The sequence below is a fragment of the Electrophorus electricus genome, chromosome 3, assembly GCF_013358815.1.
Source record: "Electrophorus electricus isolate fEleEle1 chromosome 3, fEleEle1.pri, whole genome shotgun sequence".
NCBI classification, from domain to species: Eukaryota; Metazoa; Chordata; class Actinopteri; order Gymnotiformes; family Gymnotidae; genus Electrophorus; species Electrophorus electricus.
Window position 1 is genome coordinate 32,026,573 of NC_049537.1, and position 63,829 is coordinate 32,090,401.

The 63,829-nt window shown below is 40.9% G+C and overlaps 4 protein-coding genes across 8 annotated transcripts in view; 3 read left to right on the forward strand and 1 right to left on the reverse strand.

The window, feature by feature from the left end:
• Window positions 1-8,800: 8,800 nt before the first annotated feature.
• aig1 (androgen-induced 1 (H. sapiens)) lies at window positions 8,801-51,244 on the forward strand. Of its 3 annotated transcripts, XM_027019345.2 has the most exons (6): window positions 8,801-8,988; window positions 12,574-12,729; window positions 15,271-15,372; window positions 44,065-44,180; window positions 46,430-46,590; window positions 48,709-51,244. In XM_027019345.2, the coding sequence occupies exons 1-6, from the start codon at window positions 8,848-8,850 to the stop codon at window positions 48,741-48,743; spliced, it is 711 nt and encodes a 236-aa protein (XP_026875146.1). In that variant the 5' UTR covers window positions 8,801-8,847; the 3' UTR covers window positions 48,744-51,244. The 3 variants fall into 3 exon arrangements, 2 of the variants coding, with proteins under 2 accessions (XP_026875146.1, XP_035380256.1); XR_004775809.1 differs by lacking the exons at window positions 12,574-12,729; window positions 15,271-15,372; window positions 44,065-44,180; window positions 46,430-46,590; window positions 48,709-51,244 and adding exons at window positions 11,732-11,895; window positions 12,054-12,440; XM_035524363.1 differs by lacking the exons at window positions 12,574-12,729; window positions 15,271-15,372; window positions 44,065-44,180; window positions 46,430-46,590; window positions 48,709-51,244 and adding an exon at window positions 11,732-12,440.
• On the forward strand, window positions 44,195-45,681 carry LOC113583174 (delta and Notch-like epidermal growth factor-related receptor). 3 transcript variants are annotated; one of them, XM_035524362.1, is made up of 3 exons: window positions 44,195-44,747; window positions 44,977-45,042; window positions 45,142-45,681. In XM_035524362.1, the coding sequence occupies exons 1-3, from the start codon at window positions 44,254-44,256 to the stop codon at window positions 45,593-45,595; spliced, it is 1,014 nt and encodes a 337-aa protein (XP_035380255.1). In that variant the 5' UTR covers window positions 44,195-44,253; the 3' UTR covers window positions 45,596-45,681. The 3 variants fall into 3 exon arrangements, with proteins under 3 accessions (XP_035380255.1, XP_035380253.1, XP_035380254.1); XM_035524360.1 differs by having other exon boundaries at window positions 44,195-45,042; XM_035524361.1 differs by having other exon boundaries at window positions 44,977-45,681.
• Window positions 51,245-53,537: 2,293 nt separating the features above from the next.
• Window positions 53,538-60,575, reverse strand: adat2 (adenosine deaminase tRNA specific 2). Its single transcript, XM_035523947.1, has 7 exons — window positions 60,282-60,575; window positions 60,081-60,185; window positions 59,510-59,660; window positions 58,430-58,536; window positions 55,262-55,334; window positions 54,259-55,144; window positions 53,538-53,890 (listed from the first exon to the last, which is right to left on the reverse strand). Exons 1-6 carry the CDS (start codon window positions 60,378-60,380, stop codon window positions 55,035-55,037), a joined length of 645 nt encoding a protein of 214 aa, XP_035379840.1. The 5' UTR covers window positions 60,381-60,575; the 3' UTR covers window positions 53,538-53,890; window positions 54,259-55,034.
• A 360-nt stretch (window positions 60,576-60,935) lies between these two features.
• The window catches only part of pex3 (peroxisomal biogenesis factor 3), a 5,320-nt gene continuing 2,426 nt past the window's right edge, over window positions 60,936-63,829 (forward strand). Inside the window, exons 1-8 of the mRNA XM_027019321.2 lie at window positions 60,936-61,085; window positions 61,475-61,606; window positions 61,721-61,802; window positions 62,254-62,297; window positions 62,383-62,504; window positions 62,606-62,672; window positions 62,811-62,865; window positions 63,239-63,389. Coding sequence (XP_026875122.2) covers window positions 61,013-61,085; window positions 61,475-61,606; window positions 61,721-61,802; window positions 62,254-62,297; window positions 62,383-62,504; window positions 62,606-62,672; window positions 62,811-62,865; window positions 63,239-63,389 — 726 coding nt within the window. The 5' untranslated portion in view covers window positions 60,936-61,012. The remainder of the gene's footprint in view (window positions 61,086-61,474; window positions 61,607-61,720; window positions 61,803-62,253; window positions 62,298-62,382; window positions 62,505-62,605; window positions 62,673-62,810; window positions 62,866-63,238; window positions 63,390-63,829) is intronic.

Consider the following 63,829-nt stretch of genomic DNA (forward strand, 5'->3'; position numbering starts at 1 on the left):
TAAACATTTTTAACATACCAAATCCCCAAATTGAAGGATGTCCAGTCCCTCTGCTACGTATTAGTGTCTGAAGTCGTCCTGAAGTACTTGCAGTGCACTACCTGTATTTTCATATTCATATGTTATCTTTCATTACTGGGATTCTTCACATTAGGGAAAGACAGCAAAACTGTGGCCACATATACAATGCCATATAGTTTTCTAACCTTTCCCCAAAATAAATGAGTCCAATAATGAAACATACTATACATAATATGTGTCATGGTTGGCCGGGCATGCAGAAGGAGGGACACGCCCACTCTTGCTAGGGATCTCACTACATCCCTGCCTCGTTCCCACTCTCCTGCCTACTAGTCACCTTCACCTGTCCCTTGTTCTCTCTCTCTATTTAAACTCACAGGTCCCGAGAGAAAGCGCTGCACATTAGTGGAATGCCGGACTACTCACTTCCAGCCTGTACATCGCTACACAGAGTGTTAGGACGGAGTATCATCTATTATTAGTTGTGGTTTTGTCGCATATTGACTATGGAGAATAAAGAGCACTTTGGCACAATCTTGCCTCTCGCTTGCTCTGAGCCGCCACCGTCACAGAATGTGCAGCCACCTGGAAGCGGGGCAAGCAGCCCTGATTGGGCCCAACTGCTTTCTGTCCAGATGGCGGCACTGGAGCAGCAGAAGCAGGAGATCCGCTCGCTAGTCCAGAGTCTCAGGCAGTGTGTGAACTGCCTGGCCACGAGTCCTGTGCAGCGAGCAGCCCCTCCCGTTACTCTGCCTGTTCCGGAGGGGATACGATGTTTGATTGCTACACCCCAGGCGTACAGGGGAGACCCGGAGGGATGTGAAGGCTTTGTGCTGCAATGCAAACTTTTTGGGGGGTATCAACCCCATTTACCTGGGGAGCCGCTAACTCTTCCCCATTGATGATTGACTACCATAGCTTCATTCAAGAACTGAAAGCGGTATTTTTCCATCCACAGCAGGGGAGTCTCTGCGGACAAGCCCTGCTACGACTAAGGCAGGGATTCAGAACCGCCGCGGATTATGCTAAGGAGTTCCGGACACTCACGCTGAAATGAACCTGCCTTGTTAGACATTTTCCTAAGCGGACTAAGGGCTGATCTGCAGGTGGAATTAGTGTGCAAAAAGGAGGCTACCACACTAAATGAGGTCATTCACCTCGCCATTATGTATGACCACCTCCTGCAGGAGCGAAGACACTACCTCCACTGAGGGTTACCACAGCGAGAGGGAACTCCGGCGACTGGTTGGACTGAAGCTCTGAGGAGCCGATGCAACTGGGCGTGGCAGGGGTAAGGCGCAAGCCTGAAAACCAGAGGAGATGCAACAATTCGGTGAGTTGCTCCCAGACCCTTTCCATGTTTCAATTAAGGGTGAAAGTATTCCATCAGGGTCATTTGTTTGCTGCATCCATGCTAGTCAACTCTGGCACAGCAGGCAATGTTATGGGCTGGAGTTTCGCGAGGTTGGGAATGAAAGCCGTTGCCCTGCCTTCCCCTTTAAGCATACAAGTGCTTGACGGGGACCAGTGGGGTCGGGTTACATCACGCATGTCACTCCTCGCGTTCTCCTCAAGACTAACGGGGAGCATGTCGAACATGTTGCCTTCTACCTCATCTCCTCTCTCTCTCACCCCTCACGATAGGCCTGCCATGGTTGCGTGCCCACAATCCTCACCTGCTGTGGACAAAAAACCACATCCTTAAGTGGGCACCCTCCTGCGACTGAAGGTGTTTGGTTTATCCCACGTCAGCCGACATTCATAGAGAATCCTGAAGCAGATAAGCACTTCACCATTCCTGAGGAAGGTGTTCAGCACCACCAAAGCCACACAACTTCCCCCTCATCATGATTGGGACTGTGCCATCACCCTCAAGGAAGGATCAGTTCCTCCCAGGTGCAGAATAGATCCTCTCTCCCAGGAGGAGGAGAGGACTATGGAGCAGTATATAACAGAGGCCTTAAAGCAAGGATACGTCCATCCCTCAAAATCGCCCGCCTCTGCTAGTGTATTTTTTGTGAAAAGAAAAAGGGTGGCGTCTTAAGACCGTGTGGACTACGGAGGGCTCACCAGCTGCTTTTGCAGCACTACTGTCCTCTGCCCTTGTTCCCAGCCGCACTGTTAAGGGGAGCCAAATTAGACTTGTGCAGTGCATACAACCTCATAAGGTTTAAAGAGGGTGACAAATGGAAGACTGCCTTCAGCACATCAACAGGGCATTACGAATACTTAGTACTGCCGTACGGTCTGGCCACGGCTCCCTCTATCTTCCAAGTGTACATCAACAAGGTCTTAAGGGAGTTTTTGGGTAGATCTGTCCTCGCTTATATCGATGACATCTTCCTCCTGGGACCCACATGTGCGAGACGTGAGGGCTGTTCTCTGTACCTTAATGAGAAAATCCCTCTACTGCAAGGTGGAGAAGTCTGAATTCCACTACAGGGAGGTAGACTTCTTAGGTTACATCATCCAGGAAGGCAGCGTGCGTATGCAACCCGGCAAGGTAGAGGCTGTGATGACCTGGCCAAAACCACAAACTTGTAAGCAGTTCCTAGGTTCCTAGGATTTATTAAATCCTTCAGCATGTTGGCCAAACCCCTTACTGACCTACTCTAGGGACAAGCTCAAAGGGTGAAATGGAACCCCAAAGCAGAGAGCTCATTCAAGGGGCTCAGGACCGCCCTTTCTACCGCTCCGTTGTTACAGCAACCAGACCCAAAGAAACCCTTTGTGGTGGAAGTGGACGCATCAGATGTGGGAATGGATGCAGTACTTTCGCAATATACGGGAAAGGTGGGAAAACTAAAGCCCATAGCCTATTTTTCACGAAAACTGAGCCCAGCAGAGAGGAATTAGGGAGTCGGAGAACGAGAGCTCCTAGCAATGAAACTTGCACTCGAAGAATGGTGGCATTGGTTAGAGGGAGTGTAATACCCCTACACGGTGGTCACAGACCACAAAAACCTGGTGTACCTCCAGACGACCAAACGACTGAATGCCTGGAAAGCAAAGTGGTCGCTATTTTTCTGTATTTTACTTTATTTTTCTTCAATATGATATTCAAATGGTCCTTCTAACAAATTTTACATTTTTATTGTGTGCTATGAACATCCCACTAACCCAAGACATTTCAGAATAAGGTTTTGTAACTGAATTATGGTGTTCGCAAGGTCCAAAGAACCCGGGTCAAACATCACTTCACATCAAGGGCTCACCTGTGTGGCTTAACATAATGCAAAGCACATTGGTATCAAATTATAGCAGTATAATCGCAGTATTGTATTTTCTCCATATCCTGTAACCCTTCTTACTCTATGTAAATACCTCATTCCATCACTGGGCACTGACTGGACACAATCCTGACTTAGAAAACCCTTTTACCACTGAAAGAAAAACAAAAAAACTACTAATTTTGTATATTTTGAACAAAAAAGTGCCTTATTTAAAACTATAGCCAGATTTGTAGTACATTTTAAATTATAAGATTGAATTTATGCAGGTAATGACAACACTTTGTGTAATACTCTTTTAATTTAGTCCTCACATCCATGACTGTTTCTGCAACTCTGACACTGGCACTGCAGATGTTCCTGTTCAGAGATGGCTGACCATGTGCACTGGAGGCTGTGACTCACTGGAGTCATGGGAGGCTGTGACTCACTGGATTAATGGGGCCTTGTGACTCATTGGATTAATGGAAGGCTGTGACTCACTGGACTCATGGGAGATTGTGACTCACTGGACTCATGGGACCTTGTGACTCACTAGACTCAAAGGAGTTTGTTACTCACTGGACTGATGGGAGGCGGTGACTCACTGGACTGTTTCAGGACTGCAGTAGCAGGACTGTAGCAGGACTATCATAGCAGGACTGTAATAGCAGGACTGCAGTAGCAGGACTGTAGTAGCAGGATTGTAGTGCAGTAGTATGGTTTTTGTGAGGATAATTTAATGCTTGACAAGACAACAATGATGAAAGGAGCACTCAAACTCCCGCACAGTCATCATATCACCAGGATAATTTGCAACACCACAAGCACCAGGTACAGGAAACTGGCTACATCCCTGATATGAAGAGTTCAGCTGCTCAGCAGAAATGTTCCAGTGTTAATCAGTACAGTATGTGTTAAATCAGGGCAGCACACGCCAGTCCCACAGGAATAGGAAATGTCCAGGCAATGTTAGTGCAGTTCTCAGTCAGACACGGAGACAGCTATGACTCATCTTGCTTGAGTGTAGAAATTGTTTTCAAATCTGGTGATTAATGCTTTGTTACTGTGACACTTTACAGCAGCGAGCTGAGCAGTTTGAGAAAAGAGTGGTTAGTGGCTAGGGTTACTGTTGCACTGTAGTGGTAGGTATGTCCTGTCTATGATTATATCTTATCTTAGGTTATATTATAGCTCATCTTACATATATATTATGTCTTGGTCCCTCAGTAATTCCTTGTGCATTCCTTGACATGTTCTTTAAGACCTTCCTGTTAAGAGCAGTCCCTCTTCAGTGACAGCGAGGCCTCTGCTCAAGACAGGGAGAGTGAGAGTAACGTCACATTCATTCACTTCGTCTATGATGCAGGAGGATTCTGATGTTTTAAGTTCACAAGAGTTCATGCATAATAGTTTATGTTCAGCTGATGATTGAAATGTTGAGCTGAATCAGTTTATAACTGTAGATTCAGTCTGTACGTGAACATATGAGCGCAGGAAGGCAGGCCGTCAGACTATACGACATATGAACTGCCTGATGACTGTGATGTCATTAACCCCCACCATGTTGCACTCACACACACACACACCATGTTACACACTTACTCACCCACCATGTTACACACTTACTCACCCACCATGTTACACACTTACACACCCACCATGTTAGACTCTTACACACCCACCATTTTACACTCATACACACACCATGTTACACTTTTACACACCCACCATGTTACAATTTTACACACCCATTATGTTAAGAGGTAGGCACAGAGCCTTGCCCAGTTCAATGTCCCATCTGCTTTGTTGACGCATTTTGGTTCAGCACAGGCCAGTTACATAATCTAGCTAAAATCTGGAAGCAATTGCCACGGATGAATAAATATTGGCTCTCATTATTGTTCCAAATTAGAGTAAGGCGTTTTTCATGAGTCCACATCTAACTATGACCAAGCCAAGCACCAGATAAGCAGGCAGCAAAAAGTGGATATGTCTGACCTCTTCGTTGGACTGATTGTCTGGACTTTGATGTTTCCAAACAGGTTTGCGCTACAGTGGCCCTCTAGTAGCCAGGCATCAATGTCATAATGAGGATCTCCAGGGAAACCAGACGTAGCCAGACACAACCAGATGCAGCCAGACACTCAATACTAGTATGGAATACTTCCATTTCAAAATGATTCATTCTTGGAAATGTGTGAATGATATTATAAAACCTGATAAATTAATCTGATTTGAGAAAACCAAAAAATATGAAAATGAAAAAAATTACTTCAAATAAATGGTAAAATATTTAGATTCACAGAATCTGGATTCCTAATGGGGGGACGTGCAGGCATACTTTTGCGTCATCATATTAAGCTAATTATTATTCAATATAGAAAAGAATATTACATTTAAGGTTATGGTTTAGGTGACTTTAAATAAAACTGCCTTTAGTAGTGCATCATATACATGTTTGAAGTCATTAATTAAAAATCCAAATAATTCCAGAGTTCACATAATTTTTCTTCACACGTACATGAACTAATCACACACACATGAACTAATCACATGTTTATGAACTGATCACACGCACATGAACTAATCACACATACATGAATTAATCACATGTATGTGAACTAATCACAGGTATATGAACGAATCACACGTATATGAACTAATCACACATATATGAAATAATCACATGTACATGAACTAATCACACATATATGAGCTAATCATGTAAAGGCTTTAAGTCTGTTTTTTACAGCAGTGTGCAAGGAAATTGCTTCTGAATTTCTATGAGCAGAAACAAGTTTATATAAGAAAAAGGAGAAGTTTAAATCATAACATTCATTCCATAGATATGCAAAAAGGACATACGCATTAACATAATATCTGCTAGAATTAACATGGTGTCATGGACTGCTCCTCCCCACATAAGTCACGTGGTACTGCCCATCGCATGCAGAAGGATTCACAAATGTACTGTGTCTCTGTTTTTGTAACCACGCCCCCCGGGATTGCACACATGTGTAAAGGGTTCAGTGTTAATGTGTTGTGTGTCTATTTAAACCCCTGTCCATGTGTGCTCCCTTTGTTGGGCATTGTCACAACGTGTGTGTTACTGTTGATCTTTGTAACTACAATGATGGTTTGTGTAGTGTAGATGTATGGTCATATGTACCATAGGTGTTGTGTGTGAATGCAACCTGTGTCATATATGTTTTGTGTTAATAAATGTGTTTCAATGATGAGGAAATCTGTGCGTAATATCTATTAGTATTAATATGGATATGTCATTAATGCAATATTTATTAGTATTAACACTTATATGTCATTAATGTAATATCTATTAGTATTAACATGGATATGTCATTAATGCAATATGTATTAGTATTAACATGGATATGTCATTAATGTAATATCTATTAGTATTAACATGGATATGTCATTAATGCAATATTTATTAGTATTAAAACTTATATGTCATTAATGTAATATTTATTTGTATTACACTGATAGGTCATTAATGTAATATTTATTAGTATTAACACTGATATTTCATTAATGTAATATCTATTAGTATTAACATGTCTTGCCACTGGACAAATCCTTAATTCTGATGGTCTGAAGGCGTTCAGCAAATCTTCTCTTGGTTGCTTCAAAGTAAAGTTGATTACGTGTGTCTCTAGTAGACAACTCCTGGAGTAAAGCATGAGGAGAAATGGGTGATAACAATTTATTCTTTGGTGTGAGTTATTTTAGTGACTGTGTTAATACATTTTCATCTAGCACATCTAGAGCAGGTTACTGTACCACAGAGTATAGTGTTGATTGCTTCTTCAGTTCCTGAAAAAGACAAATAATGCAGCTGCTGAAATGAGATTTCATATCAAACCATATGGTGTGTGTGTGGTGTGTGTGTGTGTGTATGTGTGCACACGTGTGTGCACTAAGAGCTAAGTCCACTTGGGCCCCGGAATCTCTCACATTGCACCCCAGAGCCCACTGGTACGGGGTCCTGGTTTCAAGTATCATTTGAGCTCTCTGAGTTGTTGCTGTTAAGCACAGTATAAGGCAAAGGGTTGATGACCATGCAGACAGACCTGGCTAAAACCTGTAAGTATGTGCGCATGTGCATGTGTGCGCGTGTGCGTCGTGTGTGCATGTGTGTGCGTGTGCGTGCATGTGTGTGTGCATGTTCGTGTGTGTGCATGTGTGTTTATGTGTGTGTGTGTTTGTGTGCACGTGTGTGTGTGTGTGTCTATGTGTGTGTTTGTGTGTGCACATGTGTGTGTGTGTGTGTGTGTGTATGTATGTGTCTTTGTGTGTGTTTGTGTGCGCGCACATGTGTGTGCTTGTGTGTGTATGTATGTGTCTATGTGTGTGTTTGTGTGCGTGTGTGCGCGTGTGTGCATGTGAGTGCGTGTGTGTGTGTGTGTGTGTGTATGTATGTGTCTATGTGTGTGTGTGTGTGTGTGTATGTATGTGTCTATGTGTGTCTATGTGTGTGCATATGTGCATGTGTGTGTTGTGTGTGCATGTGTTCGTGTGTGTGTGTGTGTGTGTGTGTATGTATGTGTCTATGTGTGTGTGTGTGTGTGTGTGTGTGTGTGTATGTGCGTGTTGTTTGTGTGTGCGTGTGTGTAAACGTGTGTGAATATGTACGTGTCTGTGTGTGTGTGTGTGTGTGTGTGCGCACGTGTGTGTGTGAGTGCCTATGTGAGTGTGTGTGAGTGTGTATGAGTGTGCGTGTGTGCGCATGTGTGCGTGTGTGTGCGTGTTGTTTGTGTGTGTGTGTGCATGTGTGTGTCTGCGTGTGTGTATGTGTGTGTGTGTGTGTGCGCCTATGTGTGTGTGTGTGCGTATGTGTGTGTGTGTGTGTGCGTATGTGCGTGTGTGTGCGTGTGTGTGTGTGTGTGTGTGTGTGTGTGTGTGTGTAACTGTGGTGTTATAATCCCTCACAGGTTAGAGGCTCCAGTCCTCACCTCTCCGTCTTCTGAGTACGGCAACTTGTATTTGTACTTTGTGTGCTGGCAGGGAGGGATTTTCCAGGCCATAAACCTGTTTGGTGGGCTTTTCATGACATAATACTGTTGGCACAGTGTACACTGTCTTCACTTGATATTTCTCAAAAAGTGATGACTGAAAATTACAATCACAAATAGTTTCTGCAAAGGTGTTTAGTATATCTGTCCTTGTCATTCCTTCAACATTTTTTAAAAGCAGTAAAATAGTGATCATGTTAGTTAATTTATATAATTAAACTAAATTAAACTAAATAGATGAAGGTGTAAATTCAGGGGCAACTGGAAAAATATCAGAATGATCTTGGAATGTTTAATCCAGACATTTATTTCTCCAAACCTAAACTAACGTAATCAGCCCTTCTTTAGCTATTTGCATCATAAAAATAACACTGCAAATATCGCAGACTTACATAACCAGCATAAACACACTGCTGGGGGTGCCACGTTGTAGAGCCTGTTACTATAGCAACAACCTCCCGCCTCCCTCACCACACTGTCGCGCACATCTCTTACGCCACCTCCTCCAGCGTTTCGTCGCGCTGTGCGACCTCTTCCTCCACAGCATCCTCACTATCGCAGGATATTCCACAACACGGAAAATGGCGCTCATCCCTTCCCAAATCCTGAGAGTAGCGATCCTCTTGTCCTATTTCTCCATCATCTGCAATTATAAAGCCATAGACATGCCCGCGCACCAGACATACGGCGGTAGCTGGAAGTTCCTAACGTTCATAGATTTGGTAAGTGTTCCTCGCAGTCAGTGGCGGATTATTTATTTGAGAGCGACATATAGGCCTGTTGTCACAACCTGATATCATGGCCAGGCCCGAACGAATTTACTTTACTAATTTCCGACATTGTCGGCTTCCAGGCGTTTAAACGCACATGTTGTGACGCATATGAACTGTCCTTCCACTATAAGTCACAAAATAACATACTGGCTCATTCTGGGTTACGATCATCAACACTGAACTTAATATCTTTATTTCCAGTGGCGCAAAATAAAAGTATACGGAGGTTTACATGAACGTAAACAAACACGGCCCGTTACTGTTTGCGTGTGTGGTTTGTCTTCCCGGTACACGTCCCAGCTCTGCAGGTGGAGGTCGTATTAGGCGCCCGTGGTGTCGCCAGTGCGCGCACGCACGCTGGCGCGTCTGCTGTTTTGTCAGTCTACGCGCGACTGAGTCATGTTTTCCACATAAACAGCTCCTTTAACTCCCCGTTTAACAATGATTTTAATAGAAATAGCGCTGAATGTGAACCTGCAATAAAGTTGTTTTGTTATACTCTTATATTGGCACTTTAAAAAAGTAAAAAGTATGTGCACATAATGTACTGTGTGCTTTGTAGTTTGTGACTTCGTTTAAAGCACGCAGACAGAGTTGTGTAGATCAGTCGTGACACCCCGGAGGAGGTATAAGCCTGCATTCTAAGCTTTGTTGAATTATATATAATTACACAAAATAAAGTTTTCTAAACAGTGCTACAGCAATGGACTTTAGTGCTGTGCCCACAAGTCTGTCCTTTTGTTCTACCTGTGAGTTGATTTTTTAAAAGTCTTTTAACATTAGTTGGTGTAAGTTTGCTGATGGACTTATTCCATTAATTTAAAAAAACACCTTAAAGCAACTGAAGGCACTACAAACAAAAGTCTAGTAAAGTTGTTTTATGACACTTGTAAAGAATATAAAACTTTTGATAAGTGTGGAATATTTTGATAAGTGATTGTGACCCAGTAACCCATGGTATCTTTGATGTGTTCCCTCTGGTGTCGTTTCACTGTGTGGCAGATCATGCATGAATTACTATTATTAGGACAGACAATGAAGGCACATTAGCACAGAAGCAGATCACTTTTTTGGCACAACTTGTGATCTTTTCTAGGACAAACAGTCCTTTTCCCAAGGGGAAACCAGGTGAGCCTGGCTGCAGTCTTTAGACTCTCTAGAACTCCTCAATGCTGTCGTCATCTTTATTCACTCTTTTAAACCGCAGGGACTCTGTTGGCTTTCTGTGCAGTGATTTGTTTTTTTTATGGTGTGATGGCACACAGCTCACTGCTGAATGTTGGGTTCACATTGGGGGTCCCAGTGTGTGGGGCTGTGTGGAGGTGGGTGTGAGGCCTCCAGTGGCCATACACGGTTGTCATAGGGACCATGAGTCCCTGAGAGATGCAGGTGTTCACACACACCTGTGTACCAATTGAAGATGATAAAATCACAGTAATGACAGTAGTGTTGTAATAATGTAGTAGTGTCTGACTACACTATGCAACCTGAAGGCATACGCTGCATCTATTAAAGCATAATTGACAAGTATTATTTAAGATTTGTACTTGACTCATGTAAAATCTGTTTTGCAGTTGTTGTGTAGTCTATATTATTGGCGTACTTGATGCTGTTTAATAAGGAATAGTGGTTCAACAGATTTCACAGGGACTTATGTCTCAGTGCAAGTATGGTTGTTTATAAGTGTAAAATAAGAAATTTTTCTGCTATTAAATTATTTCATGCATGTTATATAGTCTGCTGCTCAACCCACAGATTCATTGAAAAAGAGGTTCTTAGCCCATAACTGAAAGCAAGAGTGAAAACAGTGTGTGTGTGAGTATGCGTGTGTGTGTGCATGTGTGCATGTGCGTGTGTGTGTGTGTGCGTGTGTGTGTGCGTGTGTGTGTGCGTGCATGCATGTATGTGCGTGTGTGCGTGTGTGTGTGTGCGTGCATGTGTGTGCGTGTGTGTGTGCGTGTGTGTATGCGTGTGTGTGTGTGCGTGCATGCATGTGTGTGTGCGTGTGTGTGTGTGCGTGCATGCATGTGTGTGTGCGTGCGTGTGTGTGTGCGTGTGTGTGTGTACGTGCGTGCGTGTGTGTGCGTGGGTGTGTGTATGTGTGTGTGTGCATGTGTGCGTATGTGGGTAGCTGTAATAATAGTAGTAAAGCTTTACTGTGGCAGTCCTCATCTCATACCTAAGAAAGCTGTTTTTCAGCTGGGAAGATAATTAGGAATAAAAAATTGGATTTCTTTGGTTGAGAAAAAAATAGTCTGAATAATGCACCCACCACTTAAATGAATCTCTTCCTACTGATATCACTGCTGATATCACTGCTGGCAAGCAGATAATGTCTCAGAGAGAACATATTGGGTTAAGAGTGGAAGTAGTGTATGATGACCATGTTAATCATTAATGCATCTTAGATACAAAACACCTTTTTGCTTTCTGATGTTGCTGTTTACAGTACAGATATTTACAGTTACTTCCCATGATGCAGAATGAAATATGTAAATTATACTAACTACATATTAATAGAAAATAGGAGAATTTGAGAGTTTTTTTCACCACATTTACATTTAATCATCAATCCTTCTTTCCCAGAACTGCATATATACAGAAGATATATAGTTGGTGTTTCTCAAATGTAGCTGACCAGTTTAACACCACACTTCATGGGCAAGTGGTGCTCTGGGATGCCTCTCTCCAGGTCATACAGGCTGTGTTCTCTGGTGTGTGTCTGTCCTGACGTATCTCTCCAGGTCATACAGGCTGTGTTCTCTGGTGTGTGTATGTCTGTCCTGACGTATCTCTCCAGGTCATACAGGCTGTGTTCTCTGGTGTGTGTATGTGTGTCCTGACGTATCTCCCCAGGTCATACAGGCTGTGTTCTCTGGTGTGTGTGTGTCCTGACGTATCTCTCCAGGTCATACAGGCTGTGTTCTCTGGTGTGTGTATGTGTGTCCTGACGTATCTCTCCAGGTCATACAGGCTGTGTTCTCTGGTGTGTGTGTCCTGACGTATCTCTCCAGGTCATACAGGCTGTGTTCTCTGGTGTGTGTGTGTCCTGACGTATCTCTCCAGGTCATACAGGCTGTGTTCTCTGGTGTGTGTGTGTCCTGACGTATCTCTCCAGGTCATACAGGCTGTGTTCTCTGGTGTGTGTGTGTCCTGACGTATCTCTCCAGGTCATACAGGCTGTGTTCTTTGGTGTGTGTGTCCTGACGGATCTCTCCAGGTCATACAGGCTGTGTTCTCTGGTGTGTGTCTGTCCTGACGTATCTCTCCAGGTCATACAGGCTGTGTTCTCTGGTGTGTGTGTCCTGACGTATCTCTCCAGGTCATACAGGCTGTGTTCTCTGGTGTGTGTGTGTCCTGACGTATCTCTCCAGGTCATACAGGCTGTGTTCTCTGGTGTGTGTGTGTCCTGATGTATCTCTCCAGGTCATACAGGCTGTGTTCTTTGGTGTGTGTATGTGTGTCCTGACGTATCTCTCCAGGTCATACAGGCTGTGTTCTCTGGTGTGTGTGTGTCCTGATGTATCTCTTCAGGTCATACAGGCTGTGTTCTTTGGTGTGTGTGTCCTGACGGATCTCTCCAGCCTCTTGACCAAAGGTGCTGCCAGTATGGAGCAGGAAAGGCAGTTACAGAAGCTGATTGGCCTGCGTGATTGGATGATGGCCGTGCTGGCCTTCCCTGTGGGAGTGGTAAGTTTCCTGAACTATGGTAATGTCCTACACCTCATCCACAGGCTGATAGCATTCAAATCGATTGAAAGAAATGTTAGATTTTTTGAACTGATAATGGAGTCCTAATGGTCCTTTATAGAACAGCTGACATTAGAAATAACTCATGTTAATAGTGTTAAAGTCACTGTAAGGCATCCTTCTGTTAACACGAGGGAAAGAAAAGCTCTTCTGTATAAAGTCCTGAATGCTCCGCAGTGTCAGGAGCTGCCCTGTCTTCCCCACTGACATTAAGATGCATGAAACCACACAGTTCAACAGGAAGACAGTGGCAACTATTCAAATCTTATTTCAGGCAAACGTCCAGCGAGTGCACGCTGCATGCACAGAGGGAGACGTGTTTGGCATGACCGCACCATTGTCATTTGATTCATGTCCTTCACAATCACTTTAAACTGTTATTTCAGCCACTCAGCAAAGGCAATAGTTGGTCCGAAGAGAAAAAAGAAAAAGTTGGAAGTTTTTGGTGAAATGTGAATGGACTCCACATGCCATGGGGGAGATGTTTCAGTCATCCAAAGTTTGAATCCTGTAACACTTCAAATGTAAAATGAGAGTTTAGGGAGTATTGAAAAGTCCTGCACCTGTCCTGAGAGCAGACCCTGCTGCTGTAGCTGGGCTTTGGTCTCACAAACCTTTTTACATAGGGAGAGTAGGGACACTGATGCACATTGTCTGTAATGTACAGAGCCATTTACCTTGCAAATGCCCGTCGTGTGTGTGCTCTGGATGCAATGACCAAGCTCTGCAGTGACTGGCCAGTGAGGGCACATGGTCCAGCCAAAGCAGGAAGCTTTTGTATGTGCAGCATCCGTAATGGCCATCAGATAGCTGTGCGGAAAATATTTACATGAAGCCTGCACATGTCTTACTGTGTAGGCGGCTGGCTGGAGATTGTTCAGGATCACATGGTGTAGGGGGAAGCTGGGGAACATCTGAGCTGTTGGAGAGGAGGGACTGAAGACATCGAGGGGCGACTTGTGAAGTGAACTACATCTTATTAATAAAAAAAATCTGTGTTCATGGAATTAATTAATTCATTCATTCAATCACCTTCTAAACATCGTGTCAAATACTGCTGTCCAATGCAGGGAAACCATCCGTATGCTAACAGGTTTATGGTATAATAGCAAGCTGTGCCAGCTCCCTCTAGTGTGGCAGCGTGTAGATGGATGACTCTGTCATGCACTCAAACTCAGTGGATTCTGGCTGCACGGTTCTTTTCTCAACTGTTGTACGGAGACGGTATCAGAGTGGGAGCCATGTGTGGGAAAGTTATACTGTCACAAATTTACAAATATTCAGATGGGCTCATTACCCTCAGTGTGGTTTTACTTAAAGGACCCTGATGACCCAAATGCCTACTTGAGGGTTCAGGTGTGGACTGGGCAAAACCATCTGTCTGACAGTGAGGGGTCATTTCACTCTGCATGCGTCAGAGAAAGTCGGGCCCCCAGGCCGCTCTAGAGGTGCTCAAGGTAACCACATCAATGCCCCCCCAGTGCCACATGACCATCACCTTAATGGAAACCAGGAGCCTACAGAGTCACCTGAGACCACCAGTCCCTACAGGATTAGACATGTCCATAAATAAGGCCCATTAAGGCAAAATATGTGATTTCAAGTGATTCATGAATGTTTAAGACCATACGGATCAAAGGGATTACGATGGAGGATGGCCAGAATTCCGTGTTCATGAGACTGCTTCTCACTGATATCCAGAAAGTTCAAACACACTCCCTGCTCCTTCCCAAGGCCGACGCTTCATCTCACCATCAGCTTACCACAGTCCTCCTCTCAGAAGACATCTACAGCTCCAAGAAGGTGCCAGAGAAGACTTGTGTGAAAAGCCTATAATTGGGAATTAAATATATACTGGTGTGAAAACACAAACCCTGGAACTGTTGGTTAGCCTCACTCGTGGCTGGGTTTTCAGGTGGAGCACTAATTCTTTTACTCATTCTTTCACTCACTCATTCTTTCTTTGGAGGAGATGGACAGGTGAGCATTAAGCAGGTGAGCGTTGCGCTTTTTTGTGCTGAAGGGCCGGATGCAGGACACATTGAGGAACACAGAAGGACACACTACAGAACATAGTGGGACACACTGCGAGACACACTGAAGAACACACCACAGGACATACTGCATGACACACTGTAGAACACAGTGGGACACATTGCATGACACATGCAGGACTCAGTGTGGGACACAGTGCGAGACACTGTGGACATTATGGGGAATCTCAGGGAAAAACCCCAGTAGCATGCTCTTCTCCATGGTCATTATAAGAAGAGATATGTCTAGCTCGTTCTAAACATGATCTCATCCTCATGCTCCAATAACATCATATAATTAATCTAGCATAATCAAAGACATAATGTCTCCATGCTCCCTCATCGTACTTCGGGCATAGACAGTTTGCTGCAGTCATAAACATAGAAATTCTGGAAACAAAGAGAAAAGAGACATAATTTAATTCCCATAAATGGCTTTGTTTTACAGTTTGTGGTGACCATGTTCTGGACCCTGTACCTATATGACAGAGACTTGGTGTACCCAAGACTCCTGGACAGTTTCATACCACAGTGGCTTAATCATGGAATGGTAAGTACCTGACTGATTCCTGCTGTATTAACATTCAGAAAACATTCAACATCAAATTATTAACATTCAGAAAACATTCAGCATCAAATTATTTACATTCAAAAATATTCAAAACCAAATTATTTACATTCACAAAACATTCAACAACAAATTATTAACATTCAGAAAACATTCAACATAAATTATTAACAAACATTCAACAAATTTTTAACAATTAGCATTCAACATCAAATTCTTAATATTCAGAAAAAATTCAACATCAAATTATTAATATTCAGCATTCAGTATTAAATTATTAACATTCAGCAAACATTCAACAAATTATTAACAATCAGAAAACATTCAACATTAAATTATTAACAATCAGCAAACATTCAACATCAAATTCTTAACATTCAGCAAACATTCAACATCAAATTATTTATATTCAGAAAACATTCAACATTAAATTATTTACATTCAAAAACATTCCAAATCAAATTATTAAAATTCAGAAAAGATTTAACATCAAATTCTTAATATTCAGAAAACATTCAACATTAAATTATTAACAATCAGCAAACATTCAACATCAAATTATTTACATTCAGAAAACATTCAACATCAAATTATTTACATTCAAAAACATTCAACAACAAATTATTAACATTCAGAAAACATTGAACATTAGATTATTTACATTCAAAAACATTCCAAATCAAATTATTAACATTCAGAAAACATTTAACATCAAATTCTTAATATTCAGAAAACATTCAACATTAAATTATTAACAATCAGCAAACATTCAACATCAAAGTATTAACATTCAGCAAACATTCAACATCAAATTCTTAACATTCAAAAAACATTCAACATTAAATTATTAACAATCAGCAAACATTTAACATCAAATTCTTAACATTCAGCAAACATTCAGCATTACATTATTTACATTCAGAAAACATTCAACATTAAATTATTTACATTCAGAAAACATTCAACATTAGATTATTTACATTCAAAAACATTCCAAATCAAATTATTAAAATTCAGAAAAAATTTAACATCAAATTCTAAATATTTAGAAAACATTCAACATCAAATTATTAATATTCAGCAATCATTCAATATTAAATTATTAACATTCAGCAAACATTCAACATCAAATTATTTACATTCAGAAAACATTCAACATCAAATTATTTACATTCAAAAACATTCAACAACAAATGATTAACATTCAGAAAACATTGAACATTAGATCATTTACATTCAAAAACATTCCAAATCAAATTATTAACATTCAGAAAACATTTAACATCAAATTCTTAATATTCAGAAAACATTCAACATTAAATTATTAACAATCAGCAAACATTCAACATCAAAGTATTAACATTCAGCAAACATTCAACATCAAATTCTTAACATTCAAAAAACATTCAACATTAAATTATTAACAATCAGCAAACATTTAACATCAAATTTTAACATTCAGCAAACATTCAACATTAAATTATTTACATTCAGAAAACATTCAACATTAAATTATTTACATTCAAAAAACATTCAGTATCAAATTATATACATTCAAAATCTAATTATTAACATTCAGCAAACAATCAACATCTAATTCTTAAAATTCAGCAAACATTCCACATCAAATTATTTGCATTCAGAAAACATTCAACATTCAATTATTTACATTCAAAATCAAATTCTTAACATTCAGAAAACATTTAACATCAAATTATTCACATTCAGCAAATATTCAATATTAAATTATTAACATTCAGCAAACATTCAACATCAAATTATTTACATTCATTATTTGCATTCAGAAAACATTCAACATTCAATTATTTACATTCAAAATCAAATTCTTAACATTCAGAAAACATTTAACATCAAATTATTCACATTCAGCAAATATTCAATATTAAATTATTAACATTCAGCAAACATTCAATATTAAATTATTAACATTCAGCAAACATTCAACATCAAATTATTTACATTCAGAAAACATTCAAAATCAAATTATTAACGTTCAAAAAACATTTAACATCAAATTCTTAACATTCAGAAAACATTCAATATTAAATTATTAACATTCAGCAAAAACATTAAATTACTGTTTAAAAAAGGCAAACAAAAGGTAAATTATATTGTCAAGGCCATAAAGTTCAAAGTCATAGAGGCCAAGGTCATAAACTTCAAGGTCATAAAGTTGTGAGTATAGAATATAAAGCACAATTTCTTCCCTTTAGTCTATATTGATGTCAGATAATTAATTTCAATCAGCTGGAGTAAATCAGTTCCATGCTTCCATCATCAGGGGTCACATGGTTTCATTTCTGAGTGTGGCTGTGCTGTCACACAGTGTAACAGTAGTCATTACTGTGTGTGACTGTGATGCCAGACAGCACCACTGTAGTCATTACTATGTGTGTCTGTGCTGTCAGACAGTGCCACTGTAGTTCCAGCTTCAAATAAAGGGAATGCAGTCCGGTTCCCCGAACAGATTTCAACATGATTGAAGAAGCCAAGATTTCTGATTTTCAAAGAAAGGAATATAAAGGTTAAATTGTTAAAGGTTAAAATTTTCCACATGAAGTAATATGAAGTGAAGTGACATCATTATGCACCCTGTAGGTGTACAGTGACATCATTAGGTACCCTGTAAGTGTACAATTAGAGTTTATGTTTCATGTCGTGTAATTTGAGTTACACATCATTGTGTTTCTGACCACAGGACCACTGTTGGCTGAATATACACTATATAAACAGTGTCAAGCCAAATGATGAGATTGAAATGATATGCAATTGACATTGCAGAAGTTTAACTCCAGCAGTTGCTTGAATGGTACCATAGAATGCATTTATTTAGTATTTTAATTTCTTTTCTGATGTCTACATAGAAAGTATGTGACTTTGGTCAGATGTGGTTTTACACACCTATTTACAACCCTGTGGTTTAGCCCTAGAATGAGACCAGCTGTTTTTCCTTCTTGGTGGGTTCATGAATAGTTTGATGACCTCTACTCTGATTGGCTGGTATATGGTGTGTTTTAATTAACATGTCAAAGTCACTACTATGAAACATGAGCTGTGGCGCATGCAGACATACAACTGTATATATGTCAATCTGGATCTGAGGATATTTCAGTTCTCAAACAAAACTGATTTTAACAGATGACTAGATATTTTGTGAAATGACAACTGTTTCTACTTCAGTGGTGAAGAAACTGACATTAGCTAGAAGGAAAGTGCAATAAAATGGAAAGATCTATGCAAATGAACTAGCTATCTAGCTAGGTTCTGAGTTGAAATATAAATTAGAAATTTACCTGACATAGGATCTGACAAAGATCTTAAATTGCATATGACAACATTGACTATTTCTTTGAATGGGACACATGCAGGAAAATAAAATGAATCTCCATGTAAATAAGATAGCTTGTCATTAGTTACATAACAGTCCGGTTCCTTGGGAAGGGTGTGAGTGCTGGCATTCCCGTCACAACCTGGAATGGTACATTTCTGTAGCTACTTAGTCTGCAATTTTCATTATTGTTCTGTTGTTATTGTTTTGTTGTTCACTATACCTGCAAAACTGTTGAAGGTTCAGTTGTACAGGTCCATGTTGCCTGGGCTAGAATGTAGGCTGGTGTATGCAAATTAGGGAGACATAAATATAAATGAATCCAATCTATTACATAACAGTCTAGGGTTTCTGGAATTAGTACGTTTTACCTTCCTGTTTTGCTTATGTGGTGTTTGCATTTGAAGGAAGTGACAGTAGGGTTTGAGGTTAATGGTATGTCAGTATCACGTACCGAACACTTTATTCAACCATGCCAAGGAAAATTCAGTTTTTCATTCTATGGCACTTTTAAGATTGCAGACTGACCTCAGTAGTGACTCACTGTGTCCTTAGTGTCCATAGTACTGACACACTGCAGACATATCAATTTCCACTGTGTTCTTAGTTCTGACACTGCAGGACGTATAGTAGTGATTTTGATAACCCAGAAAAAATCTGGGTGCAACTCTGTTAAGTAATTAAGGTCCCATTTCAAATCTGCCTTTCATTTAGAAAACCATATTTAAGTAGCTGTTGGGATTTCAACCTACTCATGGTACTGAATGTGCTCTAATTAAGGTAATTAATACCATTCATTTAAATAGACATTGGGAAGGTATCAGTTCTACTACTGCTCAATCTCAGTGCAACCTTTCATACTATTGGCCATAAAATTGAGAGACCCAGATTAGCTGCCTGTTTGGACTTGAAATGTAAAGAGGTAGCTCATAACTTTGGCATCCCAGTGGACGCTGATCTCAGTTTTAACGGTCACAGAACAGTCAAAGAAGTTATTAATCAACTACTAAACCAGACCATTCCTTTATCATTTGCAATATTGATAACTGTAATGGTCTTGTAACAGGACTCACAAAAAAGGACAAGCCAACAGAATGCAATTCTCAGAGCTCTCAAAGTTCTCACTAGGAGCATAAGAAGGGAACACATCACCCCCATTCTTAAGTCCTTACACTGGCTAACAGTAGACCTGTATTATAGAGTTGACTTTATTCCTGTATTATAGAGTTGACTTTATTCCTGTGTTAGAGTTGACTTTATTCCTGTATTATAGAGTTGACTTTATTCCTGTATTACAAAATTGACTTTTTTCCCTGCATTATAGAGTTGACTTTATTCCTGTATAACAGAATTGACTTTATTCTTGTATTATAGAGTTGACCATATGAGCCAGTGTCCAGGAGTGTACTTGTCCTACAGTTGCTATAGAAAGGTTTACAAATATAGCTAACATATTTTTATATTATGTCTGCAAGGTTTTATCCACAAAATTTACTATTGGCTTAGGGAAAACAGCCTACATGGATGACATGATCGATGTAACCTAGCTAGCCACAGTAACTTTGACCAGCTAGTTGTGACTCACTAGTGTATTTGGTTCTGTAGACAAGTATCACTTTTGTGCACCTTTGATACAGTAAAGTGAGAAGACTGAGAGAAAATGACTAATTTAAGATAATCTTCTTAAATACTTCACTTGTCTTATAAATGACCTCAGTGTATGAACATGCAGTATAAGTAATCTTGCCCTTCCTTGCCTACAGTTACTAAGAAATCACATCCCAGTTGTTTAATCAACAATAATATAAACATTTTATCACTAACATAAAATGTTATAATTAATGGAATTAAAAAGATATACCAAGTAGTTGAGACGCTTTAGAATTTTTTCCTTCCTTGTCATGAAAGATAAATTAGACCCAACACTTGTAAATTTCTCGTGTGTTGGAAAAGTCAGGCTCATTCCCAGAGGATCCAACCTCAGACTGATATCTGCTGTGTTTACAAGTGCGTTTTTGTTGGAAGCTTTTTTCAAATTTGTCTTGCTATGCTCAATGCAACACTCACTTGAGTGGATCAGACAAAATGCCTCTAAACAAGATGCAGTATATAAGTAAATGTGTAAATCACGACCACTCCTACAAAAACGGATTGGTGCCAGCCGCCATGTTTGGATGAGCGAAGGGTTCTGGTGGTCACCACTGCACTGGGCTGTTAAGGGGAAACCCAGCAGTGAGAATCTCAGCACAGCTGAGAACATAATCATAATCATAATAATATGTGAAGCTGAGCCAGCTCAGTGGTGTGGCGGCCGCGGGACGCTTACTCCATCGTAAATATTTTGCCGCATTCCATGGTACCGCATTTGTTTGTTGATCAGTGCTTCCACGGCAACCGTCGTCCTCTCCCACTGTCTGCTCTGAGGAGGAAATGGTGACCCTGTTACTGTTTGGCAAGAGACTGCGACTGCAGTGAGAGACACGCCATCACTGGGCTTCTGCCTGCCTGCAGGATTTTTACCTCAAGTTCAGCGAGGTAACCTGCACATCAGGGCAATGGCAAGCAGTTTACACCTCCCCCCTAAACAGGAAGAGCTGACTGAACCTCAGAGGACAGCAAGGTGCTGACTGAACTGAACAATGCTGTCCTAATGCTGTCATAACACTGAAGAGACGAGGAACTGTAATAGTTCATACCGTTAAATAATCTTATTCGAATAAGAATTGTGGGGTTTGGGGTGTTATGTGAAGAGAGAGGACATCACAGCAAAGCTCTTTGAAGCTTTCCAGAATGATCTATGCAGACAAATTTAAATATTTTGAATAACAATTAGACAGCTGTGGGTTTTGAAAGCTGTTATATAGAGTACAGACCTGACATGCAATAGCTGAAAAAAAGAAAGCTTGTTAAAGGTGTTAAGGGGAGTAGGAGTGTTATTGTGGATTGAGGAGTAGGGGTTTTATTGTGGATTGAGGAGTAGGGGTGTTATTGTGGATTGAGGAGTAGGGGTGTTTTTGTGGATTGAGGAGTAGGGGTGTTATTGTGGATTGAGGAGTAGGGGTGTTATTGTGGATTGAGGAGTAGGGGTGTTTTTGTGGATTGAGGAGTAGGGGTGTTATTGTGGATTGAGGAGTAGGAGTGTTATTGTGGATTGAGGAGTTGGAGTGTTATTGTGGATTGAGGAGTAGGGGTGTTATTGTGGATTGAGGAGTAGGGGTGTTTTTGTGGATTGAGGAGTAGGGGTGTTTTTGTGGATTGAGGAGTAGGGGTGTTATTGTGGATTGAGGAGTAGGAGTGTTATTGTGGATTGAGGAGTTGGAGTGTTATTGTGGATTGAGGAGTAGGGGTGTTATTGTGGATTGAGGAGTAGGGGTGTTTTTGTGGATTGAGGAATAGGGGTGTTATTGTGGATTGAGGAGTAGGAGTGTTATTGTGGATTGAGGAGTTGGAGTGTTATTGTGGATTGAGGAGTAGGGGTGTTATTGTGGATTGAGGAGTAGGAGTGTTATTGTGGATTGAGGAGTAGGAGTGTTATTGTGAATTGAGGAGTTGGAGTGTTATTGTGGATTGAGGAGTTGGAGTGTTATTGTGGATTGAGGAGAAGGGGTTTTATTGTGGATTGAGGAGTAGGAGTGTTATTGTGGATTGAGGAGAAGGGGTTTTATTGTGGATTGAGGAGTAGGAGTGTTTTTGTGGATTGAGGAGTAGGGGTGTTATTGTGGATTGAGGAGTAAGGGTGTTATTGTGGATTTGGGAGTAGGACCATTTCCACCAGTTGGCATGCTGCATATTTGGCCAATAATAATTTGGCACTGAGAATGAATCTCTTTATCAGTACTTGAAGAGGTCTATGCCAGGATTTCATGATAATGCCAGGAAGAAGTTTACCCAGGAAGCAGTGTACCTGTGTTACTCTGAAAAAAATCTTCATTGCTCCACTGAGCTACCAGAGCCAGGCTTGACCGAGCGATGCTGTGTGCTAGCACATGATCTCCCACTGTGCCCTTAACATGCTTGAATCAGTGCACTGGTGGAACACACCACCAGTAAATGTTTTACATGTCTCTGGAGAGTTTAAACCTCTAAAACATCCCAGCTCACCACAGTTGTGTCCCATATCAAAACCCAAAAAGGAGAGGACAGCGTACAGTTGTCGCTTTCACAGTTGAGGGGATGTTCTGTAATGTCTGCACCGCTGGGTGCTGCCTCATTTAGACCTGGTAGTGTTCCCATCTCCTCCTGGCAAGAGCATGGTCAGCTCTGCTCATATTTAATTCAGCAGGTAGGTTCATCTTTAAATGACTCCAGGCCATGGGATGGAGCTCATTGTGTTCAGGGGCTTTTATGACTGATTAGCCATGGTAAACAACCCCTATATCTCCCACAGGCCTTTGTTGGGCAGTGAGCTGGAAAGAGGGGAGACAAACGTGATCCAACACAGGAGCCATTCCACCTCCACAGACCTCCCGGCACTCTTTCCATCAACTATTCATGGGCCAGGTTTAGACCTACAGAGGGCTGCGCTCAATCATCATCTCATCCACTTCATTTGGCTTCTGTTGGTTGCTCATAGGAAGCTTTTCGAACTTTCAGGCACCAAAACATGAACACAGCTCACAAAGAGGTTTCATTTGTGCCACTTTACATTGTACAATTCAGAATGAGAGTTAATGGAAAAGTATTAATTTGCCCTTCAGCTATACAGATAGACTGATTTTGGCACAACCAGTTCATGTAACCAGACACCCTAGGATTTTGTAACAGGGTCCATTGCTTAAACAACCTAATAGTTTCCTTTGGCCTGTAGCAATCTTCATCCTTTTCCATGTGTTAGTATAGTTTCATAGCATTAACAGACTTCATAAGCCTGCTCTTAAAGTGTCTCTGAACTATGGGTAGTGGTCCCCTAGCGTTCCTTCTGCTGGATGTCGGCTGTTGTTTGGAATGGAAAATATCTGTGCCCACAGGCCAGATTGGAAGGGCTGCTCTGACTGTACACTACAACTAACAGCGTGTAGACATTTTTAGACCATTTATGTAGAAGAAGCCCTGTTCCAGTTAAAAGCAGATAGAAACTTGTGTGATGCAACTTATCCCACACCACCATGAAACTTAGGTGATAAACAGGTTCTGGTTTGGGAACATTCCTTTCTTTGGCTAATAACATGTTTGGTTCAGCGTTGTTAGAGGAACCTAACTGGAGCCAGAGGAATCCTGTGTGCATTTAACCAATGGTGCAACCCCAGGCTCTCTTTAGGATACTGATAAGATGAGAACCAGATGTGTTTGTGTGTTTCAGTTGTTATCTAAACTCATATGGACTTTATAATACACACACTTTAAATTAAGTCCTGTTCTGGCTTAACTTCACAAGCTGATGCTAACAGCCAATCCATTACAAACAAGCCCAGTCTGTTTTATAATCACCTAAAAGTAGCTGACTCTGACATGGAGGGTAATTTTTGCACCACGGTAGACATTTCCACTGGGCACTGGACATCTCCACTGGACACTGGACATTTCCACTGGGCACTGGACATTTCCACTAGACATTGTTGAGGTCATTTACATATTATTTCATACAACCTTGAGAAAACATAATGTCCAGGCAGGATGATTTGAGACATTTTTGGCTTGTTCTTATGAGACTCTGTTCTCTAGCTAGGGGCAGATAAATCTGGCTGTAGACAGACTGCCACCTGGTGGTCACTACTAACCACAATATTGGGCCTGGGCGTTGCTAGACACTGTATTTCCCCAGGCAGCTGTAGGATGCAGACCTGTTTTAATGATATGTTAGGACATGGCCCTCCTCTATCAGAGCCACTGAGGTTTCCATGTGCATTTCTGCATCTTGCAGATTGCCACAGGGAGCTAAAGAGGCTGAATAAATCACTCTTTTAGTGGAAGCGCTGTAATGGATTGTGCTCACACTATACAATGGAGAACTGCGGGAAGCCCTAAAGACAGTATTGCAGCATAATTCACAGCACTGTTGACAACATTTTCTATTTGTATATGCAGAGCTGCCATCCCTCATGTAAGAACACTGTCTAAGCATTTTGATATGAGGAATACATACAGATCTTTATGTAATACATAAAAAAGAGGAGAAAAGCAGCTTTAGTTGTGTTCTGCCAGGTGTATCAGCATTAGGCTATCAGTGTTAGTGTATCAGTGTTAGTGCATCAGCATTAGTGTATCAGTGTTAGTGTATCTATCAGCTTTCGTGTATCAGCATTAGTGTATCAGCATTAGTGTATCAGTGTTAGTGTATCAGTGTTAGTGTATCAGAGTTCGTGTATCAGTGTCAGTGTATCAGCATTACTGTATCAGCATTATTGTAATAGTGTATGAGTGGTAGTGTATCAGCGTTAGTGTAAAATCAGCGTTAGTATAATAGTGTTAGTGTGTCAGTGTTAGTGTACCAGTGTTAGTGTGTCAGTGTTAGTATATAATAAGCATTAGTGTATCGGTGTTAATGTATCAATGTTAGTGCATCCACATTATTTTATCAGCATTAGTATATCAGTGTTAGTGTATCAGTGTTAGTGTATCAGTGTTAGTGTATAATCATTGTTAGTGTATCAATGTTAATGTATAATTAGTGTTAGTGTATCAGCATTAATGTGTCATCAGTATTAGTATATCAGTGTTAGTGATATACTAACAGTGTTAGATCAGTGTATCAGCTTTAGTGTATAATCAATGTTAATGTATCATCAGCGATAGTGTATTTGTTAGTGTATCAGTGTTAGTGTATAATCATTGTTAGTGTATCAGTGTGAATGTATAATTAGTGTTAGTGTATCAGCATTCATGTGTCATCAGTATTAGTATATCAGTGTTAGTGATATACTAACAGTGTTAGATCAGTGTATCAGCTTTAGTGTATAATCAATGTTAATGTATCATCAGCGATAGTGTATTTGTTAGTGTATTTATTAGTGTATCAGTGGTAGTGTATCATCAGTGTTAGTGTATCAGTGTTAGTATAGCAGGGTTAGCGTATCAGCGTTATTGCATCCGCATTAGTTTATTAGCATTAGTGTGTATCAGTGTTAGTATAGCAGGGTTAGTGTCAGTGTTAGTGTATTAGTGTTAGTGCATCACCATTAGTGTAGCAGTGCTAGTGTATCAGTGTTACTGCATACCCGTTAGTGTACCAGTGTTAGTGTATCAGCGTCAGTGTATCAGTGATAGTGGATCAGTGTTAGTGTATTAGTGTTAGTGCATGGACATTAGTTTATCAGTGTTAGTGTATCAGCAATAGTATACCAGTGTTATTTTACCAGTGTTATTGTATCAGCGTTCATGTATCATCAGTGATAGTGTATCAGTGTTAGTGTATCATTGTTAATATATCAGTGTTGCATCCACATTAGTTTATTAGCATTAGTGTATCAGTGTTAGTGTATCATCAGTGTTAGGCATCCACATTAGTTTATTAGCGTTGGGTATCAGTTTTAGTGTATCAGCGTTACTGAATGTAAATAATTTATCAGTGTTAATGTATCAGTTTTAGTGTATAAGTGCTGGTGTACCAGTGTTAGCGTATCGGTGTTAGTGCATCAGCGTTAGTGTATCAGTGTTAGTGTATAAGTGCTGGTGTACCAGTGTTAGTGTATCAGTGTTAGTGTATAAGTGCTGGTGTACCAGTGTTAGTGTATCAGTGTTAGTATATCAGCATTAGTGTATCAGTGTTGGTGTATCAGTGTTAGTGTATCAGTGTTAGTGTATCAGTGTTAGTGTATCAGTGCTGGTGTACCAGTGTTAGTGTATCATTGTTAGTATATCAGCATTAGTGTTAGTGTACCAGTGTTAGTGTATAAGTGCTGGTGTACCAGTGTTAGTGTATCAGTGTTAGTGTATAAGTGCTGGTGTACCAGTGTTAGTGTATCAGTGTTAGTATATCAGCATTAGTGTATCAGTGTTGGTGTATCAGTGTTAGTGTATCAGTGTTAGTGTATCAGTGCTGGTGTACCAGTGTTAGTGTATCAGTGTTAGTATATCAGCATTAGTGTATCAGTGTTAGTGTACCAGTGTTAGTGTATAAGTGCTGGTGTACCAGTGTTAGTGTATCAGCGTTAGTGTATCAATGTTAGTGTATAAGTGCTGGTGTACCAGTGTTAGTGTATCAGCGTTAGTGTATCAATGTTAGTGTATAAGTGCTGGTGTACCAGTGTTAGTGTATCAGCATTAGTATATCAGTGTTAGTGTATAAGTGCTGGTGTACCAGTGTTAGTGTATCAGCGTTAGTGTATCATTAGTTTATCAATTTTAGTGTATCGGTGTTAGTGCATCAGCGTTAGTGTACCAGCGTTAGTGGGATCTTTTAGCATGGCAACAGCACCTCTCTTTCAAGCTCTCAGCTGACAGATGGCATCTCATTGTTGTTGCTGGCATGTCACCAGCCCAAAGGACATACTGTACTACGCACAGTATTGCAGTGCTTATGTTTAGTCAGACTACCAGAGTGAAACTTTGCAGGAGAAACACTATCAGTGGTCTTTTCTTTAGGTAATACGTTGCTTTTAATGGGATGCTTGAATGTAATTAGATTGAAAACAGAAATTATTTGTCACCTATAGTGTCTATGTTTTGGTAGGTTATGAATCATTTAGGAGAATCCTGCTTGACCCTGAGGGCAGGGATGAACCTGGTTTGTAGGGGTCCTTGTGGATGCCGTGGTTATGGGCTCTCAAAGGAAACACATTCTGCTTCAGCATGTGGTTAACACTTGACAGTTCGGAGTCAGAGCTTGGCTCATACACACGCACACATACACACTCACACACACATACAAACATGCACATACAAACGCACACACACAAACACATATACAATCACAAACTCTTGCACACACACATACACACACACATACAAATGTGCACACACACATGCAGGCCCACACAAACAAACACAGACACATGCACACATGCACACACACACATACATACACACACACACAAACAACACACATGCAAACATGCACATTCAAACACACACACACACACCCCCACACACACACACACTATCAGATCATCTCCTCCTGAGACTGCCAGTGGGAACCAGCACTCTGATGCCATGCTATAGAATCCTGTTATCAACAGAACTGAGCAGAAAACCTCAATCACTACACATGCTGGCTGCTTCAGGATCAGACTCAGAACAAGACTCAGTAAAATAGACCTTTTCATTACTGTTAGAACACTTTTATTAACTCCTATGGCAGCAGAATTCAAAGGCCTTAGTACATTTGTTTTAATGCCATTTGTTTTAGACTTACCGCACTATTTGTCTCCTAAACATTAGCTTCTGTTAAACAATCACCTCATCAGTTCCACAACTGTTATGTTGAAATGCTAACTCAAACTTCAGGGAACAGTTTAAGACCTGATATCTCACTGGCACGAGGATATTTTTGAAATACAGCTCTCTGGACATGACTATACATGTGATTTTATTGAAAACTTTGATGTCCTTTTACAGTGTTGTACAGTCCTTTTCAAACTCAATACCACATTCACTTCTTCAAAACTCTTAACACAGTGTGCTTTTGAAATCACGCACCTCAGCACATCAGTTAACCTTTAGTGTAAAATTGACTTCAACCACCAAAACACGTCATATTTCATCCTAAAGTGACTCATACTGCCATAACTCTAACACAACTATAACACAACTATAACACCACTAAAACACTACAGCACAACTATAACATAACAATAACACAACTAAAACATAAATTTAACACAACTATATCACAACTATAACATAGCCATAACATGATTATAACATAACTGTAACATAACACAACTATAACAACTGTGACATAACCATAACATAATTATAACATAACTGTAACATAACACAACTATAACAACTGTGACATAAGCATAAAATAATTATAACATAACTAACATAATATAACAACTGTAACATAACCATAACATAATTATAACATAACTGTAACATAACATAACTATAACAACTGTAACATAACCATAACATAATTATAACATAACTGTAACATAACATAACTATAACAACTGTAACATAACCATAAAATAATTATAACATAACTAACATAATATAACTGTAACATAACCATAACATAATTATAACAAAACTGTAACATAATATAACTATAACAACTGTAACATAACCATAACATTATTATAACATAAATGTAACATAACATAATAATAACAACTGTAACATAACCATAACATAATTATAACATTACTGTAACATAACATAACTGTAACATAACATAACTGTAACATAACATAACGATAACATAATATAACTAAAACAACTGTAACATAACCATAACATAATTATAACATAACTGTAACAGTTCAAACCAAACTTGTAACTGATAAATACATTTACTTTGTTTCCCTTTCTTCTATTTTTGCATCCACAAACATTTCGGAAACACAGAATAACAACATTTACTGTATAATGTAAGACAATATATGATAAAGAAACAAATAAGAAAAGCCACAGTATTCTTCAGGGGGTTTATTCTCACAATGCACTATATTGTAGTTCAGAAAAGAAAAATATATACAATCAATAACAAATACAGTACTGTAATACCAAATCAATATTTTCATTTTATACAGTAATTCACACATATTTGTCTGGCTATCAGTATCAGACATCTACTGTCATCCTGGTCCATCCAGCCTGTACACAGATTTTCATCAACATCCCAGTATTTGGTAACAGGGCACAAACAAACCCCCCTGGGTAGGTCTGTAGCTGAAATGACAGTCCGGTGTTTTAGCAGTACACATACTGCAGTGATAGTGGGAAAATCTCTTCATATTCTCATCCGTATTTTTCCTATACATGCACATTTCAGTGCAGGTTTACCACTTTTGCATTGATGGTAACAAGGCTGCAAACAAAAAAAACTGAACAAACTTTATGGTAAAATCAGAATAATCTGTTTTTCAAATGTATATTTTGACTTCTCTGTCAAAATGCAACATATTTCAGTCCACAGTGATCAGACGTTTGCTGGGTTTTGAACTGAAAGTTAACTTTTTGAACAGAGTATCTATTGTAAATGTCTGCAAAATTTGCTGTAGTTGTACAGACTTTTGTTGGTGGTGAACACTGACTGAGAGAAGTATTCATGAATTATGGAAGAATTGGTGGCTGAAGGCCTTTTGTAGCAAAGCAAAAGTGCAGACAGTTTAGTTTACACAGTCACACAGTCACATAGTCACACAGTCACACAGTCACATAGTGACACGGTCACATAGTCACACAGTCACATAGTCACACAGTCACATAGTGACACGGTCACACAGTCACACAGTCACATAGTCACACAGTCACACAGTCACATAGTCACACAGTCACATAGTCACACAGTCACACAGTCACATAGTCACATAGTGACACGGTCACATAGTCACACAGTCACACAGTCACATAGTCACACAGTCACATAGTCACACAGTCACACAGTCACATAGTCACATAGTGACACGGTCACATAGTCACACAGTCACACAGTCACATAGTCACACAGTCACACAGTCACATAGTCACACAGTCACACAGTCACATAGTCACATAGTGACACGGTCACATAGTCACACAGTCACACAGTCACATAGTCACACAGTCACACAGTCACATTGTGACACAGTCACATAGTCACACAGTCACACAGTCACATAGTGACACGGTCACACAGTAACACAGTCACATAGTGACACGGTCACATAGTCACACAGTCACACAGTCACATAGTGACACGGTCACATAGTCACACAGTCACACAGTCACATAGTGACACGGTCACATAGTCACACAGTCACACAGTCACATAGTGACACGGTCACACAGTCACACAGTCACATAGTGACACGGTCACATAGTCACACAGTCACACAGTCACACGGTCACACAGTCACATAGTCACACAGTCACACAGTCACATGGTCACATAGTGACACGGTCACATAGTCACACAGTCACACAGTCACACAGTCACATAGTCACATAGTGACACGGTCACAGTCACATAGTCACACAGTCACATAGTCACATAGTGACACGGTCACACAGTCACACAGTCACATAGTCACACAGTCACACAGTCACATAGTCACACAGTCACACAGTCACATAGTCACACAGTCACATAGTCACACAGTCACACAGTCACATAGTCACATAGTGACATGGTCACATAGTCACACAGTCACACAGTCACATAGTCACACAGTCACATAGTCACATAGTCACACAGTCACATAGTCACACAGTCACACAGTCACATAGTCACATAGTGACACGGTCACATAGTCACACAGTCACACAGTCACATAGTCACACAGTCACACAGTCACATAGTGACACGGTCACATAGTCACACAGTCACACAGTCACATTGTGACACGGTCACATAGTCACACAGTCACACAGTCACATAGTGACACGGTCACACAGTCACACAGTCACATAGTGACACGGTCACATAGTCACACAGTCACACAGTCACATAGTGACACGGTCACATAGTCACACAGTCACATAGTGACACGGTCACATAGTCACAGTCACACAGTCACATAGTGACACGGTCACACAGTCACACAGTCACATAGTGACACGGTCACATAGTCACACAGTCACACGGTCACACAGTCACATAGTCACACAGTCACACAGTCACATAGTCACATAGTGACACGGTCACATAGTCACATAGTCACACAGTCACATAGTCACACAGTCACACAGTCACATAGTCACATAGTGACACGGTCACACAGTCACATAGTCACACAGTCACATAGTCACACAGTCACACAGTCACATAGTGACACGGTCACATAGTCACACAGTCACACAGTCACATAGTGACACGGTCACATAGTCACACAGTCACATAGTGACACGGTCACATAGTCACACAGTCACACAGTCACATAGTCACACAGTCACATAGTGACACGGTCACACAGTCACACGGTCACATAGTGACACGGTCACATAGTCACACAGTCACATAGTCACACGGTCACACAGTCACATAGTCACACAGTCACAGTCACACAGTCACATAGTGACACGGTCACATAGTCACACAGTCACACAGTCACATAGTCACATAGTGACACGGTCACACAGTCACATAGTCACACAGTCACATAGTGACACGGTCACACAGTCACACAGTCACATAGTGACACGGTCACATAGTCACACAGTCACACAGTCACATAGTGACACGGTCACATAGTCACACAGTCACATAGTGACACGGTCACATAGTCACAGTCACACAGTCACATAGTGACACGGTCACACAGTCACACAGTCACATAGTGACACGGTCACATAGTCACACAGTCACACGGTCACACAGTCACATAGTCACACAGTCACACAGTCACACAGTCACATAGTCACATAGTGACACGGTCACATAGTCACATAGTCACACAGTCACATAGTCACACAGTCACACAGTCACATAGTCACATAGTGACACGGTCACACAGTCACATAGTCACACAGTCACATAGTCACACAGTCACACAGTCACATAGTGACACGGTCACATAGTCACACAGTCACACAGTCACATAGTGACACGGTCACATAGTCACACAGTCACATAGTGACACGGTCACATAGTCACACAGTCACACAGTCACATAGTCACACAGTCACATAGTGACACGGTCACACAGTCACACGGTCACATAGTGACACGGTCACATAGTCACACAGTCACATAGTCACACGGTCACACAGTCACATAGTCACACAGTCACAGTCACACAGTCACATAGTGACACGGTCACATAGTCACACAGTCACACAGTCACATAGTCACACAGTCACATAGTGACACGGTCACACAGTCACATAGTCACACAGTCACATAGTCACACAGTCACACAGTCACATAGTGACACGGTCACATAGTCACACAGTCACACAGTAACATAGTGACACGGTCACATAGTCACACAGTCACACAGTCACATAGTGACACGGTCACACAGTCACACAGTCACATAGTGACACGGTCACATAGTCACACAGTCACACAGTCACATAGTGACACGGTCACATAGTCACACAGTCACACAGTGACATAGTGACACGGTCACACAGTCACACAGTCACATAGTGACACGGTCACATAGTCACACAGTCACACAGTCACACGGTCACACAGTCACATAGTCACACAGTCACACAGTCACACAGTCACATAGTCACATAGTGACACGGTCACACAGTCACACAGTCACATAGTCACACAGTCACACAGTCACATAGTCACATAGTGACACGGTCACACAGTCACATAGTCACACAGTCACACAGTCACATAGTCACACAGTCACATAGTCACATAGTGGCACGGTCACACAGTCACATAGTCACACAGTCACATAGTCACATAGTGACACAGTCACACAGTCACATAGTCACACAGTCACATAGTCACACAGTCACACAGTCACATAGTGACACGGTCACATAGTCACACAGTCACACAGTCACATAGTGACACGGTCACACAGTCACACAGTCACATAGTGACACGGTCACACAGTCACACGGTCACATAGTGACACGGTCACATAGTCACACAGTCACACAGTCACACAGTCACACGGTCACACAGTCACATAGTCACACAGTCACATAGTCACACAGTCACATAGTGACACGGTCACATAGTCACACAGTCACACAGTCACATAGTCACACAGTCACACAGTCACATAGTGACACGGTCACACAGTCACATAGTCACACAGTCACATAGTCACACAGTCACACAGTCACATAGTGACACGGTCACATAGTCACACAGTCACACAGTCACATAGTGACACGGTCACATAGTCACACAGTCACATAGTGACACGGTCACAAAGTCACACAGTCACATAGTCACATAGTCACACAGTCACATAGTCACACAATCACAGTCACATAGTGACACAGTCACACAGTCACATAGTCACACAGTCACACAGTCACATAGTCACACAGTCACATAGTCACACAGTCACATATGGTGAATGTGTTGTGTTTTGAAAAAGTAGACGTTGTTGAGACAAGTGTGAAAACAATTGTATATAACTGTAAGAACATACTGCACACAGGTTTTCTTTAAGAATACACTGCACACAGGATTTCCTTAAGAATACACTGCACACAGGTTTTCTTCCTCAGCATGCCTTTTAAAAGATACACTTGTTTAGATCAACACATAAAACTGAAAGGAGAACATAAAACATGGTGTTACATTTTTTGCCATGAGATGTTTTTCCCTTCAAACTCACATGGCTGGTGCATGGAGGTGTCGGGCTTGTGCTGGTGTGGTGTTGGGATGATGTTAAGGTGGTGTTGGGGTGTTACTGGAATAGTGTTGGGGTGGTAGAATATTCTTGGGATGGTGTTGGGGTGGTAGAATAGTGCTGGCGTGGTGTTGTGGTGGTAGAACAGTGTTGGGGTGGTAGAATAGTGTTGGGGTGGTAGAATAGTGTTAGGGTGGTGCCGGGGAGAAAGTAAGCTGGTATCATTCTTTTCACAGCAGTAGACTTGCTATAAACCCCGACTTGCTTATTTGCAAGAAAACATACTGGCCACATACTTTTATATCTACAAATTTGTTCAACTCAGAGCTCTAACACGTGACTCTGGTGTACAGCTGAGCCTACAAAACACAAATGCAGCCAAATATGCTGGATGTTGAGTATTTTAGGGGTGTTCTTGGTCAGCTCTAATTACGCTTTAAGTGCCCTAGCGTGACTTGTAAAGGTAGCATGTGAACTGAAAAAGTTAAAAACAGTGACAACATGTTAGTCAACATGCTTATTGCATGTTTGAGCAGATCAGGTATTTGTGGGCTTATATGTGGAGAAGGGGTCAGGTGTAGGTAGTTAGATATCTAGTAGAGACAGTTGGGTGTTGTATTTAATGCATTCAGAATAAAGCAAATATACTTGTTCTACATACTTACAAAGGTATGACAAAATCACCACAATCTGCTTGCATGGGGGAGGTTATTGCTCTGTTGTTACAGAGATAGTTCAGTCCAAAACACTGACAGATCAGGAGTCATTAAAGGCACAGTTTTGATCAGAAAACAGTTTAATAATTGAAAAAGCTAGTCACAAGTATACATGCTAATTGGTGGTTATTAGTTTATAGTCATAACCAGCTTGGTACTCTTATGTGAACTGCTGCTTCAAGCAATATGTTCTGGTTTATTTTTGGAAAAGGTCTTACTACTCAGTTTGCATTTATGTGTACTAGGGGCAGGTGACAGGTGATTATAGCTGCTCAGCTAATCATAGGAGGCAACCTCCCCTCCCTGATCAGATCCACTTTCATCAGCACAGCTCTGCCTGCTCTGTCAGGGGCCTCACGGGCCTCAGGTGCCACGACCTGCTGGCAAGGCTTCCAGTATAATCTCCATCATGTCAACTGAGGGCCCATTCCAGGGACATCCACCAGGGGGCTCCTCATGGGCTAGTTCTATGGACATCAGTGTTAATGACCAACATACACACATTCTGAGACCATTTGTGATTCCTTGGTATAACATGATTTTCAAATTACCTAAAGGCTGCACTCCTGCACTGAGTGCAGTGAAAGCCAGGCCTTTCTTTGACCTTTCTAAGTGAAAACAGACTTCACTCAGTTCTCAGGTCCCTGAAGGACATTTAGTTGTGCAAATGTGTAGCACTGGGTGGAAATGGGATAGATCCAGCTCACAGAAGATACAATTTTACCTGACTCAGGCTAGTTCTATGCGGAGCAGAGGAAACAGATGTGTTCTTCACAAAGGGCAGAGAACAATTTGATTAGCAGATAGAAATAAACCTCAAGTCTCAAGCTACCAGACAATTTTGAATAAAGACTACGTGCTGCTATATCGTTCCCAGGAAAACAATACTTTTCTCAATTTTAAGTACTCTCCACTTACCTATTTCCTGTGTTTTAATATGAGTGCTGTGGAATTACTTAACAAGATCAATAATTGCAGGTGCACTTTTGTGTCATGCTAATATTTCTCTGCCTTTTGGTGTTTGGCAGTGTCCAATATCATCTGTGCACTCATGACTGAGCCTGGAAAAGTTCCGTGGGTTAGATCCTTGGTCCAAGCCCGTCATTAAAATGGGCTCATAGCTGCATCACTAGCTCATCCTTGACAACTGGAAAAATATTTACTCATCTCATCCCACTGAAAAATGGCTGTTTCTCAGTTTGCTTTTTTTTCTGTCCATTGTTCCCAAAGCTCAACTTGGAGATGCTATGAGATGATTTGTTCTCATACTTGGAGCTACGGAATCTTGTGAACATGTTCGACAGCAGAGTAACTCTTTAGTGGCAGTGCCTGTAGAAACATCTGCCTTCACACCACGGCTGCGGCACCATGCAGCTGGTGAAGTGTGATGCACAACGAGTTTGTGAAATCACAACACGTTTTATACATCCAGGCTATGTAATCATAGTTTGGTAGGAAGAGTGAAAACTACATTTTGGGTATCTGACTCATGCTCTGCAGTAAAACTGAGTTGTGTGTGCTGCTCATTTAGACCTCATTTATCACCTGCTCCATCCACTTTTAAAGAGCAAGGGTCTGCAGCATTTATTAAATCATATAATTGAGGTGAATGTTTCCCAGTTATTGTTGTAAAAGTGGAGCCAAGGCTACTGTACAGTCAGCTCCTCCCAGCAAGTCATGCTGTTTTGTCATAGGGGATTTTCCACAGCCTGTCCTGGTTTGGCCAAAACCAAGAGCTTCTCTGTCTGGTGGTCAGAGAAAGAGCTGCCACTTGAAATTAAGACCAGGGCCCAAAAATGCAATCTATATTAAAAGCAAAGCCTGGGTCGGGTGATATCTGAGTCTGCTTCAGCACATCAGACTGCACGATCAGACCAAACCACTAGCAGCGTCTAGCCGATGGGGGATGTGAACAGGCCCTTCCTGCAGTGGTGAGCACTTGTGGTGCGAGAGGAATGCTTGTGACCCAAGCAGCTGCCCAGCCCAAACCCATCCAGAGGTATTTAGTGGGGATTTCACTGCTGACAGGGAGCGATGGCTCCATGACCATGTGAGCTGCCTGCCGACTGGGAGCCTGTGGGTAGTGTGTCAGGGTCCGTCTGGGAGGCCAGGCAGGGAAACACAATGCCCGACCTTGGGAATACTCTCCCTGACACACTATCCCCTCCGGGGGCCTTACTCTTAACCCACATATCCGTGCTTTACATTCTGCTGTGCTCTGCGGGCCATAACTCGGACTCGCTAAAGCCTGCAGGAAGTTGAGAAGGCCACAGATATTGCTGGAGCTGCTTTCCAGGCTGAGACCAGCTCTCACAGATAAGTCACGAAATCTGTGATGTCATTGTACAAATATGACTTTCACTTGTTAACTCCAGTGGCAGTTAGCCACGGTGCAATGTCTAAACCTGTTCTTAAAGTCTCAATACTGTAGGACCACAGCTTGTGGTTTAATGATTATAGCTTAACACATTTTATGTTAATTCAACAAGTTTAATTCAGCAAGTTTAATTCAACAATGTTCTTGCAAGATCATATTTTAGCATGGTCATATTATTGCATGATCATATTCTAGCATGGTCATATTCTAGCATGGTCATATTATTGCATGGTCATGTTCTTGCATGGTCATATTATTGCATGGTCATGTTCTTGCATGGTCATATTATTGCATGGTCATATTCTAGCATGGTCGTATTATTGATCATAATATTATTGCATGGTCATATTATTGCATGGTCATGTTATGTATACTTGTTTATCACTACAATGACAATAAAACTCCTCTTCACTCTTGATGGGTAGAATCACTCTTACTAGAAGAGATTAGAGCACACAGACCCTGGTCATCAAGGCTTCAGTGGTGTAACCTAAAGCAAACTTGGGTAAATCCTGGTGATTCTGATAATATACTTTTTGGTGGCAGATGACATGGGTCACTTACAGTTGTGAAGTATATTAATCACATATCCTTTGTCAGTAAACAGCTGCTTTCATTGCAAGATGACTTTTTGGGTTAGTCACATACATGTCTTAGAGCACTGTGGTAATGGCAGAGAAAGCTACTGTCTTCGCTTTATTTTACCTACGATGATAATGGATGGATAATATGACCTTGCTTCAGGGACAGAGTTGCAAAAAAACCCCCAGAAAAACCAATGTGGCAGAAGATAAGGTCACAGTTTCCAGTTCAGCTGTGAGCCAGTTATGAAATCTGTACACATTCCACATGCAAGACCATTACAGAGAGTTTGTGGTTGGGAGGGGGGTCTTGCCCGTGAGCATATACCTTTAGAGCGCTCCAAAAATTGCAAGGCATGTCAAACAGCATAAAACTAACTCTTGCCAGTGATAAACTTTTATATGGTGCAGGACAAGAAAGATCAGAGTCATGGGGGAGGGGTGTTTGTGGAATTTGTCCCTTTCCACCGACTGCCCTGACTTGTTTCCCATCCAGAACCATAACGTACGTGCAAAAACATCCCACTCTTATCATTCCTAAGAAATTGACTGAAGGGTGCATGTTTAACAGCATACCCAGACTGCTGGAGTCTACATAGCCAAGATCTGTCTGAGGGAGTGTCTGAAGATTCCATTTTTATTTTTTCCTTAGGAAAAAAAGAGGAAACAGCAGAAATATGACAAAAAGGAGTGAGAGAGAGCTTTGAGTTTGTGTATGGTGTGTTTCAGACGTTGCGATTTCATGTGTGGTGTGTTTCAGACGTGGACATTTCATGTGCGGTGTTTCAGACATGGAGATTCATGTGTCGAGTGTTTCAGACATGGAGATTTCATGTGTGGTATATTTTAGAGATGGAGATTCATGTGTATGTTGTTTCAGACATGGAGATTTAATGCGTGGTGTGTTTTAGACATAGAGATTCATGTGTGGTGTGTTTCAGACATGGGGATTCATGTGTGTTGTGTTTCAGACATGGAGATTCATGTGTGGTGTGTTTCAGACATGGAGATTTCATGTGTGATGCGTCTCAGTCATGGAGATTTTATATGTCATGTCTTTCAGACATGGAGATTCATGTGTGGTGTGTTTCAGACATGGAAATTCATGTTTGGTGTGTTTCAGACATGAAGATTCATGTGTGGTGTGCTTCAGACATGGAGATTTATGTGCGGTGTGTTTCAGACATTGCGATTTCATGTGTGGTGTGTTTCAGACATTGCGATTTCATGTGTGAATTGTTTCAGACATGGACATTTCATGTGTGGTGTGTTTCAGACATGGAGATTTCATGTGTATGGTGTTTCAGACATGAAGATTCATGTGTGGTGTGCTTCAGATATGGAGATTTCATGTGTGGTGTGTTTCAGACATGGAGATTTCATGTGTGGTGTGTTTCAGACATGGAGATTCATATGTCGTGTGTTTTAGACATGGAGATTTCATGTGTAGGGGGCTTCAGACATGGAGATTCATGTGTAGGGGGTTTCAGACATGGAGATTTCATGCGTGGTGTGTTTTAGACATGGAGATTTTATGTGTGGTGTGTTTTAGACATGGAGATTTCATGTGTGATGCGTCTCAGGCATGGATATTTCATGTGTCATGTCTTTCAGACATGGAGATTCATGTGTGGTGTGTTTCAGACATGGAAATTCATGTTTGGTGTGTTTCAGACATGGAGATTTCATGTGTGGTGTGTTTCAGACATGGAGATTCATATGTGGTGTGTTTTAGACATGGAGATTTCATGTGTGATGCGTTTCAGGCGTGGATATTTCATGTGTCATGTCTTTCAGACATGGAGATTCATGTGTCGAGTGTTTCAGTCATGGAGAGTCATGTGTAGGGGATTTCAGACATGGAAATTTCCTGGGTGGTGTGTTTCAGACATGGAGATTTCATGTGTGGTATATTTTAGAGATGGAGATTCATGTGTATGTTGTTTCAGACATGAATATTCATGTGTGGTGTGTTTCAGACATGGAGATTCATGTGTGGTATGTTTCAGACATGGAGATTTCATGTGTGGTGTGTTTCAGGCATGGAGATTTCATGTGTGGTGTGTTTCAGACATAGAGATTCATGTGTGGTGTGTTTCAGACATGGAGATTCATGTGTAGGGGGCTTCAGACATGGAGATTCATTTGTAGGGGGTTTCAGACATGGAGATTTCATGCGTGGTGTGTTTTAGACATGGAGATTTCATGTGTGTGTTGTTTCAGACATGAATATTCATGTGTGGTGTGTTTCAGACATGGAGATTCATGTGCGGTGTGTTTCAGACATGGAGATTTCATGTGTGGTATATTTTAGAGATGGAGATTCATGTGTGGTGTGTTTCAGACACGGAGATTGCATGTGTATGGTGTTTCAGACATGGAGATTCATGTGTTGTTTGTTTCTTACATGGAGATTTCATGTGTGGTGTGCTTCAGACATGGAGATTTCATGTGTGTGGTGTGCTTCAGACATGGAGATTCATGTGTTGTTTGTTTCTTACATGGAGATTCATGTGTGGTGTGTTTTGGACATGGAGATTCATGTGTGGTGTGTTTTGGACATGGAGATTCATGTGTGATGTGTTTCAGACATGGAGATTTCATGTGTGTGGTGTGTTTCAGACATGGAGATTTCATGTGTGGTGTGCTTCAGACATGGAGATTTCATGTGTGTGGTGTGCTTCAGACATGGAGATTCATGTGTTGTTTGTTTCTTACATGGAGATTCATGTGTGGTGTGTTTAGACATGGAGATTTATGTGTGTGGTGTGTTTCAGACATGGAGATTTATGTGTGTGGTGTGTTTCAGACATGGAGATTTCATGTGTGTGGTGTGCTTCAGACATGGAGATTTCATGTGTGTGGTGTGTTTCAGACATGGAGATTTATGTGTGTGGTGTGTTTCAGACATGGAGATTTATGTGTGTGGTGTGTTTCAGACATGGAGATTTCATGTGTGTGGTGTGTTTCAGACATGGAGATTTATGTGTGTGGTGTGTTTCAGACATGGAGATTTATGTGTGTGGTGTGCTTCAGACATGGAGATTTCATGTGTGTGCTGTGTTTCAGACATGGAGATTTCATGTGTGTGGTGTGTTTCAGACATGGAGATTTCATGTGTGTGGTGTGTTTCAGACATGGAGATTTCATGTGTGTGGTGTGTTTCAGACATGGAGATTTATGTGTGTGGTGTGTTTCAGACATGGAGATTTATGTGTGTGGTGTGCTTCAGACATGGAGATTTATGTGTGTGGTGTGCTTCAGACATGGAGATTTCATGTGTGTGGTGTGCTTCAGACATGGAGATTTCATGTGTGTGGTGTGTTTCAGACATGGAGATTTATGTGTGTGGTGTGTTTCAGACATGGAGATTTATGTGTGTGGTGTGTTTCAGACATGGAGATTTCATGTGTGTGGTGTGTTTCAGACATGGAGATTTCATGTGTGTGGTGTGTTTCAGACATGGAGATTTCATGTGTGTGGTGTGCTTCAGACATGGAGATTTCATGTGTGTGGTGTGCTTCAGACATGGAGATTTCATGTGTGTGGTGTGTTTCAGACATGGAGATTTCATGTGTGTGGTGTGTTTCAGACATGGAGATTTATGTGTGTGGTGTGTTTCAGACATGGAGATTTATGTGTGTGGTGTGTTTCAGACATGGAGATTTATGTGTGTGGTGTGCTTCAGACATGGAGATTTCATGTGTGTGGTGTGCTTCAGACATGGAGATTTCATGTGTGTGGTGTGTTTCAGACATGGATATTTATGTGTGTAGTGTGTTTCAGACATGGAGATTTCATGTGTGTGGTGTGTTTCAGACATGGAGATTTCATGTGTGTGGTGTGTTTCAGACATGGAGATTCATGTGTGTGGTGTGCTTCAGACATGGAGATTCATGTGTGTGGTGTGTTTCAGACATGGAGATTCATATGTGTGGTGTGTTTCAGACATGGAGATTTATGTGTGTGGTGTGTTTCAGATGGATGGAGAACCATTTTCATGATGACAGGGAAGTTGACTCATCTGACTAAGGCAGGTCATGCAGTGGCCCTTGTTAATTATTTAGTAATATTTCTGATGTAAGATCAGCTTCTTCAGTATTATATGAACATATTTCTAAAGATTCTGTAAACAAGCACTGTTCCTAGATCAGCACACTTATTCTGAGATGTTCGTTTACATTAAGCAGTGTCTCATTGGAAGACATTTATAAATATCAAAAAAACTGTTAGGCGCTGCACCTGCAACATGTGGTGAGTCCTGTTTTAGCACAGATTAGACACCACTTACCTCCATCTCTTGTCCACTGACATCAGAGCTTCTCGCTGCCTCGTAGTTAACTCTTCATACACAAGTGCAAATCCCACACAATTTCCTCTATTCACAATCCTCCTTCGCATTTAAGTGTCCTTAAAAGAGCGAAGAAGAGCGAGAGGGATTTAACAGTGTGATATAAATGGTTTGCCCACGCAGTACTGGCAGACGTCTGGAGAGCGTGTAGGCTCAGCTCTGCTTCCTGTTACATTCATGTCAACTCTGCTCACTTATCTGTTAATTGTATGTCGATACAAACCCCTAGATCCCAGCAGACATTACTTTCTTGATTTACACAGGATTTTTTCTATCATGTTAATTACATTTTTAATTAAATCTAAACTAATCATCCAGTAAAAGCTAACTGCTGAGTTATTGGAGAAGGTTTGTATATTTATACCTTAATGCATATACATGTACAACTCCACATGGAGTCCCAGGCCATAAGTAACAGGACAATGACTCCGTATTCCTTCACATTATATTTGAAACAAAATGTGTAGGTTTGAAGCCTAAAGTGTAGGGTGCTTCTTAGGACCTGCTGACCTGAGGATCACACGCAAGAGGGGATATACTTTGGAGTGAATAAGAAACTCAGTGTTTAACAAGCAGTCATTTGAGTTATTTAAGAGTGCTGGATTGGAGATTGGTTACTCAGTTAACTTATTATCTATGCATTAAACATTGCCTGCAAATCTGTCACACCATTCGGGCAGAGATGGTGTAATTGGGCTTGATAGCACTGATACATATAGGATTAGTCCAACCAAATGATGAAATTATGACTTTCAAAATTATATAATAAATAAAGACTATGAATTCATAGGGGGAGAAGACATTACGTGATTCATTTGTATAAATCGTTGTGTGGCTGATGGTGAAAGTCCGTTTATGAAGATATATTGTAGAGGGATCCCTTGAAGAATATTTTAAAATTATGTGTGTAATGCAAAGTATTTCATCTTTAGTTTTTTTAAATTGATGTAAGAATATAAGTAGCATTATATGGTGTGATGTGTAGGGATTACCTTAGAATAGTAATTCACTTATTCACTTATTGTTTGTTAACTTATAAAAAGCAAATTATGACTATATCTATGCAATTTGATGCATCTTCCCAGTACAGTTGAAGTTCTGCTTTTCTCAAAAAGGTAAAATATGTAAGTTGGAGAATGAAACAGAAACATTTGTTTATACAATAAAGTATTTGTCAGTTGCTGTACTTTCATCTCATGGCAAATCTTTAAAAAATAGACTCACCTGGGAGTGGTGTATTACTCTACCCATTATGTATTTCTACTGTTGCGTGTACACTGCTGATCATCAAATCATTATCCATAAGTTGTTGTTGTTGATCTGTTAATGACGGTGGTGTTGGTTTATTAACGATGACATTGTTGTTGGTCTTTTGAGCAGTGAGACAAAAGACTCACTAAGGTGGCTGATAAATGAGCATTTAGTTTGTTCCATTAGTGATTATTAAAGGTGTACTTCAGACAGACCGGATGTCCAGTAGTAAAAAAAAAGCTTATGTTGCTATTTAACATTTTAATTTTTATTCATTAGTGCTAATCTTAGTTAATAGCCTATTAGCATTCCTATCTTTCATTTTTTTTTTGCATTGTTTAATTAGTAATAGAAATTTATATTCAGTATAAAATACTTAAACTGGCATAACGTGTCTTAGTTATTAGACTTCCCAGAAACTTCCCAGAAACTTCTCCAGTTATTGGACATCCCAGGATCTTTCACAGGAAGGATAAAGGAAACCAGTCGGTGCGCAGCTGTAGAAGGATATGTGTAATCTAAGAGACGTTAGTCAGCAGGGGCATCTGGGAGGGCAGCCAAGCTTCAGTAAGACCCTGACCCTCCACACAAAGCCCTCCACACAAAGTTGTACAACTACCTTGTAATAGGTCTGATGCATTATTCTACCTCCTGTGAAATTAATATGTCTCCTTTTCTGCTCTCCAGCATACAACAGTGCTCCCTTTCGTCATAATCGAGATGAGAACGACACATCATCAATACCCCAGCAGGCTCTGCGGACTGTTGGCTGTGTGCAGCTTTGCTCTTGGCTATGTTCTGTGGTAACTGCCTTTCAATCACAGTCACTGTGTGTTAATGTTTGCTTGACACCCTGATGGTACTGTGTGGTAATGTATGATAGACCCCCGTTATACAGGTGTATTCAGGTACACAGGCTTCTGTTATACATGTGTATTCAGGTACACAGGCCCCCGTTATACAGGTGTATTCAGGTACACAGGCCCCTGTTATACAGGTATATTCAGGTACACAGGCTCCTGTTATACATGTGTATTCAGGTACACAGGCCCCTGTTATACAGGTGTATTCAGGTACACAGGCTTCTGTTATACAGGTGTATTCAGGTACACAGGACCCTGTTATACAGGTATATTCAGGTACACAGGCTCCTGTTATACATGTGTATTCAGGTACATAGGCCCCTGTTATACAGGTGTATTCAGGTACACAAGCTTCTGTTATACAGGTGTATTCAGGTACACAGGCCCCTGTTATACAGGTATATTCAGGTACACAGGCTCCTGTTATACATGTGTATTCAGGTACACAGGCCCCTGTTATACAGGTGTATTCAGGTACACAGGCTTCTGTTATACAGGTGTATTCAGGTACACAGGCCCCTGTTATACAGGTGTATTCAGGTACACAGGACCCTGTTATACAGGTGTATTCAGCTACACAGGCCCCTGTTATACAGGTATATTCAGGTACACAGGCCCCTGTTATACAGGTGTAATCAGGTACACAGGCTTCTGTTATACAGGTATATTCAGGTACACAGGTTCTGTTATACAAGTGTATTCAGGTACACAGGTTCTGTTATACAGGTGTATTCAGGTACACAGGACCCTGTTATACAGGTGTATTCAGGTACACAGGCTTCTGTTATACAGGTGTATTCAGGTACACAGGACCCTGTTATACAGGTGTATTCAGGTACACAGGCTTCTGTTATACAGGTGTATTCAGGTACACAGGCTTCTGTTATACAGGTGTATTCAGGTACACAGACTCCTGTTATACAGGTGTATTCAGGTACACAGGTCCCCATTATACAGGTGTATTCAGCTACACAGGCCCCTGTTATACAGGTATATTCAGGTACACAGGCTCCTGTTATACATGTGTATTCAGCTACACAGACCCCTGTTATACAGGTATATTCAGGTACACAGGCTCCTGTTATACATGTGTATTCAGCTACACAGGCCCCTGTTATACATATGTATTCAGGTACACAGGCCCCTGTTATACATGTGTATTCAGGTACACAGTCCCCTGTTATACAGGTGTAATCAGGTACACAGGCTTCTGTTATACAGTTGTATTCAGGTACACAGGACCCTGTTATACAGGTGTATTCAGGTACACAGGACCCTGTTATAAAGGTGGATTTAGGATTAACTCCAGCCACCAGCAGGTGTATTTTACACTCATTTTTAATTCCTGCTCTTAATTTAAGTAGATTAGGCATACTTTATTAGATCAGGAACTTAGGCTGGGCTCCATTGGCACAATGAAGCTTGGTAAATTCATAGGAAATTTTACATTACAGTGTGTGTGTGTAGGAGTGAGAGAGAGGGAGAGAGAGAGAGAGAGAGAGAGAGAGAGAGAGAGAGAAAGAAAGAGAGAGAGAGAGAGAGAGAGAGAGAGAGAGAGAGAGAGAGAGAGAGAGAGAGATCCCAAAGCATGGTAAATGCATACATCTGTAGATCTGTAAACCATGTCTTCCAGTCAGACACTCCCACACATTTTACTGTAGACGTTTGGGGATAAAGTAAAGATTAAAATGAGGACGTGATGTAAGTTTTGGGCACTACAGTGAGCTTTTAGACATGAAGGATACTAGTGAATGTTGTCTGCTACCTGGAGTTTTATAATGCTAGATAATTAAGTCATACTTTTCCCTGCATCATTAAAATCTACTCCTAAGAAAAACAGATAGATTAAAAAAATAGATTGATAAAGCCATTCAGAATTAACCATACACTGCACTTTCCACAAAAAAAAACAATTTAAACTAGTTCATGGCTTTTGGCTTTGTGCAGACATCTTTTTAGGATATTAGTTGCATGACCACTGCTCTGAGTAAGAACATCTATAAGAGGAACAATACCAGCAGTGTGTGTAGCACTCAGAAGAGTCTGGTAGACACATTGACGCTCCACTGACTACTTCTGCAGTTAATCACATGGCATGTTGGACAGACAGAAGTACAGACACTTACAGACAGACTGTGGGTGCAAGCGTGAGCTGTGTCAGCCTCCTGTCCTGCCCATGTGTCTCCCAGGATGTGCTGGGTGCACAGCGTAACAGGCTTCTGGGTGTACCCGCTTCTGGAACACATCGGACCCTGGGCTAGGCTCGTCTTCTTCAGCGGCCTCACAGCACTCATTAGCCTCTACTACATCCTGGGAGAGGTCCTCAACAGCTACATCTGGGACTCAAGGAGTAAGTGTGTGTGTGTGTGTGTGTGTGTGTATCTTCTCCATCTACAAGAAGACACCCTGTACCGTAAGGTGACAATAAGGCATTGTAGCACTGTGTCCCAGTGGCTGCAGTAACTTGGTAATGACTGTGCGTTCTTTCATTCTGTTGTGCACTCTTGGAGTTTCTATATACGCCACTCCCCAGGCTGGTGGCGCCTCCCCCACACATGCACATATTTGTCCAATAGCATCATGAGTCTGGGAGCACACAGGAGCATCGTGGGCGTCATGCTGCCAAAGTCAGTGCAGAGCAGGTGGGGGGGTGAAGCAGGCTGCCAACAGCAGGCGGAAGGCTGTTCCCTGCCTCCCACCTGCCCAACACTGACCCACAAGTGCACTTGCAACACTGGGGCACATGTGTGCGCACGCACACACACACTCACAACTGCTGCACTAATGCTTTGTGTCTCTTTCTTGTGGGTTTAATATATATATCACCCTTTAGTCCACTGGCATCCATAACTCCAACCAGCTATTACAGGAATGCATCACCCAAAAATTCTGTTACCCATGCACAAATGGTCTTTATAATGTTTTATGTGTTGGTTATTGTAAAATGTATAGATTTTTTGCTTTCATATACAATTATTTATTTTTGTGTGTGCGAGATAGGAGGAAGATGTGTGTTAGAAATATGAGTTAACTGTACACACTAAATTAGTCACTTTTGTTAATATCCCAACACTCATGACAATAATAACACCTTGTTGCATATAAAAAGTAATTACTATTCTCCCTGTACACAGATTACATCCAAGAATGGTAATTTTCTCTAATGTTAGTTAGGAACTTTGTTGGGTATATGCAGTACCATGTGTGCTAAGGAACAATTATAATATGAAATGTATATATAGTTCTAGAGGTCAGAGGTCAGAGGTTTTTATTAATGCAGAGGTTTTTATTAAACAGCGTTAGAATTTTGGGTTGCAGGAGTCCTTGGTTTTGGGTGAAGTAACTCTGTAGTCTATTATACATGCAAATATACAGCAGGTGGACAAAATAATATTAAGATAAAATATGACACTGAAGAAACTAAAACCCAGTCACAAAGGCACTGGCACTGATGCCAGTTAGCAAACAAAAAGCAACTTAAAAATAACAACATCAACAACAACAAGCATTTGGTGTATCAGTTACAAAACTGTTCAGCAGAACATACTGGAAAATCATTAAAAATGTAGACAAGCAAACTATAGAGTGATGTGCAGACACTTTAGGCACTTTACAATGTCTAAACACTACAGCTTCAGAAGTGGTCAAGTCTGTTAGGCACACATGGCGGCATCTGTAAAGCTGGACCAAATGTCAATGTTCCTATTCAGACAGCATGTGTTTGCAAGGTCTTTGCTCGGACTCATAACCAGGACAAAATCTGGATACTGTGTGATGGAAAAATTGTAGGTGCCATCTTTCAGTCTTTTCCTGTATGTTTATATATGGAGAAAAGTGGATCCAGCTTGATATGTACAGACACATCAGAGCCAACGATCGCTCTAAACATTCACAACAACGACCCGGTCCTTTTTACAGGACCATGTACAAATACCTTCATCATATCCAGGTATTCCAATATAAAATTACTCCCATGAGCACAAATTCAGGAGTCATTTCACGAATGACAAGATGAAGTGAGAAGCATTCCAGCTGTTACCCGTAATCATCACTTCAATGCGAAGTTCTGGAGAGTAGAGTTCAAAATCTCTACCTCCTTTATCCCTAACGAGAACTAAGCCTATGAACTATACATTAATAATTAATATAGATAGCTGTAGCCATTACTCTGACCTCAGTAGCCCTAGGTGGAAATGTCTCGACATCTAAGTAACTAGTGCTGCTTTGTGAGACTCTAACCATAAACCTTCTTCAGATCCTCCACATCACCTTTCCTTCTCTTTTAACACTACCTGCTAAACTGTTATACAGATAGTTCCTCTGTCAGCCTGACCCAGATCTCTGTGACAATGTCCTTGGTAAAGAGTGCTATAGAAAGAAAAATAAATAAACATGAAATAAATGAAGAGTACCATGATGTCCTCAACCTCAAAATAATCTGCTTCCATTCTGTTTTCATGTTCCCCAGGTGCTACAGAGTCCAGCAAGGATAAAACTGACTGAATATGCCACCACTGGGAAGTGGCACCTTAGGACTGTTCTCCCATTACCTCTTCTCTTTGGACTCTGAGCAGCGTATCTGACTCAGGAAAGTTGATCGATAATCAGCCAACAGTAAAATACTGGACAAATTAATGCTCATCTTCTCCCTGTTTTATTCAAGCCCATAAGACATTGTCCTCTACTTTATCTTAAGAAAGCACAGGTATTATAGACAAGCTCAGCCATACCTCAAGCATGAATGTATGAATCAGAGTTACTGTCTCTGCATATGTTCGAAGGTCCTATGTTTACTGCACTGTGTTTCGTGTACTTGGTCATGAAGGTTTGAGTGATAGCTTGTGATTTCTTACACAGCTGATGAGCACACAGTCAGGTGATGTTGAACATATACACAACGTCTTTGTGCTTTGTGAAGAACCGAGTAAGCAAGCATGTATAAAAGCTTAAAAGAGTAATAATGGTTATAAGAATAATAATGGATACAAGAGTAATAATAATTTTGTGTGGTTTACTTGTCAGTTGTCTATTACTCACAGCACAGTCTTTACATAATAATGGAAATAACCTGCATTCTTGCCTGAAGGGTTTGGCTGGTCGGCTGTGCTGAGTTATTTATATTTGTGTGTGTGTATATATATGTGTGTATATATATATATATATATGTGTGTGTATTTCTCCACAGACTTTCATTCAAAATTAGCAGCTCTTTCTAATTGAATATATTTTCCAGTTGTATTTCAGTCTAAATGTGTTTAATGTTAATAATTATTTTATCCAGTGATCAATTGATCAAGGAACATCAAAAAAATAATAATAATAATTTTTTCCATCTTCTGGCTCGAGCGTTATAGTTCATATATGGGTGGAGCTAACCAGATAAACCTGACCGGTCGAACCCTTCATCACTGCTCATAAACAAACCTGCCTGTTGTCACAGCTACTGTCCGTGACATCAGACAATCAGCATTGGGGCGACATTTCTCAGCACTAAGTCACATGTTTCTTAGTCACAGCTCAAGACTCTGGCTCAAACCTGTTTCCCAGAAAGTCAGTCCTCATCAAGCAAAGATAGCAGTATTCAGGACACATGTCTACATGTGTTTGTAAGCAAATCCCATTGACATGAATAGAGGCTAATACTAAAAGCTTCCTCCCTGTAATGACCCTGTAATGCCCCCATGGTTTGACCTAAATAAGCAAGCCATCTCCTTGATACATTACCTTCTCTGAGAGTTTAATTCCCCTCACCATGCCACATTTCTTACTTACTCAGTAATGTTTTCTTAATAGTAATTCTAAAGTACTTTAACAGGAATTATACACATTGTTTCTGTGTTAGACACTGGAGAAACCTTTGTTAGGTCTAGAGAAATATCTTCATAGCATCTGCCTCTTTGCAAATATGCCTCAAACACAAGGACAAGGCTGTAGCCTCTGTGTGCACATGGGCATGTTTGTTTACTAATACAAATGAGACAGAATTCAGCATTAGACTTCGTGACTGACAGCTTGCCGATAGAAGGTGTGAAGGTTTCCAGAGCGGATGGAAATGGCTGTGAATGTGAATCATTCTTTAGAGCTTTGGCCCTTTCTGCCTCTCTGCTTCCCTGTTCAGTCCTGCACACAACACCGCTCCCTGGGGAAACGCATCCGAGTCCCGCTTCAGTCCCGCACACAACACCGCTCCCTGGGAAAAGCACACCAGCCATTCAATTAAGGGGGAAAATGGCTGCCTGTATGATTTAATGTTGGTCCCTTGTTGTTTCTGGCCTTCTTGCCTGTGCTGTGGCAGACACAGGCGCTGCCCAAGCAAAACAACCCCTCTGTGCTGCACTGGACTTCCCCTTAATGAGAAACACACATTCCAGGCCTGCAGAGGAAAGAGCTGAACTCTGCAAGAGAGAACAATCACCTCTGAATGGACGTGTCCAAGTAACCAGGCCTTTTGGACTTCAGTATTATCCTGTCTCTAAGCCACAACCTGGTCCAAGATGTGTTAAAGGACATAACTGAACAGAGGAAAATAACATAATAAAACAACAGAAAAAGGCATAATGTGTATATTAGGACTGTGTCTTATCAGCTGTGTATGTAAATGTATACAAGGAAGGTCTAAATGTAGAACATTGTCATAACCTCATAGTTCTTTCAGTTTGTCCATAGACATGTACCATGCCAGAATCAGCAAACACTCATTACTCTCTAATGTACAAAGAAAACCTGGAAATGACCCACATATTCAGGCTGTTGGCTGTACACTACCTGCTCTTACCACAGATGTTAGCTCTAGGCAGGCAGCAGAGGGCGCACTCCTAAGCTGCAACTTCTCCCTGGAGTAAATGTCCCCCATGTATTTGCATTGATTTCCTGGTTTTTAAAGTTCTTTTGGATACATGACAGAACTAAAGTTTTTGTTAATATGTCTGCTTGCATTCTGTATAGAACAAGCTTCTCGCAATATAATTAATTTTTTGTTTAAAAATTAAAACAATAAACCCAAAGTAATGTGTCAGAGTGTAACCTGTAGCTTCTTATGACTTCACTGTGTGTATAAACAGGCAAGGATCTGCTATGCCATTTAAAAATAGTATTCAATTTAAAATGTAATATTAGCTATCTAGCATAGTTATATTGCTAGATAGCCAATGAGGCTAGTAAGACTATGCACAAGTGAACATCAATTATTCTCAGCTTTTAAAGCAATTAAATATACCTTTTACATGGACACTTACATATAAATTGTCTTGTGGCAAACCTTACAATATGCATCATTACCAAATAACATGACACCTCAGTGTTGTTGTAATATCTGCACTTTTATAGTAAAAGTATATATATATTTTAGGGACATCTGTTAAAAGGCAGTGAGATGGCTTCACTCAAATTATTCTGCATCTTTAACAATGTCAGCAGCAGAATTGAGTGTCACTTGAGGTCCATATGATCAGGTGTGTTGGCATTATGGTTTGGCTCATTGTTTGAGTCTCACATGCCTTGATGCTCAGCCCTCGTTCCCTGGGGACCCTGTTACCACCTGCTTTTACCCAGGATTTAAATGTGATGTCAGATGTCAGTTAGTGTTAACCATAACCCAGAGCAGCCAGAGAGGGAAACTAGGGGTTGAGTTAGGGTTAGTGTTAACCATAACCCAGAGTAGCTAGAGAGGGGAACTAGAGGTTGAGTTAGGGTTAGTGTTAACCATAACCCAGAGCAGCCAGAGAGGGGAACTAGGGGTTGAGTTAGGGTTAGTGTTAACCATAACCCAGAGCAGCCAGAGAGGGGAACTAGGGGTTGAGTTAGGGTTAGTGTTAACCATAACCCAGAGCAGCCAGAGAGGGGAACTAGGGGTTGAGTTAGGGTTAGTGTTAACCATAACCCAGAGTAGCTAGAGAGGGGAACTAGGGGTTGAGTTAGGGTTAGTGTTAACCATAACCCAGAGCAGCCAGAGAGGGGAACTAGGGGTTGAGTTAGGGTTAGTGTTAACCATAACCCAGAGCAGCCAGAGAGGGAAACTAGGGGTTGAGTTAGGGTTAGTGTTAACCATAACCCAGAGCAGCCAGAGAGGGAAACTAGGGGTTGAGTTAGGGTTAGTGTTAACCATAACCCAGAGTAGCTAGAGAGGGGAGCTAGGGGTTGAGTTAGGGTTAGTGTTAACCATAACCCAGAGCAGCCAGAGAGGGGAACTAGGGGTTGAGTTAGGGTTAGTGTTAACCATAACCCAGAGTAGCTAGAGAGGGGAACTAACTGTTCAGTGGTATAAAGTCATGGAACAGGTTTGGCCAGAATTGAGTATTGCAGCCTTAATGTGTCAAGCACTGGAAAGAGATCAGAAAGGAGAGAGAGAACAGTGATAGGGAAAGGGAGACAGCAAGAGCAGAGATAGAGAGTGATGAGAGAAAGTGAGAGCAGATTATATAGATAGATAGATAGATAGATAGATAGATAGATAGATAGATAGATAGATAGATAGATAGATAGATAGATAGATAGATAGATAGATAGATAGATAGATAGATAGATAGATAGATAGATAGATAGATAGATATCACTGACTGTTGTATTGCTTTATTCTATTGTTTGGTTGAGGTTTCTGGAAAGATTTACATTATATTAAGCCTGTATGATTTGGCACGTAGTCTTTATAATTGTTTATGCATGTTTTCAGGAGTATGTGTGTGTTTCTGTGGTTTCCATCAGTGCCTTTTCTGCACCTGACACTTTGCATTCTTCTCATTAATGCTGTCGTTGCCTTACGTAGAGGTGACAAACTGAACACGAGCTGAAGGATGCATTAGTATTGGATGCATTAGTATTGGATGCATTAGTACAGGATGCATTAGTACAGGATGCATTAGTATTGTACTTCTGAGGGAACAAATCATTCTAGCAATGGTAAAGAATGTATTTAAGGGACGTATACCTGAACTGTTCCTAGCAGCACACTTCCCAGCAACACACTAGCACACCTGTCTTAGAGGTTCTGCAAAGCAATCTTCCATCAGCGAACACGAAATCAGAGTGCCAAACATGCCATTCAGCAGGTGCAAAAACAGAGGTGAAAACCCAGCGCTGTCGGTGCGGAGAAGTGACACCCCCCCAGGATGAAGAGAAAAATGGGAAGGAATTATATTACATACAAAACAGTCCTCGTGTGCTAGGCAAGTTTCTGCAGCCTAACCACAGGATCATTACAGGAATAACAATCTGAAAGATGTCAAATCTTTGTAAGACAAATTCAATTTGGTGGCTAAGTTTGAGTAACCAGTACTAGAAAGCAACAGAAGAATTATGAAATTAGTTTACTGAAATTTATTTTCAATGATATTATAAATCATTGATATTAGTCATTAATGAAGTCATTTGGTTCAAAATATTTGTTCTTTTTTTAATGTGCCAAGCTTAAAAGTCTGTAATTAGGTTTTTCTTTATACAGTACAAAAGTATCTAAACCTGCACATTTCAGATTCATGCAAACACTTTTACTTATGGCCCAAACTGGCCGAGTGCAGGGAGCTGGAGCAGCACGGACAGATTCGGTTTGTTTTGACGCTGTGTTCCTTCTTCCTGCTGACTCACTCCTGGGCACAATAGCGGCAGGTTTCTGGCCCAGCCATGGGGTATAGCCTCGACCAGATCACCTGGTCAGCCTTTAAAACAAGAGGAAGAGACTGTGCTCTGTTCACACCACTGATCTCTGAAGGTCTGTCATTCCTAAGAAAATGATCTATGCTCACTTACAAAAAAGAAATGACAGACAGCTGTATTCAGTGCCACACCATTCATCACAAAATAATAAAGCACACACCCTTCTGCCAAAATAACAATGCGTGTGAAAATGTTACCAGGAACTGAGGAGACATTAAAAAAAAAACAGAAGCATTTAAGATAACACACACACACACACACACACACACACACACACACACACACACACACACACACACACACACACACACACACACACACACACACACGTTGAAACCTGCATTATTCTTTATAAAAAAATGTTGCTTACCAATTAGTACGTGTCCGTCTATTTCTTATTGCACCATGTGAATTATCGCCCAGAAACACGCCAACACCACCATACTGAGTCTGCTTTAGTCCTTATGATCAGCACATAGGACTGTTTCTCAAGTCCTCGTTTGCCCCTAACCTGCCTGTTTTAGAGTTCCTCTAACACACCCACTATAAGCTAGCAAAGGGCTTGGTAATTATATCAGGTTATTTGCATGTAAATCTGTGTAAGGCAAAGGTAGGCCAGGATCTATATTAAGAAACACAGACTTACAGCTTTATGAACACATTACCAAAGCATTTAAAGGCCATGACAGAACTCATCAACCAGCCACAGCAGGAAGGGGGAATCCCCCCAACCAAGGCCGAACACCTGCTCCCACAGCAGAAGTGATGAGCTCAGACACAGCACTGGAGCTGGGTTACGTGAGGACATGTGGTGGACAGGCTGGAGAGGAATGCAGGCCCACCCCCTGTGTCTGCGTCAAACAAACATCTAGCAGCTAGCCTTGCCATTGCCCTGGAAGGCCACGGTGAAGGGAAGGCCTAGACATCTGCTTATCATATATGACAAGTGTGACCAATGACGTTACATGGCCTCGACTAAAACCTGCATAAAGTTAGAGCCCAGTGCAAAAAAACCTAAAAAAAAACCCACTGGAAGAATCATTAGATTTTTGAGAGGCAACGAAATCAAACATCACAGCAACCTGAATATTGGTTTAGTCTGTCAGCTTGACTTCAGTTACAGAGAAAGTGGTTGTTTTTCCCCCTTCAATCTGAAGTGGCCATTTTAAGTCCGTCTTCCTCTGGGGATTGTTTCTGTATGACAACAGAGCCCCCTTCTGGTGAGGCTTCACATTTCCTCACGTTAGGCTTTGGAGCTTCAATATATTTAATGTGTTGATCCATGAAAGAAAACAAGAAAGAAAGAACAGTAAATCTTTCAGTTACAAAATCTTCTACAGAAATATGAACCATTGGTTCATTGACAGGGTTACCATTTGGATTCTCCTGCTTGTAAAATATTTTGAGCATTTCCACAGCTTCTTCTGCTCGGTGTCCTCGAATACACTGCAACAGAACATAAAGGAATCTTTAAAAAAAAAAAAAAAGTTTAAAATTGACCCATATTAGAAACACTGTTAAACCTACCCTACATGTGGGGGCGCTAGAGAGTGGTACATGGATTAGATGTGTTTTTCCTGAGGTCCAGGTGACAAACATCCTGATGTGGAGGGGGAGGATCTTGGACAAGATCCCACCACCATAAAGGAAAGGTTTGACAAACTAGAGCAGAGTCCTTCCAACACTACAGGTGCTCACAGAGAGAAGGAGGCCTGAAGGAGGGCGTGCCCTAATTAGCTTTAATTGGCTAATTAGATTTGATGAAGCAGCACTCGCTGACATGCAGAAGGGAACTACAATCGTCACATCACTGTAACATTAAACTAGTTGACATTCCAGAAGGAGGAAAAAAAGAAGACCAATGGTACTGGTTTTGGGCCAGACTGCTGAACTACTAGGTGACGCCCATTTTCAGAGCAATTAATCATTAACGGTCCTCGTGTTCTCATGTCGAAAACAACTGGGGGGAGCAAATCCCTGCACTACCATCATCTGAATGCATTTCGTTTATAACAGATTCTACGACTTAGGAGGGGCTGTAAGGTCCACAAAGTGTCTGTTGCTCCAGATAAAGCTGAGGTAATGAAACAGCAAAATAAACACTATGTGACGTGAGCAGTGGGAGAATAAGAGGGGAGCCGTTTTCTCTCTAGTTCCCTGAGAAACGTTGTGGTCCGCGTGAGGGTCAACTCTGGCTCTACCTCAGAAACCCACAGAAACCATGGCATTTACTGACACTGAAGCGGAATGAGCCTTAAAACACTGCCCTCTGTTCAACACAGGGTTTTTCTCTTTCCTTTACATTATTTAGGAAATAATTGCCTTAATTTATAACAATTCACTCTTAATAGAACTATATGTATAAGATATCGGGCTGTTTTGCTGAATGTCCATATATAGTTTTCTGATACCATACTCGACCACATAGTACACCAAAACTGTGAAGGTTACTTAGATTTCACATTTTGCTGTGTGTAGCGGTCCTGTGTTTTTCGTGGGGGGGGGGGGGGGGGTAACTAATGGCACCAACACATTTTGAAATGCATGATACATTTTACCTTGAGGAAACACACACACACACACACACACACACACACACACACACACACACACACACCTGTTGATCAAGGCTGATACTTTACCTGAGTAAACTTGCATTAATGAACAACACAAATTTATGGCTAACTGGGTTCCTCAAGTTTATCAGGCACCATTCACTTGTAAAACTAGGGGTGTTGACACTCTTTGTAAAACTATCCCATTTCTTCTTGTTTCTATGGTTACAGATCCACAAATTCTTACTAAGCAAGCTGAAAATCTCGTAGCACTTTGAAGCAATTTGAGATCAGAGACCAACCCGAGAGGCTGTTGAAAAGACGGTCAAGAGGAAGACAAGATAAACACACAAGTCACAAGATCAGATCACAATCTGGTGATTCCGTCACTGATCCAGAGGAGATTAATGATTACTTTGCTTCTCAGAATTGTGTTTTATAAAATTTTAGGCTTAATGATTTGGATTATAATGATTTTTATGCAGTCTTGACCTCCTAAAATGTTCTGTGACCAGTAAAAATGGCCTGGATTCTGCATTCTGTCAACAACTAACTGCTCTTCAGGTTTTCCCATCAGGCAAAGCAGTTTGAGGGTGAAATTTCCTCCACAATAAGATGGCTCCCATTAGGCTGAGGATGATAAATGAATCTATTATGAATAAAGCGTGATTCGGATGGGATTAGTTTTACACAGAAATGTGGGGTAACGTAATTATTACCACAGGACGTCTAATATTTATGGAGGATTTGCATGGGATGAAATCCTGGTATAAATGACAGAGATCTACGCACTGGTGTCACACAAAATAATCTGTGTAATAATAAACAAACATCTGTGACCATTATAACTTTGGTTTTAACATAAACAGGTTACTTCACCTGTAGTAGAATTGATCTAATCCTGCCACAGGTGCTTCTCCTCTGAGAAGGGCTTTGGCAGACAAAAGTCAAAGTTTATAATGCAAGTAAACGTTTCCTCCAACACTTCCTTGCTTGAGAAGAAGCACAAAAGCTCATTTTCCACAGAATATTACAAAATATTTACTGACATGGAGATTCGTAAGGGATTAATATAACAAGGTTATTTTTCATTAATATAACATGGTTATTTTTATGGCTCATTTTACAGAGCGTAACAGACCGTCCTCCCATGTAAAACTAATCTCACTCAAATAGGTCTTAAGACACTTCCCAATAATTTATATGAAGCAAATATTTCCATATTGTTGAAAGAGGGAATAAATTATGCTACTTCTTATAGGACCCAAAGATCCTTTAGGTTTTTACTTTGGTAACATGTGTCTGCTTTTCAACATTCATCAATGAAGTGGTCTATGACAACCTGTATTATTTGCAATAAACTTTTTTTCTTATTTTAGATAAAATAATTAATAGAAAACCTGGCAGTTAGTGTTCATGGCCAGCAAGGTGTAAGAGAAACTTGGTTTTCTTAATTGTTAAGCTTTGATCACCTAAGGCTGGTAGCATGTCCCACAATGCCTGCTGAGGGCAGGGTACAGGCTGGGACTGGGGACTGAATGTCCTCTTAGGTACAGTCAGAGAGATGAGAGACTTTTTACCAACAGCTGAGGCGACTGACAGGTCAGCAGACACATGTTCAGGTATCTAGTTAACTCCAGAGTCGACCCTTAGCCAGTGGACAGTGGCTGTCTAACAGCAGCCCTCATGTCTGAAATCACACATACCTTCTAGGCACATTTCGGTGTTAAATTTATACAAGGCATTAGCATCAAGGTCTCTGGAGCCCATCAGAATAAGCTGATTCACCAGTTTAAGTGAAGACTTAAAAAGGTCATGCAGGTTTGACCAAGAAGGAAAACCTTCATGATCAAGAATTATAACCATTAAGAATTCATAAAGTATTTTTGGATATTTTTGTTTGTTTTCTGTTTTTTTTTAAAACATGTTATGTACAACATTAGAATAAAAGACTAGTAAATAAGGCTGAGAATATGGCTGTGTTACCTTGAAGGATGTTCCAGTGTGTGGCAGATCAGCTGTGGATATGTCCAACACTGAACCGCAGCCTCCAAACCGTTCATTCTTACACCCAAACACGACGAGTGGTACATCTATGTTTAAGTCAAGGGTGACCACTTCAGCTTGCTGTGAAAGTTTCTGTCCTTAACTCCAAATGTTTAAAATGGAAAACACTCACAAAATTTTAAATATATAAAACATTGTGCATGTCAATTATATTACATTTTTCCTTTTTCAATTACAATTTTTGGTGCAATTCATTTTATAATTACATTTTTCATTTTACTTTAATGAAAACAACAAGCTTTTAAAGCCATGTACATTTTATCACAATAAAATAAACTCTAATTCTGATCCCTCTTTGTGTTTCTTCAATAATGACTAAGAAAATAATTTTACACAATTGGGTAACACCCACATATAGTGCTTGGCAATAGATTTAAAAGATGTGAAAACGTCAATGTTGTGCTTTTGACAACATGCGATCGACCATCAACCATCATTACATAGACATAATGCAAAAGCCATTACAAAGTGACAGAATGAATTCACCCTGATAGTCGACCAACCACTTTGGATTGTGGATGATACAGGATTCTAGTGTCTCTAGTGTGTAGTTCTCCTACACGCTCGTTTATGGCAGCACTCACATTGGCATTTTAATTTTGAGGTATCTATATAGTTTTTGTTTTATGTTATTTAAAAAAGGTAACTTATTGTCTTTTAAGAACTCAATTCATGATAGATGGACTGTTAAATATTGTCTGCTTAAAATATAAATAACTACTCTGGCATACTATTGTAACTATGTAATTAAAATGCACAAGCAATTTTTCAATTAATAATCTTAAATGCCAGTTTTTCAATGTGGATAATAAAAAGTATCAGAAATGTGCTAGTGTGTTTCATGCATTTAAAAAAAGGGCCATTTATGCCGTTAAACATATATGTACATTTTTACATAACATTTGATCACAAAAGAAAAGAAACAAATACAAATGAAAGATTCCAAAACCACAAGTTATGTAAACTAAACATGTTTCCAGGAACAGAATTTAAGGATACGCAGCAGCCGCAGCGCAGCTGCACACATCACACAGGGCTCCACTGTCACATACACGACCATGTGCTCCCAGACCCCTGCGGCATCCAACTGTTGGGCACGGCACCAGTCCAGCACCTGGTCCAGTGCAGCCATCTCAGCATGCCGTGTGGCCTTGGTCACACCCCACACACACACACACACACACACACACACACACACACACACACACACACACACACACACACACATCAGCCATCTCAGCATGCCATGTAGCCTTGGTCACATCACACACACACAAAAGCCATGTGGCCTTGGTCACACCACACCACCCACCCACACCCACCCACCCACCCACCCACCCACACACACACACACACACACACACACACACACACACACACAACCAGCCATCTCAGCACGCCGTGTGGCCTTGGTCACACCACATACACACACACATCCGTCTACACGAACACGTGTCCTTAAACCTGAGGCACTGTCCTACAGCACGGGACATTATCTTACTTATTGGACATGAACACGTGTGTGTCTTTAGCAGTGTTCGCCAAAATAGCTAACGTTAATGTTACTTACGTTTTTGGATTCATTTACTTCATTTCTTCCTTTTCCTAAAACCTCGTTGTTGTACACCATGAGACATCCAACGGGTACTTCACCGTTTTCAAGAGCATCTTTTGCCTGTTAAATACATTAAACATGTTTTTAAAATTACAACTCTTGAGTTTAAATGAAGTAAAGCTTATAGTCCAGCGGACACAGCTAACCCAGTAATACCAGATCAAACGCTTTTGCCATCCAGCTCCCAATGTCACTGTCACAAGGCTGTAAAAGCTTTCCATTTATCAGATCTCCTCCAGCGCTGCCCGCTGTCATCTTGGAGCTGCGTGTTTATAAGACACGGCGGAGAAGCGAACGTGTTAATAAGAGAACAAGCCTCCAGCGGACGAACAAAGCGCCCGAAATATTAGATCAGCCAGCTAGGTTAGTAAACGTGGGTTTAATATTAGATCAGCCAGCTAGGTTAGTAAACGTGGCTTTAACGTGGTCCCAGTCTGGGGGAACATAATAGACGATGGACCAAACAGGGCAGCTAAACGAAACAACATAATCGATTGGGAAAGGAGCGTCTCCTTGTTGCCTGATTGAGAAAAATCCCCCGAATGAAGAGACCTTGAAATAGTTAAAACTTTGAGTCAAACCACCAATCATTGATGGTGTAAGCAGTGTAATGCATCAGCTATATTTTTGACCCTGGAATGTTATCAGTGTACTATTACATCTGTGTTCTTATTTTATTGTCTTCCAATCATTACATGTACAATATACACTCCCTCCCCACACACACACACAAACAATAACTTTGTTTAATGTAGGTTGTCGTCATCTGGCAACCAAAATGGTAATCTCGTACAACATGTAGTCGGAGGATCTGTTAGTTCTGTCTGAACAGCAAGCGTTCATCTGAGATACTTTTGCAATTTTTATGCTTTCCAGTTTATTGTAAAATGTTATCTTCTGTGTGGAGTTTTATTAAACGCCATAAGAGGAAATTTATTTTCGCCGGCGCCTTCGTTGGAGGTAGCTTTAGCACCCGATGATCGAAAACAACCTAAAATCTCATACTGTTAGCGCCCGTGTTAAGTCTTGTAGCTTCATATGCTAGCTAGCTAGTAAAGACAGACATAATTCTGTGCATAATTAGTTTTTGATCTGAGCTTATTTGGATCAGATGTGTTAGTATAGTAGTTATTAATAGCGGTAATTGTATGTTTTATTGTCTGCTAACATGTCGCCTAGTTTAAGTTCTCTAGGTTAGGATAGCTAACTGCCTGGCTGACCCGTGATGGTGTCAGCTGGTGTATTTGGTTTTATCCAAGTAGTCTTGGCGAGACTTCTCGTCATGTTTGCCATACTAATTAAAGCACGCACACTAACGTACAGTCCAACCTTATACACCTGTACACCAGGTGTGTACCTGCTCGGTAAATACGCCCAGGCAAAAATCCAGGAGCTGCAGGAGCGCGAGGCGGTGGAGTACATCTCCCAGGCTCGCCGCCAGCTTCACTTCGAAAGTAACCAGAGGACGTGTAACATGACAGGTACGGGGCGGCAGGGTTTACATGGGGTTTACGTTTTCACCAGAATTCCAGCGGCATCTTTGCTAACATGTTTGTTACCCCTCCCCTGAAAATGGAATGTGTCTTTACCTGCAGTGCTGTCGATGCTGCCTACCCTCAGAGAGGCGATCATGCACCACCTGCACTCGGAGAGCCTCACAGCTCTGCTGAAATCCAAGTGAGCCCTTCCCTGAAAACACGAGAGAATGTACACATTGGTTCTGTTTTGCATAAACCATGTCCTTAGTGATATGAAGACACTGGGTGATTCACAGTTTGATCGAGGGATTGTGTAGACCAGTCTATTATACACAAGCCACCTGTACAGGTGTTAAGATGAATGTGTCATTAAGTTTTTTTTCTTTGGTTAACAGTTACAAATATGTAATGAGCTCCTTTAATGCTCATTTAGTGCTCATTCAGTGATCCTTTAATGCTTGTGTATTGCTGATTGATGTGCAGTCTGATCACAATCCATTCCTGTTCCAACCTTACAAGCAGGGATGTCCAGGCAGATAAAAGTTTAATCAAGCATTCATCGATGTTTCAGATATATGATGCAGTTTACTGCTAGACATACACTGGGCTTTTACCTGAAATGGTATGACTAACCTGAATGTCTTTCATAGGCCAGCAAACAAAGTTGAGATTTGGGAGGATCTGAAGATAATCAGTAAGTTCTGTTTAATCATCTGACTAGCAGAAACATCTAAGGATTTGTCAAATTCTGACATACGATTGCTGTCCTTCCCCGGCAGGTTTTACTCGTAGCATTGTGGCTGTTTACAGTGCTTGCATGCTGGTGGTATTGCTGCGCGTACAACTCAACATCATTGGTGGCTACCTGTACCTGGACAACTCTGTGACTAAAAATGGAACAGTAAGTCTTCAAGCCTTTTCTGTTGTCACTTGAAATCATGTTTATTTTTATCTTCAGCTTCCAGCTGCAGGATTTATAAGCTGTCATATGTGAACACTTAGACTCCCTTGGCGCCCCCAGAGGTACAGCAGCAGTATCTGTCTAGTATCCAGCACCTCCTGGGAGATGGTAAGACAACCTGTGGACTCTCTGCAATAAGAAGCATTTATCAGTATTCTTATTTCCAGCTTTAGCTGATGAATTGGTTTTGAAAGTGTTTTTATGTGGGATTTTCTGTTTACTTTAGTGTGTTTCCTGTTTCTACAGGACTTATCTCGCTGATAACTGTGGTAAAGAAAGCTGTACAGGAAGTCGTAGGACCGTAAGTGTGTGTGTGTGTGTGTGTGTGTGTGTGTGTGTGTGTGTGAGTGATGTATATAAAGAAATGTTATATTGGTATGTCACCTACAACCAGCTTTTAGAACATTAGGGTGTTTGGTCTTGTAAATGTGAAACACATTTACATTTACATTAATGGCATTTAGCTGACTCTCTTTTTTTTATCCAAAGCGACTTACAAGCGACTTGGCAGTGGTCGGACTTGAACCTTCCGATTACAAGTCAAGTACCTTAACCACTGAGCTACCACTGCCTTTACATGGCATGTTATCACAGATGTGTTTTGTACTGTTGGTGTGTTGATATAACTTGAACTCTGCACAGTAACAGCAGTCTCTCTTCCACTGTGCTGACAGGGTCTCTTTGAAACAGGGTCTATCTCTGCAGGAGCTTGAACAGCACGTAGTGCGGGTCCGACAGCTCGTGGAGGACCGCTGTGTCTCGTACAATCGCAGACCACTCTCCTGGTATATGATGCCTGATGAGGAGAATACACTGGCTGCTCAGGTAATCATCTGGCTTAAGAACTAAAGCATGATCCCAGTAAGGGTGAACATTTACTCTTGTTGCTTGTGTTGCAACTAACTGGGAACAGAAATGGGATTCTGAGTAGGAAACATTCACTTTTACAGTCTTCTAACTTGCCATTCCTTTTTGGGAATTTGAAGTTTCTCTGACTTTTCTGAGTTGTGGTTTTGTGTATAAGATATAAAAGCCATTTTAAAAGTGTTTCATATTCACACAATGGCCCGACAAGTGCTAGGGTAGTGTGTGTGTGTGTGTGTGTGTGTGTGTGTGTGAACTGCTGTTCCCAACCTTAATTGCCTGAATGTGCACAAAAGCTCTGGTCAGGGAAACAGAAAAATTCAACTCGGAAAATTCTGAATTCTCAGTTAGCATACAGCAGCATTCCATGGAAAGTAAAGCCTATGCAAATGTAGGTCCAT

Excerpts from the sequence above, each read along its gene's own strand:
- aig1 (XM_027019345.2), top strand. The coding sequence starts at position 8,848 with ATGGCGCTCATCCCTTCCCAAATCCTGAGAGTAGCGATCCTCTTGTCC. Across the intron at positions 12,730-15,270 it reads TGGCCTTCCCTGTGGGAGTG|TTTGTGGTGACCATGTTCTG; the intron begins GTAAGTTTCCTG and ends TTTGTTTTACAG. Across the intron at positions 15,373-44,064 it reads AGTGGCTTAATCATGGAATG|CATACAACAGTGCTCCCTTT; the intron begins GTAAGTACCTGA and ends TCTGCTCTCCAG.
- LOC113583174 (XM_035524360.1), top strand. The coding sequence starts at position 44,250 with ATGTATGATAGACCCCCGTTATACAGGTGTATTCAGGTACACAGGCTT. Across the intron at positions 45,043-45,141 it reads TGTTATACAGGTGTATTCAG|GTACACAGACTCCTGTTATA; the intron begins GTACACAGGACC and ends AGGTGTATTCAG.
- adat2 (XM_035523947.1), bottom strand. The coding sequence starts at position 60,380 with ATGACAGCGGGCAGCGCTGGAGGAGATCTGATAAATGGAAAGCTTTTA. Across the intron at positions 60,186-60,281 it reads TGGCAAAAGCGTTTGATCTG|GCAAAAGATGCTCTTGAAAA; the intron begins GTATTACTGGGT and ends TGTATTTAACAG. Across the intron at positions 55,335-58,429 it reads ACACTGGAACATCCTTCAAG|TGTATTCGAGGACACCGAGC; the intron begins GTAACACAGCCA and ends GTTCTGTTGCAG.